The sequence below is a fragment of the Rhamphochromis sp. 'chilingali' genome (assembly GCF_963969265.1).
Source record: "Rhamphochromis sp. 'chilingali' genome assembly, chromosome: 15".
In the NCBI taxonomy this organism is placed as follows: Eukaryota; Metazoa; Chordata; class Actinopteri; order Cichliformes; family Cichlidae; genus Rhamphochromis; species Rhamphochromis sp. 'chilingali'.
In genome coordinates, this window is record NC_137942.1 from 14,079,164 (window position 1) to 14,151,252 (window position 72,089).

The window sequence follows — 72,089 nt, forward strand, 5'->3', positions numbered from 1 at the left end:
TCAAGAAACAGTATCCTGACCGTGCCTTTTCCCCCATCCAGGTGTGAGTGGGCTCTGTGTAGGAGGTACAGGATGGCATCCTCCACTCCGACACCCGCCTTGTATGCAAACTGTAGTGGGTCCTGGGCATGTTGTACCTGTGGTCGGAGGAAGTTGAGGAAGAGCCGCTCTAGAGTCTTCATAAGATGTGACTATGTGGAGCAACATGAAGCAGATCATTATCCTTCAGAATCACCTTAGTCACCACAACTGTGTCTCACAGGAGTTAGTTTGTTGCAGCAGGCAGAGTCATTTTCTGTAAATAAATCGCAGTGTGTTAAGACTACTGATAGAGCCGTTGGCACAGACCGGGCAAGGCGTATGGCTGAGAGTGCCTTAGTCACAGAAAAGACTTATAATGCCTTAAACACAAAGTCTTTGGTTTGATAAATAAATAACTCATCTAATTTGTTTTGTTCCATACACAGTTGTGTGTTGCAAAGTTGTTCATGAATGTCTGAGAAATTAATTTAGTCCTTTTTATTTAATGCTTTAAAATCAGTTAAAAATAATTTTAGCAGGTTATAAATGTCTTTCAAAGATCTCTTTGGGCATTGGCGTCTTTTTTATTCATTGCCAGTCTAAACCTTGTATCTGACTATTTTTAGGGGAATGTTGTTTTTTAAGCAACTTAACACTTAAAGATCCAAAACATGTAAACACAGAAACTTTATCAAAAAAAAACCTCACAAAATGTATTTCATTTTTTCAAGAAGCCTAAAATCAATGGAATTATGAACATATCATAAAAAATATCTTGAGATTTTGGTCCAAAAAGCAATATTATCTGGAAAAAATCTGGACAATGATTTACACTGCCAATGCAGCAGAAGCATATCTGGATAGAAAATCACACAGTAGAACACCATCATTCGTGGACTGGCCTCCCCAGAGTCCAACAAAAGGTAGCCAACATTCAATGTCTCCCAAGAAGGCAGGAGAACTATTCCTGAAAATGACAAGAAAACTGGTCTAAGAGAGTTCAGGCTGTGGTGAACAATAAAGGTGGATTCATTAAATTCATTCATTAGACTGTTTTTGGCTTATATACTGTATTTCCATGTATGTTTGCAGGTGTTGCAATAAATTTCTGCCCATATTTCCCATTTTTCTAGCAAAATATAGGAATGAGAGGTGGCGCCAGACTTTTACACAGTCCAGTAGTAACCTTTTTTTTCTTTTACAATTTGCAGCACTATAAGTGACAAAACACTAAAGACAGAAAAAGGACAAAATATGTCAACAGTCTCTGAATGAAGCCTAATTTCCTCCACGTTTGCTAACTTATTATATAAACAGGTTCCAAAAACACCTGTTTAGTTTTTGTCACTGGTGGTACAGTCATTACATAATTGCCAAAAGCATCAGTAGTATTCATTAAATATTTTACAGCTGCCTCGGGCTTCTAATTGCTTGTCAATTCACCATGGTACGATGTATAATCAATGTTTTCAGTTCAGGGCCTGGACAAGAGAGGTACTTCATCATGCCTCAGTAATTAGAAAGCAAATAAAGACCTGAACTACCCAGCAAAGCCAAGTCAGGATTTCATTCTGCACATCGTTCAGTGCTATTATGTACTGCCATGCATTTTTCGCAGAGGGAATACCCGTAATAAGTGTTAGTGCCTAAAGGCCTCATGAAAAAATCTTTTTTTTTCCTTCAGTTGCCATAACATCCCAAGACACTTGTCTAATGCCAAGGTTTCAATGACAACACAGCTTTACCTACAATATCAATGTTAAAATCATACAGAAAAGTTAATAGATCACTTTAATTTAACTATATTGCATTGTACACAAAACCAAGTTGATGGGTCATTGATTCTTTGTCACGGCAAGGTACCTACTAATAAATTACAGTTTAAATTCCCCCATGACCTTTTCCTTTTCCTTGTCTTTCTTCTGGACAGTCAACATGTGCTTGTTTCCTGGCTTTCACAAAAAGAAGAAAAAAGAAAGCCTAATATCCAATCAATAACTGCTTAATGGACTCATGCAAATTTTAAATGCAGGATTAGCAGACAGGCATTGACGATGAAGTGCACCCAGTACTAGATTTTCCCTGAACTGCTATTTATGTAAAAACAAAGTATGCTTTTAAGCCATTAACGGCCACCCTAAATCTGAAAATAATGTTACAAACATTGCACTTCCCTAAGTTCTTTTCTTAAACGAAAAAGAAAAACAAGGCAGACACAGTAGATTAAGTCCAATTTTAAACCCGATGTGGTCTGACATCTTCCAGATTGGTTGTTGTTTCATGTGTCATGAGTAATACAAGTAGTGTTAGGACAGAAAGTGCAGGTCTGTCAGCTTACTAGTCATGGCTTTTGTGGCAAAAAACCCACATTCATCCATTTGCAAAGAAAGTGGCACCTTAGTATTATGCTATCATATTGAATAATGCCCCCAAATTTTCATGCCAGCCTGTTACTTACAGGGTATCATTTGCTCTTCTTTTGACCCCATGCAGATTACAGCAAGTACCGTACCATTTACCAGAGGTTGCAGTACCATTGATACAAGGTACAAGTGCTTAAAAACACAACTAACAAACAAAATGCTTAAAAATAAAAGTGATAAAAGTGTGTCTCTCTTTTACGGAGCCCCGCAAGGGACATGGGAGAAAAAAAAATTACAATGAACTTTTGCGAGATCTCGCAAAACTAACTCGGGATCTCGCAAAAGTTTTGCCATGTCCCTTGCGGGGCTCCGTACTCTTTCTCTGTCACTATCAGCAAGATGGAAAAAAATCATTATATATGTCTCTTTAACCACTTTATACAAACTAAACATTGAATTTTTATAGACTATATAATTGCAATTAGAATATGATTTTCTGAAACATTAATACTGTGTTCTAACTGTGCAGAAGACTCACTCATAATGCGATGGATGATTTGATTGGCTTGTGAACTGTCACCCGCAGGTTGACGAGTATGTTTGGGATGCTGGATTTGTCCCTCTCCCATCATGCAGAGCTGCTGAAGAACATCAAAAAACTTCAAAACCAACGCTTGGGTATTACAGATGTGAAGTGAAGCACTCTGCAATAGTGATGTGTCGGTCGCGAACGAAACGGCTCTTAGAGCCGGGTCTTTGACTTGAACAACGTGAGCCGGCTCCTTATCGCGAGCTGTGGGTTTTGTTCTTTTTTTTTTTTCTCTCACCCTCTCTCTCGCACTTTTTTGCCGCTTCACTCCGCATGCGAGCCTTGTGCTTTATGCTGGGATGGGGGGGGGGTGTAGCTACACTCAGTAGCACAGGAAGCGGGAGGGAGAGAGAGAAAGAGCCAGGGACAACAACGTCACATTAGAAAGGTATAGTAATCATCCACAACTATTTTCAGTTGCGGATGATAAAGGATTCAGAAAGTTTATTCATGCAGGCCCATATGACAGAGAATGTGCATGTTCTTTTTGTTTTCATATTTTAATTTATATTTAATTGTGTTTTGGTTTGCAGTGTTTTGTGTTGTTTCACTTTAAATTTGTAAAAGGAAAAAGCTGAAAATTTAAATAGATAAAGGTTGAAATGTGAATAGTTGGTTTTTGTATTTTTTTGTATTTGTATTAATTTATGGATTTATTTATTACATTTTATGTGGAGTGAATAAATAAAAGTATATTTACGGTGGCCCCTACAGACAAAGAACGTACAAACTTCAAAACACGTACAAACCCCGAAGCAGTAAAAACTCCAAAACATGTAAAAACTCCAAAACACGTACAAAACACAACAGAAGTGCTCCAGAATGCTAGGTGCAGTGTTGAGCTTTTGTTACCTAGTGGCTACACAAGCCAGCAAGTACCAACGACTGGATTTAGTGTGTGGTAGTAACAGGTAAATGAACTTTTTTTTAAATTATTTGAATATATATGAATGTTTGTGTATTTATGCAATACACATATGCTTTCATGCTTTCAATTGTGTAATTTAAGTGATCTAGTAGTTCTGTTTTGGAAGTTCAGTTCAAGCTAGAAATGTGTTTTGGAGTTTGTACGTGTTTTGTCTCTAGGGGCCACCACATATATTTATATATAAACATATATAAATAAAAACACTTTTTTAAATTCCTTTTGTGCATAATTTTATATTATTGTTAATAATAAATTAATTAAAGCAACAAAACAACCTGAAGAGCCGGTTCGGAGCCGAAAGAGCCGGCACTTTTTAGTGAGCCGAGCCGAAAGAGCCGGTTCTCTAAAAAGAGACGGAAATCACATCACTACTCTGCAACCACCTCAGCTACATCCTGCATCGTTGAGACTGCTAGATATGTATTGTGTTTACCACATTCGGGAAACAAGATGAAATTAGCTTTGCATGAGTGCTAGAGGTTTCGGCAGCACCTGATTGTTTTTGCAGCTCTGTGCTCACTACTGCCCCCTGAAGGGTAAAAGCTGAACTAAAGGTAAAGTATGGGCATGAACTTGCACGACACTTTTTTTTTTTGGCTGAAAGTAATATTTTCCTTTGTGGATGACATCCAAGTCTCACTCCAGTCACTCCATTTTCTTTTCTTTTTGACAGTTTGACTTTCACTGTGCAATGCCTATGCCGCATTGCTCAGACTGTAAAGTTTAGGTTCATTCGGCTAGCTCTAATTTCCCAAGGGCTGCCACAGCGGATGGATCCGTATTGTTTGATTTGGCACAGATTTAAGGGCAGATGCCCTTCCTGACGCAACCCGTCCTTTTATCTGTGCTTGAGGGACAGGTGTCGTACCATTTGTGTTAGCTCCTGGTTTCGAACCACAGAGTTTTCACGTGTAAAGCGCATGCGTTAAAGGTTTCAGCTAAAGGTTGTCGTATTATTCAATTATACGCGGGTCCACTGTACGATTCATAACCACACTTTATTTTCTTGTTCTTGCTCTGCCCCACATAACATAACATTCTATACAGAAACACACCGGTCTCGCCCTCTAGCTGCCATCAGCCTAACTACACTGACCGGCTGCATTAACATCTACTGTACAATGCAATTACACCACATCTCCCCTTTCTAGAATCAATGGGTAGACTACCATTGACTCACCAGACCTTAGAGGGTTATTCTGCCTCTGTGGCTGGAAGGTCTGGTCCTGCGCTTACCTGTAAGGAATACTATATAATGAAAATCTTAACTCTAATTAACCCGTTAAGTAACACAAATTCTTACATGCTAACTTGTCACACCCCCTGCATTTCCCAACTTCTGAACATGCATATTTGAAAATGACAACCTTTTAGCTTTTACACTTTTACCCATATTGTGCAAACAATACTACGAAAGAGGAGTATTCTTGTATAAAACAGTCCTTTCCATCTTATCCGTTATAAGTCCAATCTGGTTGGTCTCACAACCACTCTTCCGGATCTGGTTCTGGGTGTAGATGGAAGCTCTGGAGAAACTGTCTCTGGCATGTCCGTGGAGCACTGCTCCCCGGCTTCTGCAGATTCTGGCTCCCCATTATTGCTCTCAGTTTGGTCTGGAGAGTGTTTCATGGGAACAAGATGCCGACGATTCCGCCTAATTGTCCCACGAGGTCCCTCCACGAGATATGATCGTGGTGTGGAGTGGCTGCCAATAACGGTGCCGCTGGCTCTCTGGTCTGTTATCCACACTTAGGTCAGACCTAAAGCCTCCTTTTCAACCTGAGCGTATCTCTGTTCTGTTGCAGTGAGGGAGCGTGACGCGTAGGCAACGGGTCTCCACTCCTCGTCCCATCTTTGAAGCAGCACACCCCCTAAGCCATACGATGATGCGTCCGCTGACACCTTGCAGTCACGGCTTGGGTCATACATGGCCAACACTGGCGGTGATGTGAGCGCATCTTTCAGGTTCTGAAATGCTCTAGCCTGGTCAATGTCCCATCTCCAGCAGTTTTTCTTAGACAGTAAGTCTCTTAGAGGTTTGTCCTTCTCTGCGAGCTGTGGGATAAACTTTCCAAGCTGGTTAACCATTCCCAGAAAGCTCCTTAACTCACTCACACTTTGTGGCTCCTTCATCTCCCTCACAGCCTGGGTCTTGCTTGGGTCAGGGCTGATACCGCTGGCTGAGAGAACATGCCCTAAAAACGTCACCTGCTGTTTCGCGATGTCGCACTTGTTAATGTTCAGGGTGATGCCAGCTTTTTGGATCCTGCCCAGCACAGCGTGTAGGCGAGAGTCATGCTCTTCCTGCGTTCTGCCCCAGACCAGCACGTCGTCCATGTGGCAAACCACCCCTTCCATACCATCTGTGACCTCTGTGACCATCCTGTTCTGGAAATGCTCCGGTGCTGAAGCAATCCCGAAGGGCAGTCTCTTGAAGTAATAACGCCCAAACGGTGTGATGAAAGTGGTGTATTTGGCTGAGTTTTCCGTCAGAGGTATCTGCCAAAACCCCATGTTAGCGTCCAGCTTGCTGAATATGCTGGCACCAGCCAATCTGCCCAATGTTTCCTCCACCGATGGCAGTATGTACTTCTCTCGACACACAGACTCATTGAGGTGTGTAAGGTCGACACATATGCGTACATCTTCTGTCTTCTTCGGTACCACCACCATGCCTGAGCACCAATCAGTTGGCTCCTCAATCCTGCTGATCACCCCTAGTTCTTCCATACGGGCCAGCTCCTGCTTAACTTTGTCCATCAGAGGCAACGGGATTCTCCGTGGCGTCTTCAAGGAAAAAGGTTGAGCTCCAGGTTTCAGTTTGATGTCGTACGGCTGACGTACTTCACCGAGACCACTGCACAGCTTTGGGTAGCACTTTTTAAGCGTCTCTATAGTTATGCTCTCCAGACGAGCCACAAGCTCCAGCTTGCTAATAGCAGGTCTCCCCAGCAAAGCAGTGTGCAGGTGTCTGATGACAAAGACATCCTCAAGTATTTCTTTGTCTCCCTTCCTCAGTGCAAGCTCACTGACACCAACGACATCCAAACGACTCCTCCCGGGACCCAGCAGAGCCTTGGTTGATTTGTGGAGACTGGGGGGGTGGTTGTGTCTGTAGAGCTCCTTAAACACCTTAAGGGGTAGGACTGTCACATCGGCTCCTGTATCAATTTTAAATGACACGTTTTTGTTGTTTATGCTTAAGTCGACAGTCCACGGCTCACCCTCACACTTAACACTGCCCAGGAACAAACCATGTTCATCCTCTTCAACCTCATGCACTGTTTTTGGTGCCCTGCATACACGCCTGTAATGTCCTTTCTTTCCACATGCATGGCATTTCACTTCATTCGCTGGACAATCCACCACATTTCTGACAGGTTGGCCCTTTTCTGCCATCTTCTCGGAATCCACGTGTTTTAGCTTGACGACTATTAGTCTGGAGTAGTTTGGTTCTAACAGGCTTACGACTGGTTTTATGCACTCTATCTACTGACTTAGCATCGCTAGCCTCACCTCTAGAGTCACCTCGCAAGGAGGACTGTTGTCGCTTTACCTCTTCACTTTGCCTCGCCATGTTGATAGCCCTCTGCAAAGTCAAATCTGGGTCAAGCTGCATGCGTTCTGACAGCCGTTTGTCCGTGAGACCGACAACGAGCCTATCACGTATCAGCTCATCATGTAGCACTCCATAGTTGCAATGTTCTGCTAGCGCATACAGTGCTGTCACAAAAGCATCCACTGTCTCATTGTCTCCCTGTCGGCGCATATTGAATTTGGCGCGCTCATAGATCACATTTTTCTTCACAATGAAAAAAGCCTGGAAACCATCACGTACCCCCTCGTACGTTGTCCTTTGCTCCGCTGTTAAACTCAGACCGCGAAGCACATCGTCCGCCTCATCTCCCATGCAGTAAATCAACGTGTTGACTTGGTTTTCCTCCGAGCTGACGTTCAAATTACTGGCGAGACGGAATCTCTCGAACCTCCGTATCCATTTGGACCACTCCTGCGGTTTTGAAAAGTCGAAGGATTCCGGTGGCTGGATGCTGAATGTCGCGCTCGGCCCCGCCGGTGCTCTCTGTGCAGTCTCATCCGCCATATTCTCCCCTCGTTATCCCGCGAGCTCCGCCAGACACAGGTTCGTTCAGTCGAGGTTATATGGATCAGTACAGGACTTCTGACACCATGTCGTATTATTCAATTATACGCGGGTCCACTGTACGATTCATAACCACACTTCATTTTCTTGTTCTTGCTCTGCCCCACATAACATAACATTCTATACAGAAACACACCGGTCTCGCCCTCTAGCTGCCATCAGCCTAACTACACTGACCGGCTGCATTAACATCTACTGTACAATGCAATTACACCACAAAGGTAAGCTCCTTTTTTGTGCGCAATCAAAAATCTGAGTTTGTAGCTTCCGGGAAAATTTGGGACAACAGACCGTCTCCTGGCCAATCCTAGTCTGACTTTAAGGAAATGCGTTCTGACATATTTTACCCAGAAATTACATAAAATTGAAATTAAAAAAAAAATGTAGATCGGGTAAATAAACTTTAGTAAATAAGTAAATAACCTTTTTCATGAAAAAGAACTCGTGCCTCGATCCTGTAACCAAAATGTTAAAGTCAAATGATAACTGGATGATAAGCTGGTATGAACTGACCTCCTTTAAGTTAGAGCTGGGCGATATATCGAGTTTTTAAAAAATATCGATATATTTTTATACGAGATATAAGATGTGACAATATCCTTTATATCGATATAGTCTATGTTACGTTATAATTATACTTGCGGAGCCGCAAGTTTGCCTCTCTTTCGTCCACTTTCGTCTTTACGCAACGTTACTCGGCCTCGCCTCTCCTTCACTGAACACAACTCCCCCTCCTCCCCCATCGCTTCACCTGCAGGAAGCGACAAGATGGACACGGCAAATCCGTTAACGAGTTACTGCGCATCGCCCCGTGCGTGGGGCTGGACGGCGTCAACGTGTTAGCTAGCTAACCACGCTAACGAGCTAACCACGCTAACGCCATGCAGCCCAGAGGTGCTGCACGGACTAAAATCCTTTCATTTTCTCAAAAGTTGACAGCGCGCCTTATGTATGAATTCTGGTTGTGCTTGATGGCCGCGCACCGATTTTATGTGGAACACGGCGCTCAGCAATCTGTCAAAAAATGTTTTAGTACGACTTTGGTAAGCTACGGAGCTGCAGCGCTTGATGGATTGTCGGAGCATTACGGCTGAGCCTCGCGGAGTGATACGTACTGTGCTTCAACGTAATATTACCTTACTGTGTATAAGGACCATAAATGGCACCTGTTAAGAGACGTGATTGCGAAGCGGATTTCAAACTCCAGGTTGTCAGTCACGCAGTACAAGTTGGGAACAGAGCAGCTGTGAAATCTGTCCTTGTTATAGTGCTCGTCTTTTAGTTTACATTTTGACTGCACATTTGTGAGCTTTTTGTTATGCACAAAAACAACATTGTTTTCTTTTATTTATGGAGCATTATTATTTAATAAATGCTCATAATTTATTTTTGAGTAAATTTTATGTACATCTGCTCTATGTTAATAAAAGTGCCTGTGTGACATCTGGGACACAGCTTTGACTAAGAACTCTCTTTTTGTTCTTACTTTATGGCTTTAAAAAAAAAAATCGAGATATATATCTTATATCGCCATCCAGCTAAAAAATATCGAGATATGAATTTTGGGTCATATCGCCCAGCCCTACTTTAAGTCTTGGTGTCAACTTTATTGTCACATCCCAGAACTATCCTATCCACAGTGGCGCAGGGCGTTCGCCACCAGAGTCGTTAAATTATAGCATGCTTCATGCAGATCAGCTCCATCTTATGTGGGATTGGCTATCTGCATCATTGTAGACGGTCCCTCTTCGTTCAGAGGTGAGTCTCTTCAGCACCTCCCCGGCACTGCTTAAACATCCCCGCGACCGCCTGCCGGAGACAGTTACTGCGCGCGCCACACCACGAGGGCATCCGTCTCCTTTTCTCTTGCTGCGTAACACACAATACAGTACGGATTTAATGCAAAACGAAATTTTGCATCACGCAGTGGTTTTCCATCTCGCCCATGAGACAAACTTGGGGAATATTTAAAGATGAACCTGCCGTGGACACTTAAAACACTTGAACCCACACAGAAGCGGTGTGTTCTGTGAATGCTGAAAAAAAAAAGCCCAGTTACAGGTAAGATAATAACTTCCAAGAGCAACTGATAGGGATGTGTTAAAAAATGTACGAAAATAAAGGAGAAGTCAGATTTACGGATTAATGAATTAAAAACGGGAAATTGAATGTGCTTGAGCCAAAGAAATGTCTCGCCCGTTTTCCGTGGGCTGTGGTAATTTTGTTAACTGTTTACACAGGCGCAATTTCACAACACACATAACCAAACAATATCCTATCCTGTTTGTATACAGAGTTTCCTAATATTGTTAATGAATGACTTAACCTCACTCTTTCAGTTTGTCTTTTCTGAACCAGATTTGTGTCATTGTCTTGTCTTCTGCTAAAAAAAACAAAAACAGGTTCCTGAAGGCTTTTAGCTACAAAATACTCTTTTTACCATCTTTGCTAGAAGCAAACTGCATTCCTGACTCCTTTCTTCCTGTGCTGGCTCTTGGCTGTATATTTTTATAGGGAGAGATAGAGAATACCTGTTGCTCAGTTTGCACAGTACCTCAAACACAGCATTTTTTCCACAATATACCAGACACCTGCAGTGTTTAGGTGGTGATTCATTTTTCATCTACACAAGTGCTTTGGGCACCATGTTAATCGTGTCTGTGCTCTGCCTCTATAGAACTAATCACTAATCTTGTTTATTCTTTGCGATGGGAATGTGCTTTTTCCAGTTTCCAAGTGATAGGTAATACAACAGTGTAAGCACCCGAACAACAGTAACATGTGGTCGGCTGTTTACCAAAATACAAGACTGCAGGCAGAGTCCAACCTTTCCTGCTGCTATGGAGAAAATGATGCACTGGCATAATAAAACCTCTTATCTTTTTGGCTTCAAACTAAGTTGTCAGACCACGTTTGCCTCCTGTGTACTGGCAGTGAAAAGCACTTCAGTCTCACTGCAACAAGGCTATTGGCAGTGCCGTGATTCCCCCCATTCAATTACTTAAGCTGTGATAAATTTACATCCATGCTTTCCCCCTAATAAATTGGGGGGTGGGGGGGAAATGTGTCAACAACCAATCCAAGGTGGCTTGTCACAGCTGATCGTTTTGCAGCGTGTGAAATGAAAGAATTTCCCCCGGGAGAGCTCATGGCTTTAGGGGGTGTGGAGTGATTTCCCTCGGTAGCAGTAAGCCTGACCGAATAAACGCGCAAAGGTCTAACCTCAGGTAGAAAGCAGCATCTAAGCTTCTGTATGAGAAGATATTCCTCCTAAGACATGCTGTTATTCAGGTCTGTTCTCAACAGAGATACAGATAATCACGGTGTAGACTATTAGATTCCCTATATAAACTGCTGGCCATACGTGTGGAAAAAATACAAATTTTCTTATTGCTACAGCGTGTGCTCGCATGTGGACAGTTTTCTGCCATATAATAGCCACTCATATCATCTGTCCGCAACATAGCTTCTCTTGTGCTTGTGTCCAGGTGGGATGTCATAATCAGTGCGACACAGAGAGACTGAGGTGTCATGGACTCGTGGATCTTCCCGTCATCCCCTCCGAACCTGTCGGAGCACCTCATGTACGACAGCTTCATGCAGGACAATGAGTCCATCCCCCACGGGAACTACACAGACCACAGCTTCAACAGAACCAGCACGGTGGTCATCACCTGCATGTACTTTCTGGTTTGTGCTATGGGGCTGTGTGGAAACGCTCTCGTCATCTATGTCATTCTGCGCTACGCCAAGATGAAGACAGTTACTAACATCTACATCCTCAACTTGGCGGTGGCTGACGTGCTCTTCATGCTTGGCCTGCCGTTCATTGCCATCCAGTTGGCCCTGGTCCACTGGCCTTTTGGGCCTGTGCTATGCAGGGTTGTGATGACCGTCGACTCCCTCAACCAGTTCACTTCTATCTTCTGCCTGATGGTCATGAGTATTGACCGCTACTTGGCTGTGGTGCATCCCATTAAATCCACAAAGTGGAGGAAGCCACGCATGGCCAAGACTATCAATCTGGCAGTGTGGGGGGTGTCGCTGATGGTTAACCTGCCAATTGTTATTTACAGTGGTGTAATTACAAAGCATGATGGCTGCTTCTGCACCATCGTATGGCCTGAACCTCAAGAGGCTTACTACACAGCATTCATGTTCTACACATTCATTCTAGGCTTCTTCCTGCCCCTCATGGTCATCTGCCTTTGCTACCTGTGCATCATCATCAAGGTGAAGTCCTCGGGCATCCGTGTGGGCTCCTCCAAGAGGAAGCGCTCAGAGAGGAAAGTCACCCGGATGGTGTCCATCGTGGTGGCAGTGTTTGTTTTCTGCTGGCTGCCTTTCTACGTTTTCAACGTCACATCAGTGACGGGCACCATCAGCACCACCCCGATTCTGAGAAGTACCTTTGCATTCGTGGTGGTTCTAGGATATGCCAACAGCTGTGCTAACCCCATCCTTTATGCCTTCTTATCAGAGAACTTCAAGAAGAGTTTCCAAAATGTCCTGTGTCTTAAAAATGTGGGAGGGCTGGACGAGGTTGATCGAAGTGATAGCCGACAGGACAAATCTCGCATGATGAATGACCCGACGGAGACCCAGAGTACTCTCCTCAATGGGGACCTGCAGACAAGCATCTGAGGGGCGGCTGATTGGACTCATGTACACACTCTCAGAAACAGTCATCAGTTACCAATCTCTCTAAGGTTTCATCAGGAAGAACATTATTAAATATTAAACTTATTAAAAACCAACACAGAGGAAAAATCAAAGGCATGCCAAACTGCAGTGTCCCTCTTGATGTATTATCAGGTTCTAAGCAAATCTATTATAACATAATAACACAAATTCATAAATGCTGTCTTTAGGCTGTGGATGAAATGCAAATTTAATCTCCTCAGTCCCGAGTGTATTAACTCTGAAGTAACTAAACAGACGTCAACACCCAATTGCAAATGTGCCCAATTAACCAGTGTAGTAGAGACCCAGCACTATGTACAGAGTTTATAGCAGAGAGGCTGTGCCAAGTTTACACATTTTTGTATTGGCTGAAAATAACAAGAGAACAGTGTGCTCAAGATATTGTGTAACTGCAGATTATTTGCTTCTTTTCGGGAAGTATTTTGACAGTAAACAAAATAGAAACTGTATTTAAAGAAAGTCAGAAAATGTATATAAATATATGAATCTCTCAATCCTGTCTTGTACAAAACAGCTGTAGAACATAACGAATGTCACTGCTGTTGTGTGTCGTTATGTTCTGTAAATAGCTACTTTTTTCTTATTTTTGTGAGTGATTTTCCTTGGAAGACAAATGTATCTCATGTAAATATGAATGTTCAGTAGGCCACCAAATATTTAGTCCTGTGTCACTTTTTCCCTGCATTACACTATGTACATATATAATTTAGGTCCCATTAAAGGGTACTGGCTTGACAGTTTATCAAGCAAGCCTCTAACCAAAGTGCTGCTAAGATGTATAGACATTTCGTAGGGTTGTAGTACCATGGTGGTATTAAATAGAGCAATGTTACCTTCCTGTTTTACTGGATTTTTCACAACACTGCTTATTATTTAACGACATCTACCATATAATAATCTTGCTGTCATTGTTTGCAAAGTAATAATTACCAATTACCTTAAATTTGGGGGAGCTGTTTCTAAATGATCAAGAATGAATCCAGAGTCTTTTTATTATGTTTTTTCCAAACCTGAAACCTGTTAAGATAATTTCTTATTTATAGTTATTTTACTGCAATTTTTTCTGTCCACCGGTTTCCCAGGAACTGCAGTGCGCATCACAGGGTACAGATGACTTGATCTATATCTTAAATCAGTTCCTGTATCTGGAGGCTGAGCTTCCACATCACATATTATTAGTTAACACTTTGTATCCTTTGACTCTGACCCATCGTCCCCCGTGGCGTCTTGGGGCTACATTTTGAGTGTGGTTTCTAACACTTTGTGTCTGCGTGTTGTGAATTTGTGAAGGGCTAGAACACTTATCCTAAAGAGGCTGTGGTGTTCCTTTTTAAATCGTCACTGTGCTGCTCCAGGAGTCCACAGTTCCTTCTGGCAGCCCGTGACCTCTCTGTTCCTATAGTCGGATTACTATCTTTGTGTTTATGAAACATTTATATTAGATGTGGAGGTTTCTTCAAAAGCATCAAAGCTACTGATAGATTTTAATTAATTCATGAAGAATCGTGACTGCCCATGTGTTGATGTGAACATGTCAGCTAGCACTCTCTAGCAAACAAGAGGTAAAATACGTGTTACTACTGCCTTAAGCATGCCGAGTTCAATATGTACTTCTTTGTGTGAGTGTTTACATGATATGCAGAAGTGCACACACACACTTAGTCACACCCCATCCATAACTAACCAAATTCCATATCCAGCCTGGCACTCTCTCTGCACTATTGCTGCATATGTTAACAGGATTGTAACTTCTTATTAGCATTGAAAGACATGGAGCACCTCTAGTGTCCTATATTTCTATAGCAACAGTGACCAGTTGGTATTGGTTGCATAGAAACATTTATAGCAGGACAATAATAGAGAGATGACTCCAGGAATACATTATGACTAGATGTTGCTCAGAAGACTGAAGAAGAAGAAAAAAACTCACCATCTCTGAGCTATGAAACCAAACACATCAGATATACATGTGAAAGCTTATAGTCTGTATTAGTATGTGTGAGCAAAATAAACACCTTGCATTAAGTATCATGGTAGCAGATATCAAGGGAGAGCTGTGTTACTGCTGTTTATTAATGCTGATTTCTTAAAATCCATTTTTTCCTTTAAAATATCTGAATTGGTTACATTGCCTGTTCTATTGGTGTTTTATTTCACTTTTCTTTGTTTTGTGAATGTTACCATTCCTGTATTTTGGGATATATATGTTCTCCCAGCTCCTGTTTAGTTAAATTAAAGTGAAATAGTTATCTAATGAGATGAGATGAGATTGCGTATAGTTGTGTTGAAACTAAATAAAGAATATGTTCAAAAATCATTTGGTGCAGTCTTTTAAAACTGACCTTTGTCACAGCATGAATGAGCAGGTAAACACAGAGGTTGTTTATGAAGAGTTTGGGACTTAGATATCAAAGGTATCCAGAGGTGTGGCTAAAGGGGAAATTTGATTGGACCCTCTCCCTCCCTGGAGAGGGAGAGGGTCCATTGCACTGACATGTGGTCATGTCAGTGCATTGGACCCTCTCCCTCCCTGGAGAGGGAGAGGGTCCATTGCACTGACATGCACTGACATGTGGTCATGTCAGTGCAATCATGGGTGGAAATTAAAGGGGTATAGCACCGCTCATTGCAATCATCAAGCTATCACTTTAAATTATAACTATTTCATGTTAAATATTATTAAACCCAATGAAAGCTATTAGTTTAAATGTAGACTGGAAGATAATTTATTTTGAAAGTTGAACTCCCCCTCATGAACCTCACATTGGCTCAGTCCACTATAGTACACTGCACAAAGCATGTGTGAGTGGTCTCAATACCCACTAAAATTAAGCACGTTTGGTGTTGTAATAACCGGACTTTATTTTTATTAATACGCTACCTCGCTGACTTGTGTTTCAATATTGTTACAAGGTGGCTACGGCTTATTTCCTAATGTGTGTTTATGGAGATGAGGGATTTGTGCACTCATTTAATTCTCAACCAATTTTCTAAGGATACAAAATGTTAAATTAAAATCCAATTTACTTTAAACTGTTTTAATTAGGCGGAAGTTATAGTCGCTTAACACAAATTAACACAAAATAACTGTCTTAGCAAATCATAAATACGAGACAAGTTTCACTTATGTCATAATGAAGTAATGTAAAGTAGTGAAGGGATACAACCTCATCTTATGTGCTGTTTTAGTGCAGGATGTGGTTAAATGCCCATGACCAGGCTTGTTCTTTTTTTGTGTTGCGGTTTTAAATGTGACCACAAGGTGGAGCCATAATCACATGCCTACATCTGATCAGTTAGGCATGTGATTATCAGCTATCAGCTGTGTTTCAGCGTTCAGTCTAAGTTTTGACAAAGTGAGACTCCACTTTTGTTTCTGTCCTTGTTCTTCTATAACAGTACATGCACGGCAGCGCTTCACTTCTGAAAATATATTTTAATGTGCAAACAAAAACAAAAAGAAAGAAATGAGACAGACAGCATATCCATATTCCAGTTTTGTTCTGAGTTTAATCACTGAAACGAATGAAGCTCTCCTCTTCCTTTTCGTTTCAGCTGTGTCCCTGAATGTCCTTTGGGCGGTCTCAACTGCTCCACCACAGAACAAAACCACAGTGTGACCATTTCAGAAGTCTTCAATTTCACCCTTCAGAAATTCCTCACTGTCTACGAGCTGAGGTTACGCAGGAGACCAAAGGATATGCATGTTGGTTTTCAATAGAGCAGCTAAACAAACAGGGGTTCCTTTTTTTCTTCTTTATGTGGCATTACTTTGTGATTGGTTAGGGCCCTGGTCCTCTTTTTTCCCCCCTTTTCTTTTCTTTTCTTTTTTTTTTTTTTTTTTTTTTAAATACAAGTTTCAATCCGTCAATTTTTTTTTAATACACACAATCAGTGACCACAAAACCCTGACACATATGTGTGTTACCTAAAGTCTGAGTTGACAAACAATTTAATAGAACACTAGGTTTGCAGAGGCAAGACATACTGTAAGCCAAACTGGTTTACACCATCCACAGTTGCCATGGAGAAGATTAATACTGATGGATGCAGAGCCAGACTGCGGTCGCACAGGGCCCATATATGTGCAATGTGTTTAATCCACTAGAAATCTCAAACAGCCTTCTCACCCAAAAGTACAGAAGAAACAAATCATGACGGGCAACAAGCCTCGAGCCATTACTAAGGGCAATTTTTCACATATAAGACCATGAGAGCCCAATCGCATGCAGTGCTGTTAACAGGGCTTCTTTTTTTCCTTTGCACAGAAACATTCAAGGTGTTCAACTCGAAGAGAACACATCAGCCTCACATATTACAGGACCTGATCTGTAGTTTTGTGTATTGAATCTTCTTGTCATACAGTACAAAAACCCAAAGCTCACATTCAACATACACACTTTCTAAACAGCAAAAGGTGAGCCAATTAGTCATCACCATCATTATACCAACAATTCCACAAGAATGAAAGTATAATACGTCAAAACAAAAAAAGAAATTTCCAGTACCAGGACAGCAAGAAACATATGAATGTACTGAAAATAACAATTAAAAAAAAAATTAAAGACACTGAAAAGAAAACAAGTAAACAAAAATTCAACGAGTCGCTAAAAAAATAAGATATTCCCTGCCCTCAGCCAGACTTTAAAAAACAAAAATGAAACAATCAACACAGTAAATAATGAAACATGAGAACACACAGGTCCAAATCTGTTTAGTTTCCATGGCAGCGCTTCCCCAGCTACTGGCAAAGGCAGCGTCTCCAAGCTCTCCCATTATTTCTTTGCCCATAAAAAATAGATGTATACTAGATTCATACAGTATTTCATAACTAAATTCACAAATGATAAGAATCATAACCATAAGTTTAAAAATGTTCTTGCAAAGTTCATAATACGCTGATTTATATATTTCCTTTTTTGTCCTTTTTTTTTTTTTTTTTTTTTTGCATTCAGTCCTTTATGCATATGACAACATACTGTCCTCCATCATCACTAAGTTAAATGCTTGGTCAGCTGAAATGAGAGCACCATGGGAGAGAGATGGAGAGTGTGTGGGAGGTGGAGAGGGACAGAGGGTGGGGTGTGGGGGTGGGGTCAGAATACTGTGAGAGAAAAAAAAATCCAGATATGACCAATCGGCGTGACAGTCGGTCACGCTCAGACTCTGCCCCTGCAGCAGGAAGGGGAAGGGAGAGAGAGCGACGGGGTGTGGAGCCTCTTCCCTCTGCCCAAGCCTGGAACTGGCGGTGCCTGACCCTTCCTCCTCCTCCTCCTCTTTATTCAGTTTTGTCAAGTAGATGCCAAGAAGTAGCTCAGTGCTTGTTTTGTTTTCTTTTGAAAGTATGTGTAATTTTACACATCTCTTTTTGTTTGTTTGTTTGTTTTCATCCTCAAGAACTGGAGGAGCAGACTGGTAGTCAGAAAGTTTCAGGTAGCTTTGTGTGTTTCATCCTGTCGCCAGTCACATGACTGTCTCATTTAAAAGCAAGTGGTTCTTCATGGTCATTGGTCACAAAGACTACTCATACTCAAGGAACTGTTTATGGTAGAATAAGAGATACCTAGAAAGAAAAGAGAAAACAAAATGAATTACAGTATCACACTGTATCAGACTGTGTACCACTAATGTTGTGTTTTGACTTTTACCCTTCACTATCGAGTACATCCTTAATGCTAGCCTTGGTGATTATGGCATCATCACATTTGAACCACTGATCCTTGTGCTGGCGGATAAAGCTGGTGTAGTGGCCACTCTCTAATGTGCCTTGGTGGTTGACCACAGCAAACAAGGAATACCTAAAAAGAAAAAAGAAAAGAAATGGAAAAACTGAGTTTTTAATGCAAGAATATCCCATCATCCCACCAGTAAATGAGCTCGTTCGGTTCAAAACCCAGTACCATTAAACTTTAAGGTCATTTTTCACACTATAGAGATATTAAGGAAAAAACATTTTCACAAACGACACAGTATCTTCCCAATAAATGTCCTGGAAAATTAAAGCAGTTGTAGCTGCAATGGATGAAGAAAACTAAGCAGCTTTTAATAGGCTTCAAATTGATTTAATTAGGGGAAGTCACAGCCGGATGGTTTGGGTCATTAGCATGTGCTACTGTGTAAGAGTCTTTGATGTCATACAGCAACAAATGCTGATAATTTAGTGATATTTCGTGAATTTTGCTAATGCAAGGTACTCACTTATTGTCATTGTTTAATACATCAACCGACTGTTGATACTGCCCGTTCATTCTGCTCTCTTTACTGTAAAAGACAAAGAAGACAGTTAATGTTTGAGGCAAGTATAAACTTCCTCAAAAATCCACTAGGTGGCAGAATACTACAATCAATGAAAGCACGTTGGTTCTCTGCCTGTAACACTAATGATGTTTCAGTCTATGAGCGGAGCTGAATGGATGCAACATTCAGGGGTGGGGCAAGACTGCTGCTGCATGCTCTAGTGACAGTGTATATTACTAGGGAGCATTTACACAAAGCATGTCATGAAATGTAATAAATGAATTGGGAAGGTGAAGGCTATACGAGGAAAAGTATTTTTTCCCCATTTGGATCTTAGCTGCCAAATATTTACTATAATATATATGAAAAGAAAAGCTGAGGGCCTCATTAGTAGTAGAAATGAAACATGTAGACTTCAGCGATCATCTAACCTGGACGCCATGAAGGGTGTCATGTCCAGCTCTAGGGGGAAGGAAACATACGTGGTGATCTTCCTCCGTAGTTTAGCAGAGTGCTCAAACCGCTGGAGAGGGCCAGAGAGGGTTGATGAGAAGGGAGACGGGAAAAGGAGAAGTGGCAAGAGAGAGAGGCGGGGGGTGGGGAAACCAATACTATATGTTTAGAATTAACAGGCATCATTTTTACAAAAAACAAAACAAAACAAAAAAAAAAACATGAGTGAAATGTATGTTTTCCACCGTGGCTGTCAAACATTTCCATATTTGTAATGAGATAACAAGTGAGGCTGATATCCATCTAAGACAACATTACTGCAGCCTACAAATACATTATAGGTCTCCAGTATTGCAATAAATAAAACATGAAGATAATGGAGCACCATATGAGTCATTAAAAATCATAAATGTCCTGGGACACTGCACAAAGGTGCAACACTGTAGGAGGCAACAACAGCTAAATTGAATTATGAACACACCTACGCACATGTACCAGCCAGCTAAGGCACTGCATAATGTGAACCTTGCTGACATCAGATGAAAGGCTGCATACACACAGAGCAAAATGAATCATATATTAATGCCACTGCAATATAGAACAAGTACAGATAATTGAACAGCAGAATGCATTGGCATGAAGGCGGAAAGGAGGGAAAGTTCACGTCAAGATCAAATGCATTTGTTTTCCTCTGGCCTGCAGTGCAGTCTCTAACTAAAGGAAACACAGAGCTAGTCAACCTTATAGCTTGGCATTAATGTTTACATCCTGTCACGAGCGAGGGCAGGTTCAAGATTCTCCTCCGTGCAGCAAAAAAGCTAAAAAAAAAAAAAAAAATGGGTAGCACGATGGAAAGAAAAGTAGTTCCTACATAAAACTGCTCAAATTGCTGCTCAAGTTTTTAGGGGATGAGACCTTAGCATTATAAGGAAATACTTATTAGCTCAATTACATATAAAAGCATGCAGGAATCTCATCAACACATGCACACATTTGATTTTAAGGGTGAACTTTCCTTTTAAGTCACACAGCTCTTTTAACTATTTCGGAGTGGTGACAAAATTAGACGTGCGAATGTTAGATCCTCAGATTAGCCTTAAATAATCAAACTGTCAGACAGTGACAGACAATGTAACGAGTGATAATTGGCAGCGCATGGGTGACTCACTTTGAGATGGAAACATGCTACGATGGGAAGCTTCTTCATTGTCAGCTGTTTGGTGGACTCCTGGTAACTATGGCAACCACCACATTTTATTTTGGCACTGCTTCCTAGATGCTCAGGTCGCGTAAACCTGCAGAGTGAAGAATGCAATAAAGAGAGAGGGGAGAGATGACGTGTTAAAACGTGCAGCCAGAAAATGGATATGGAACGGAGGCATGAAACGCGAGAAGCAGGAAGAAAGATTTCTGCGTGGAGTGTTTCTGGTTGTGTTAGATGTCCTCTGAATGTGGAGCGCACTAAGCTGTTCTCCGTATCAGTGGAAGAACATGAAGGTCTGTATAATATGCCTGCTTGCACGGTTTTGCTGCAGCACATACGCATGTCAGTTTGCCTAACGCAAAAGCCCATGTGGTGTCGTCAACGCCTTTATCACCATGGCAATAACATCAACCAGTTCTGTAGCTTTAAGAGACTTGCTGCAGCAACTAGAGATGTGTGAGAAGCTGCAGTAAAAAAAAAAAAGTCAGCAGGAGAGGAGGTGAGAAAAAGAGAGGGGGAGGATGAGACAAATGTGAGTGGTAGAGAGTGAGGGCAAACGGGAAAAGAATGAAATAAGATAAGGAGAAGAGGAAAACAAATTGAAAAAATGAAGAGGCAGTAGAGGAGATATGAGAGGTCACACTCCCTGGTCAACCTGGTGATGGGAGAAGATGAGATTCAAGGATAACACGGCTGTTGTGCCTGAATAGAAACTATATGTGACCCCCTGTACATGTGCAGGGGTGGGGTGAATGTCTGACTGCTCCTGAAAAGATGCAGGTGGACTGATAAAAGCTTATTTCCTTTTAAATCAGCGCAGATTAATATGCCTACTAGGAGCCCGATAAACATGTAGCATCCAACCTGAGAAGGGTTTTGGTTTGCTTTTGCTTTTTGTTTATGTATTTTACATCACACTCACTGACACATCCACAAGTATTTTTAAAATCAAGAAAAAATGTTCTTCTTTGACTCTCCAAAAGAGAAAAAATGCCCACAGAAACATTTATTAAAAAACAAAACACAAAACAAACAAACCTTCATTTACATAAAAATGTCAAAAAACACTTAAAATGCAAAATGCCTGCAAAATCAGCAGGTGACAGTATAACTAATTCCAGCACCATGCTGCCAGTTGGCCCTGCCGCTGCCACTATAATCCATAATATCAGTTTTCCATGTCTAGACATAAACAGGGAGTATCTGCACCTTATATGGAGTTTTCCAGCAGGCCTTTTTTTCAGTGGCTTTAAACAGTTTTTCAAAATGTTAAAGTGTTGCATTAAAAAACACAAAGCAAAAGAAAGCACTCCTGGGGAACCTGGACTGAACCTTATGTATGAATGAATGAATATATACCTGCGCAAGCAGTCTGTGAGCGTGGTGGATCCTGACAGGTGACTTTCGCCATTAACTGTGCTTCCATCCCCTCCAGGGCTGAGGGGCCAAAAAGGCGTGGAAGAGCCAGGAAGGTCCAGACTGATGTCCCAGAAAGGGTCTATCGTTGTGGAAACCCCACTACAGGGGAAAAAAGAAGAAGAAGAAGGGAGTTCAATTATAATGTTTAACTATTAGTGTGTGGCTTTGTGTAGTTTGGCGTCACTTGGCAGGATGATGACATAGATGGTAACGAGTAAGATTAAACTCCCACAGCCCCCTTGAGATTCTGATCATGTCTTTGTTTAAGGCTGATGGAAGACTGAATGTGCGCAAGTGAATAATGTCTACACAGTTGTTCCGGGTTCATCTGCAATTCAATGATGTGTTACGTCAAAGAAAATGGCTTTGCGTAAAGAATTTGTATTATTACAGCCCAATAAGCGTGATGGACTGCAGCCCAGGCAAAACAGAGGCCTCAAGTGCAAAATGTGTAGAGTATACATAAATATATATGCACAGGGGTGGGCTGCCAAACATTATCAATGTTGGTTAGATGAGTCATGGTTTTGCAATACCCAGAGCAACCAGTGGGTGGCTAGCAAGGCAAGCAGACATGCATTTATGGCAATAGGAGATCAGCTCTGCAGTAATTTGACACCAGTATGGCACTACTTTAGTTTGAAAGCCTTTGCTGATGCATTTTATTGCTTAAGAGCTTACCCATTATATTCAAAAAGTGATTTTAATGATTATGAAGGGGCGTGATTTACTGCCACGGTGATGCACTGTCATGAGCAGCTCTGCATCAGCAGTCTCTACTTTCACAGTGGAGGCAGGTAATGTCACAGTAAGCTGGGCTGGGCTTGCCTGCAAGTCTGGGTGAGGTGCTTTCCAGTTCAGTGCAGCGTGCTAGTGTTAATGTGACAGGACAGCTCTAGGGGGAAGCAGGCAATGCTTGGGTTGCGCTGCTGTCTAGACAACCTCCATTAAAGCAGCTCTGCAGGGACTGGGTCTTTGAATAAGAGCGCAAAAACCAATGGTTCCCCCACTACTTGAAGATGACAGGAATATGTGGAGGATGCATGAATGAGTAAATGTTGGAGGGAAAAAAAGACAGAAGGCGTGATGCTGCTTCAACATGAATGCTTAGTGAACATCTCGAGTGGGATTGTCTTTCAGCAGTCCCTTTCCATTGCATCATGACGGGGGTTTTATCTGACCCCCCCCCCCCCCCCCCCACACACACACACACACACACACACACACACACTTACTGGCAAACTTGACAGGTAACATCTGATTGCAGGCCCCCGGTGAAGATTTGGTCAATGATGCAGTTACAGTGGTTTGGATTGTTGGCTTTCTTGCCATTGTCGTCTGTTGACCAGAGAGAGGAGACAATATGAACACACATGACTGCACACTGCCCACCTCTTTAGCACATTTAAAAGCTTCACAGTGCCTCACTCCCACTTCACAGCTCTTTATTCTCTCTAGCCAATCAGGGTAAGCCTTTCCGTTGTGGCTATGACTGAGTCAACCTGTCATTGCACTGCAGCAGGGCCTATTGACATTCCTTACACTACTTGCTTGCTGTCCCGTTGGTACATTGTAAGTCTCCTTCAGTATGTTTCCAGTGAAGTAAGGCACTGTTGTCTGTCGGTAGATTTTAGGTATAATTCGATATGCCAGATCAGAGACAGTAGGTGGCTCTGTCTCCTAACACTCCCCTCAATCTCAGCCGACACTGTTTTTACCTGCGTTTACTCACTTAAGTCGAACTGGAATTTCAAACTAAAGTATTTATGGGCCACAAACTCAATAAATAAATAAACCCATTAAACTAATTGTGTTTAAGGACGACTTACTGATAGTGTCTCCTTTGCAGTGCCTATGCAGTACATCCAATGCTGCAATGAGGAACTCATGGGCATCTTGCTGCTCGTAGCCTGCGAGGTGGCGTGCATGAGTCCACACCAGGTGCAGCAGCCGGAATGGAATGTGGGGCGAACGGTGGCCCGAGTAGAACTGGGAGAAGGGATGAAAGATGGGACAGGTGGGTGAGGGTGAAGAAGAAAGGTGGTTAGCCTATTTTTCCAGGTGTTACTAGGTGTGTTATTTTATCCACTTCATTCCAGTCTCTTTTGGCTCTTTTGTAAGCACTTCATTCAACAGGTCTTGCCAGATATAAATGAATTCTAACAAAAGTTACAAAACAGAACCAGCTCTGATGACAGCAAATCCACAGAGAGGGAAAGTGTAAGACACAACAGAGGCAAGTCAAAGCAGATGGGTGGGGGAAAAACAGGGAGAGTGTGCAGCAAAAATATCCATCTGTTATGTGCTGGAGATCTCTGGCTTGCTGTTGAAATTGGACTGAGAATTCGGGGCAGGTCAGGATGGACAAGCAAGTGACAAGGCAAGTACCGGCAGGGTGCAAAAACAGTGCAACGAAGTTCCAACAAGACCTCATTAATGCCAGAGGATCTCACATCTCGACGTGCGGATAATGCGCGCACGTCGCTTTATACTCCTCAGTTTTCTCTGAAGTCTGATTGAGCGGTGAAAGAAAAAAAAAAATGCTGAGCTGACGTCTCTTTTTGAATCTTACAGACTCTTCTCCTTTTCGGCAGTCTGAAGGTGGCTGACAAACGAATTACGCGACAACACGAAGACAAGAATAGGGGAGAGGAAGAGGAGAGAGTCGCTGATCAAAGCAGGCCACACCTCCCCTTTTCAATCCAAAAAAGCTGCCTGAGATCACGCAGGTGCCTACAGAGCCACAAGATGACTTTTGATGAAGATACAGAGGGGAGCTGGATGTAACCTATGAAACAAGGCTTAGGCACAAAAAAAAAAAAAAAAAAAAAAAAAAAAAGACTGCTCACGTGCCCGGGACTGTTTAAATGTAAAATCCTGAATTTTATGCCTCAAAGACACTTCATGTGAAATACAACTGAACAGTTCAGCTAACTGAGACAGGACAGACATGTCTGTGTGTGTTGCGGAGGTGGGGGGCTGATGATTCAACTCGTTATATATTATAACACCACTTGCCAACTGTGTGCCCATATACACTGCAAATGAGAGGATGTAAGAAGGAAGTGAGACAGTGTGGGAGCAGAGCAGGCAGTCATTACGTAAGACTCTGGGTTGAGTTTATTAGATGTAAAATGCCTATTTTCTGTTGCATGAAGAATAAACAGTTAAGACTTTTTAAGGGCTACGTAATTTAAATCTGGCTGAGCAGATTCAATAAAGGTGTATAATTACTGCATTGTATGTTGCACTCTACATTCCTTTCAGGCAGCATTTCTTCCCTTGTCTCTGCCTCCCTCTTCATTCACATTCACAAACCCATTTTCTTTGTGCCATTTACCAAACCTATCTAACAAGTTTGCACATGTCGACTGTGCGTCGTACCTCCTGAAAGAGCTGCGACATCTCACACACCAGACAGGAGTTTGATTGCATCTCGCACTTGTGTCTGTCGGAGAGAAAGAAGTCTCGTAGCAGTGGCGTGTGTGTCAGAGCCTGAACGATGCAGTTCATGAAGCACGTGTTGCCCAGATTTATTAGCCCTCGTAAACCTGCGGAACAAAAAGGGAATAAAAGAAGAGGGAGAACATCAGGGCTTTGAAGGTTAAACACGGCAGTGACTCCAATTCGCACTGGTGACGATGAAGAGATTTTTAAATCATATTTATCTTTGGACTACAGTGAACTTCCTTGTTCAAAAAATAATTCAGTACATAAACTATTTACAAGTCTTTTTCTTTTTTTCAATGCTCTCTCATTTTAAAGTCTAAGCTTTCGCTCAACTTAGCCAGACAGTTATTCCAAACCCAATTCAGCAATGTTTTAGCCGTTAGCTTTGGGTTATCTTCATGCTAAAAGGTGTATTACTTACTATTCATCACTCACTGAGTTGCATTGGGTTTCCCTGGGCCTGTTATTAAGAACTAATTCCATAGTATCATACTGCTACTACCATGCTCTACCATGGAGGTGTGACCAGAAGATGAGCAGTGCTTCATGTTCACTAAGAGCTCTTTCCAGAAAGTAAAATATTTATCTCAGAGTCCTTTAAATGGCATTTGGTAAACTCTGTGAGCTGTCATGTGTCTTTTACTGAGCGATATATCCCTACAAAGGACTTCTGAAGATGACACACATCAAAATTCTATGCTACTGGGAATACGCGTTGCTTTTATGCCTTTAACCTGAGCTGTGGCTCGACAGAATTTTAATCACAGAGCTCTGAAGAGTTAATTGGATGTCACGCTTTTGTACTGGCATGTAGTGTAAATTGTGAAACAAATGCACCTTGTAAGAATATAAAGTCAAGTAAAAGGTTTGAACACTTCTTTTACATTTAATAAATTGAGTTAGATTTGGTTTTTAACACTAGATTGATATATAAAAGGCTGGTTCATGTATTTAAACATAATGAAGTTATGCATAAAAGCCACCAATGCTTTGTGATCCATTTTTGTTTGGCTGAAAAGTTAATATGGTGTTGGGTCAGGTATGCCAGCAACACTGTGTGCAACTTGGATGTGTTCCCAAAGCTTTGAATGAATTCATTTAGAGTGAGAAATGATGGCCAGAAGAACAGGTGAGACACAGCTAGATCTTAGGTCTAATCCAACTGACCAAGGTTTGGTTCTTGATAAGAGTGCTCAGTGAGCGCCTAAACAATTTAGACTGGTCATGGTGGGCACACACACATAAAGACACCAGTTCCACTGCCCAGTCAGGTTGACCAAGCAAATTGTTTGAAGGTATAAAGAGAGTGAAGGCTGGTGGGAGACGGGGCGGGGAAAAAGGGTAAATTACTACATGTACAAAATTAGAGACACAATGGAAACAACAGGAGGGGTAAAAGCATGGCAAGAGATAACTCCAAAAAAGGAACAAAGAGAAAACAAGCTCTGGGTAGAGATAGACACACATTCTGATGTAGTGTGCATATATCTGAGAGGGAACACTGTGTCCTGCCTCTCCCAGTCCACTGCCTGCGGGGCTGCCCAGTCTGGTTGACCTTGAGTATTACACCTAAATGCATGAGTGACTCCAAGCACACTTGCGCGCACACACACGTACACAAACACACAAAGAGCCATGGAGAAAACCCACAGCAATCACAACTACGATGAGAAGAAAAGCTGTGCAGATTAAGACGTGCAGAATAAACAGTGCAATCGATTGCCCACCTATGGTGCAGTTTGTAGTGATTTTCCTCCGCTTTGGATTGTGTCGTAATAACTCTAGCTCCCTCTTGGTCGGCTCCCACGTCGTGTACTTCTCCCCTATGCCTGTGGACAAATGTGACGGGGCAGAGATTACCAGGCTGCTTTAGTTTAAAAAAGAGAAAAGAAAGAAAACTGTATTAATGAAAACAGAATGCTATACCTTGCAATTTCCATGCTTTCCTCTGTTCCTCTTTGGCAATCTGCTCCATGTCTTTGTCATAAATGTAGTCTTGACACACAAAACAATATATTCCACCATATAATAGGTCTATTGCTGTAGGAAGGAAGGAGGGGGAAAGAGAGTGAGTATTTTTTTTTTTGTACAGTAATAGACATTTTGGGGGGGGGGGTTAAAATGATTATTTTGCTGTCTAAAACCACTGATAAAACCAAGTGTTACCATCTTATTGCTTCCACTAGAAAAATGACAGATGTGAGGCAGGCAGTGATGGAAAAGGTGTATTTGTCTACCACCCCCACTTGTGCTTCCCATTAACACAACCCAACTTCTTCCATTTTCAAACTCCACAGCAACAATATTTCAGCTCTGTTGCTGTGACAACCTATTTTTAGATTAACCGGACATCTTTCTGTTTTTGGCGCTACTCACAATAAGAAGGTGAGCTAATGCATCATGTAGAAAAACCAACCGGTGTATATGTGCTGCTCAGTGTTTTGCAAGGGCGTGAAATAAGAAAAGACAGTAAAATATATATAGAAACAGGATGCTCCACTGCATACAACAGCACCCGGTTAATGAAGAAAAATTAGAATAATACAAGTGGCAGAGAGAGGAGGAAGACAAGGTCCTGCATAAGGCATGAGAAGCATTTCAGCACTCGCGCTGAAATGAGTAAAGCATAAGAGCAAAACAGTAAGAGGATGAAGAGGTGGGGAAATGAGGTTGATAGAAAAATAAGCAGACAAAGAAGGCATGAGCAAAGTCCTGTGAGTGAGCCTGCTAAGAACGGGAAGTGAAAATGATGGGTACAGAGCACTGAGAAGGGAGCTTGACATCTAGCAGTGGAGCAGACAAGGGAGTTTGGATTAATTTGATTAGAGGTAGAGAGGAACAGAGTGCCAGTGTCAGGGAGGCACCTGTGGAAAGCTCAACGCTAATTAAGACCGCATCCCCGCACACAGGACGGAGTGTGTGTGTCTGTGTGTGTGTGACCAAACTGCTGAAATGGATTAAATCAATTAAAGCCATTAAGATGTGTACAAAACTGTTCTATTGTCTCTGTTGTTCCCACATTTAATTGTGCTCATCAGGGTGATGTCAAAATCTTGCTCTTTAATACCTTTGTCTTATTTAGCATAATTGGTATGTAATGTTGAAGCTACTCTTTTTGGTAGCACAAGATTAGCAAAAGTCTACCATCCCCTTGCTGAAGAAGACTGCCAGTTTAAATGTGACTGGGACTAGGCACTCCCACAGGAACTGTAATGCAATGCAGTCAGCATCTATTTTGCCACTGGTCGTGAGAATAATTTAAATATAACCAACTAGGGTCTTAGAGTGCGTGAGAGTGAGCAACTTACCTAGATTGTGTCTCTTGTTTTTTGCGTGTTCGTGGATGTGTTTCTTTGTAAAACAGCCAAAAAAGACGCAGTAGAGACAAGAGTGGAGTCGGTTCAGGTGGGCGCCACACATGTGACAGATACACGACTTGGCCTGGGGAGAAGGACCCAAGGGATTACGGGGGTTGGGAGAGAACAGGGGACAAAAGGAATTAAGATCAAGGCAGGAAAGGACAAGTCCATAATTTTGAGAAAATCCTCTGAAGCAGGACAGAGCTTCGAGGCCTAGTAAAAGTACAAAGAGCAGAAAAATAAAGTTCTATCTTCAAGTGTCAGACAAACAATTCTGATGACACAAAGCTTGAATGAACCTGACAGGAGGACAGACTAAAGACTGCTGGGCCTGCTGACAAATCAAACACAGCGACAAATTAATTTCACAGTGAATCTTTCTGTATTAAACATGTGCAAGCCATAAAGGGTGTTGATGCTTGACAGGCACACCAGAGGATGCAAACAATGTGCGGGTAACTCACTAACAGCAATAGGTGTGTTGCCAGTGATTTCATTCATAACATGGCATAACTGGCAAACATGCAAAAAACTCTTCCTTAAAGGAATCAATGTAGAATAATAAGCAGCAACTATAAAGCTAAAATGCTAAAGAGCATGAGTGACACAGAGGATAAAGGACCTGTTCTATGAACACAATGTGTAGAACTATAGTCCTGAATAATGTGATCAGCAATAGAGTAGGACAGAACTGCTTGACATGCAGGTCAAGCATTTAAAAAAGGGTGAAAGGTCAACATGAAACTACTATAAATAAATATTAGGGGTGCAACGATATTCGTATTGATATTGAACCGTTCGATACAGTGCTTTCGGTTCGGTACGCATATGTATCGAACAATACAAAATTTGTAATTTATTTTATCAACTTTCCTTCTGACGATGCTGTCTGTGTTGAGAGCTCAGTGAATCTGCGTTCGACTACTCCGCCTAGGCTCGACAGTGCAGCCTAGGCGGAGTAGTCGAACGCAGATCCACTGAGCGCTCAACACAGACAGCATCGTCAGAAGGAAGAGCGCAGGGCAAGCTAGCGAGACAGAAGTTAAGCTCTCCTTGCAACATGGACCTCCCCCACCCTCATTCAGATCTGGCGTTTGGAATTATTTTGGTTTTCATGTGACGTATGACCCTGAAGGTAAGCGAGTCATGGACTAAAGTAAAACAGTATGTTGGATGTGCCACGCAATGCTCAATTACATGGGTGGGAACTAGTGTGTTAGCGCAGTTAGCTCGTTAACGTGTTGGCCGTCTAGCCCCATGCACGGGGCGATCGGCGGTAGCTCATTAACGGAGATTTGTCGTGTTGTGGCGTTAATGTCATTTCAACGAGATTAACCTGAAAGCACTAGTGGGAACACAACAAATATGACTGCACATTTACGCCGACATCATCCTAGTGCAAAGACAAGTGGAAGCAGAAAAAAAACAAGCAAGCATGCTATTAACTTTAGCCGAGTCATTTAGACAGCTGTTAGCACATGATTCTCCTTATGGGGACCTGATATGTTTAATATGCTGCTGAGAATATAGCCCAGAAGAAGCGGATAGTATAGCTTTTATTTTGGAAAGAGACATTTCTCTGTAATAAACTCTCTTTTCCAAAGATGAGTGATTCCTCAATCAGATACAGGGCTCGCAAAATCGCTAGCCCGACGTCCTGGAGCTAGCGATTTTTCCAGTCGGGCTACCAAAATCTATCTCTGCCCTGCCCGTCGGGCTATTGTAGGAAGGAAAAATATATGTCAATGCTTTTGCATTCTTTCAGAAATGTCGCTTGGTAATTATGTAATTGGCATCGGTGAGCCACTGTCAATATGTGACATATTGAAATCGCGTTTGAATTTGCGCTTGCTTTTTTGCTTTCACTTTGCAATCGTGCGAACTGTGTATAGAGAGCGACAGCACTGATTGGTGAGTGATGATAATTTGCGCACCAATTCCTCTGACATCGTCTTATTAATCGTTAGCTTACTATGCAAACATGACAAGTGAAATCTCCCGCAGCTTAAACATGTGAGAGGTTGATCGCGCAGAGAATCGCTGAGCTTATGTGAGTGCGTGTGTAAAAGCAGCAGGATATATATTTTAGTTCTGCTGAGCCAAATAAGACAGGTCAGGGTGAAGAAGTGACAGCCAAAGAAAAGCTTACCACAAAACGGAGAAGTTATGACAAATCAGACTATAAGGCAAAAAGAAAGTGCAGCTTTATGGTTTCATGGACAAAATAATTTCTGTGGCTGCAATATGACGAGCTAAATAACCAGGGCTGCACATAAGTGGTCCGCAGGTGCGCATTCGCTGTCAAAATAAAAAACACGCACAAGGGTTAGGGTTAAATTTAAAAACTGTACTTTTGAGTTAAAATATATATTTATAATTTTAATAAATGACAAATTAAAAAGGCATGAACATTTTTTTTGTATCGAAAAAATATCGAACCGTGACACCAAAGTATCGAACCGAACCGAACCGTGAATTTTGTGTATCGTTGCACCCCTAATAAATATATAAATGCAGTATTAATGATCTAATTAAAATCAGAGCTTTGTCTGATCTTTGTTTGTTTATTTAGGAATCTAAAGGACACTACAGCAGAAAGTTGTCAGCATGCCTTTTTGAAAGGGAGAAATTGAATAAGGAAAGGGAGGAGAAAGAAAGCAATCTAATCAAAGCCTTTCAGGGTGCAGACCTGATGCAATGAGTCACCCACTTAGAGGGGAGATAGCACAAAAAGAGCTGTGAAGTAGGTGAAGATACCGAAAATAAAAGGAAAAAGTACTGACCAGACAGCTTTCGGTTTTACACTTTTAGGCACAGTGTGTGAAACTAACCTCACCCTCTACTTTATAACTAATGCTACTGCATATAAACTCAGCGGTCCCGCGTTATGTTGTCTGCCTATTGTTAACTTTGAATTGGGATTCAAAAGCATAACCTGAGACACTCTGAAAAACATAAACCATCATTGTGCCATAGAAATAAAAAAGAATTTAAAAAGAGGTCCAGTCAGTTTTGCCTTCTTCTTCCTGGACAAACCACATATTAGAACAGTGAACAATGAAATGGTATTATTACACAATTATCAAAGATACCACTAATAATGCAATCCCTAAAATAACTAACTACAATTGTAAATATGTTCTGTAGTGAAACTTTGTTCCCATGACAAAGAACTGGGCAAAGAAGTGGGACGTTGAATTGGGCTCCTACGGGCACATTAGTTTCAGGTCTGTGTACAGGTTTTGTGTTTCAGGAAACTAACATTATAGCTGCAAGTAACAACGCCGTTCAGCAAGGCACAGTTGCTAAAATCTCATCTCGCCGCTTGGTATGGCTATGCATTTTGTTTCCAGTGGCCCCTAAAGGTGAAATGCAACATTTTTATGCTTCCTTAAAAATTAACTTTCTGTCATGTGATATTTGGACAGAAAGTATATTTAGACCTCACTTCCTGAGACAAATACCGTATTTCCCGGACTACAAAGCGCACCTGAATATTAGCCGCACAAGCTAAAATCAGGGGAAAATCCTGTTTTGTACATACATTAGCTGCACCTGACCAAAAGCCGCAGGTGTTTCAATGTTGACTTATGTAAGAGAATATGCACAAAGGGAATTGTCAGGAAAGAGATGGCTGTTTGGAGACATCACTTTTATTAATATTTTGAAAAACAAGTTATGGGTACATATTTGCATAACTTTTTAGGTATATGTGCACGTAGCGGTAATTACAAGTACGAAACATGTACTGTGCTTCATAAATGAGTAACAAATGTAGTACATAACAATAACCTACAGCACACCAGAAAAATAGATTCGGACTACCTTTTAGGCTCAGGTGCAGTGACACGGCTTTAACAAGAAGAAAAGTCAGTCATTCACCACCATCTTTCTCTTCTTCCTGCGCACTAAAACCACCAAAGTCCTCTCCTCCAGTGTCTGATACGAACAGGCTCAGGATGGCTATGTCATCCACTCTCAGCTTCTTTCATTCGTTGTCACTTTCAAAACCAAACAAATCCTCGTTGTCAGTGTCAGAGTCGAACACCCTCTGAAGGGCCGTGGCGGTGTCTTCCTCTCCATAATGCAGCAGTCCAGCCCTTTGAAATCCGTTGGTGATCATGGATGTTTTCACACTTTTCCACGCTGTCAGGTTCCACCGGTGGAGTTGAGCATAACTTGCTTTTCGCAAGTTTATTGCCGCTCGTCATCCACGACTCCCGCTGAACGCGTAGCGTTAATTTGAAGTTTGTTTTTCGCGCTACTTGTACAGCACTATGTTGCCTGGCGGATGGACACGTGACCAACATACCACTCTTGAACCCCGATACTGTGTGTCTGATCACATGCCCTCCTGCCAGTCAACGTAGTGCCGTACAACAGCGGAACAAACAAAATAAATCCTCTTACGATATCACAAAAATCTTGGACAATCCATAGAAAAGCCGCACCTGACTAAAAGCCGCAGGGTTCAAAGCTTGTGCAAAAAGTAGCGGCTTATAGCCCGACAATTACGGTACTTAAAAAAAATCCTTACAACTCCTGCAAATGGTGATTTGAAGCTCATCTGCACCAATGTTCGAAACAACTGGAGAAAACAAAAAAATTCGCAATCACCAATATGGTGAAAACACCTCAAGCTGAATTAGCCACAAGCCCACAAATTCAGCAAGTCACTTTCAAAAGCCAAACGCCCCTAGAGACAGTCTGCTCCATTTACATTATATATTTCCTTTAGGCATTATTATTAGATGCAGCATACATTTTCAGTACAATAAACTTTCCTTTTTGCTTATTGTTAGCTTATAGTTAATGGTAGATCAGGTGCCTCTGAACCAGTAGTTATGCTGCTACAGTCTCAGATAAAGCATCTTCTCTAGCACATCCAAAGGTTTTTCAGTGGGGCTGAGGTCTGTATTCTAATGGCTAACCCATGTGTCAAAATGACTCATGCTCTTTCACAGGCTGAGCCCGATGAATCTTAGCATTGTCATCACAAAATAAGCTTAGGGAAGAAAAAAATTTAAATGATGGAAAAACCTGGTTATTCAATATATTCAGGTAATCAGCTGACCTATTTTCTTGTTGAACCTAGTCCTCCATTCTAATGAAAGGCTCTTTCTTACTTTAAAGTATACCTGGGAATGGGGAAAAAATAATCCTGATGATACAATGATGGTTTATTCACTGTAGCATTATCAAATGTGTAACGTGTCTTTTTCTTTTTTTTTTTTATTGTTTAAATGGCAAATGAATTACCTGAGTCACTTTCTTCTCCTTCTCCAACACTGATTAGTTACCTTCTATTCACCTTAATCTGGCTTAATGAATACCACCATGACTAGTTATAAAGTAGTGATGGATTGGTCAATTTAAAGAAAAAAAAAATCAGTTTGGACTACATACACAATAATTTATATAAAAAATATTGATATTGGGTGGCAGTGTAATGATTCTCCCACCTATAGCACATATCCAGATTTAATACTTGATACCCTCTATTTCTATCATTTCTCTTGTCAGCTACTTGCAACAGAATTTTAACAACAGAAGTTAACACAACTATTTCATATGTTAACAATAACAGAAATGCCGCTGTTAACTGTACTTGAGGCATTATGTTTTTTTAGAAGGAAAAAAAACATTTGGACTGAGACCTGAATCCCCGCAGAGATGATTTATCAGTGGGAGTGGGCAGAAATGGTCACAAATTGTGTAGGAGCCAGTGGTTGCAGGATAAAAATACCATTCCTGTGCAAAATTCTACTGTCAGAAGAGAAAAGAATTCAAAATTCACTTATCTGATTTGCAACAAAATATGCTAGTCAGGATGTGATCAATGCGGACAGTACCATGCAATGACACAGAGGTAGCCAGCAGAACTCCCAGTGCGGTCTATGTTTTGGATAAGCATTAGTAGGCATGGGCTAGATTGTGATGACATTGCAGTGGAGGGGATATTCACGGTTGCAGGCACTAAGCTCTGTTTTTATTCAAATTGGTCTGTGAGGCAGCCAGCTTTGAATGGGCAGAAGGGGCAGCACCAAAGAAAAGCTCTATGAGCTTGGTGAGTGAATAAGGAAATGAACTAATTACGTCACTTAAAACTAACATCTACAACAAACTCTAAATCTTTAAGGTCGCATGTAAAACATATAAAAGGTAAAATGGGAGACAGTAGTAGTAGAACAGATAGAGTGAAGAAGCAGTTCCGTTTTTAGAGTATAAATTAAGCCCTAAATACACCAGTAAGAAAAGCTACTCACTGTACTTAATATTAATAACATGTTTTTAACTGCCTGTCCAAACTCATCCCACCAGCAGTGATGTTAATCCCCATTTCTCCACTGCACCATAGCACCAAAAACAAGAAACCCTGCTAATGCCACGCCTTACCCTACTCCTCACCCTCCCCTACCTCAATACATCTGTATTGGGCAGAAAATCTATCCCTGTTCTCTGCCTCTTACAATAGTTCACAGGCTGTCTACTCCTCAGTGTCAGCAGTCCTGCATCTCTGTCTGCACCTGGAGCTTTTAATGTTCTATTAGATCAGCTATTGATCAGCCGCTGGCTCAGATGACTGGAACAAGTGTCGGGCAGGTAGCAAGCTCATGTTCGTGCTGCGCTAGGGTGCATCTCCCACCTGGGATGCACGCTCTTTGAGGGCGGTTAGGCTGTGCTCTGAGTGAAGGGAAATGATGCGCAAAGTTGCTGATTCATAGAAGAGCAGATTTAGAAAACCACCGATTTAAACGACTATACCTCCAATCTATTATTAGCATGGGCAAAAGAGGGCATAATGCTTTGTGGAGTCCACCGATGCTGTGTGGGGCTACTAGCAAAAAATGACTATGATGGAATAAATATGAATCCTCCAGTGCTCTAGATCTAACTTCACAAAAGTGCCATCAGTACGTCACACTTACTCCAAGCATTAAGGGTAATGCATTCAGTTATTCAAACGTAGCCAGTAATGTGATGAGCTGTAACTGAGGAGGAGAGAGAATGATGACAACAATTATGATGTGGACAAAGGTCTGGCTCAACGGAGAACCTTCTTGCTGCTGTAAAGAGAGGAGCAAGGAGGGGAGGGGCAACAAAGTCAATACAGACTAGAGAGCAAAGCTATATGAGAACAGTGACTCACCATGCTGCCTAGCACTCATAAGCCCATGCATGCTTTTCAACACACACACATACATTAACCGTAACTGACATTAAAAGTGCATACTATAAATACGCCTGAAAACACACACAGCAAACACAGACATTGTTAGACATTTGCTGTGGTACTTGGACACAAGTGTGCACATATACCGAGTCTTCTTTGACTCCATATTTAACAGGAGCAAGTCAACAAGAGACTATGGAAGGAAACTGATGGTGATGCTCCAGAACCGCACTGCTTCTGACTGACCTCATGGGGCTGTTGCCTGACACTGTCTTGGCAGAATGATGCTGTAACCCCCCACCCCCACTATTTTCACATAACAATGCCTGGCCCACAACATGCACTTTCAGTAAGCTGCCCTAGAGATACACAACATGAATCTGTACGGTTTCACGTCAGCTCATTGCATGGCCTGTTGAAAGTGATATGAATGCTGTGTAGTCTTGGCTTGAGAATGTATTCCCACCTCATACATATGAATTTTAACTTGTAGGAGACATAAGGGATTGTTAGAGTGTGTAGTTTAGCCTCATACTGTCACATATAGTGGTATAACGACACAAAGCTAAACCCTAAGCCCTTAGTGTACAGAGTCTACTTTTCCCAGGAAAACGAAAAAAAAACACACACACACACACACACACACACACACACACACACACACACACACACACATCTGAATAAACAGTGTATGAAGGAGAACTCCATACTGGGGATTTGTGCAGATTTTGTAGGCCTGCTGAACACGTGATAATCTACATAATGAATATGTGAAAGTAATTAAGATCACTGAATAAGGGAGTGACAGTCTGCATTCTCTATTCTTTTACTCTTTTATTTAAGACATTAAGTGATGTGGGAGAAAACAGGAAGCAGAATGCAGCAGTGAAAGATGAAATATGGTATTTAATTAGTAATACTGTATTTAGAGATCGTCTTCTGGAATATGCATATACTTGGAAACCAGCCATACTCCCTTGAAAGGTCATTGTGAATCAATGCAAAAAGCTCCATCACACAAGAGCACAAAGCCAACTTTAATTCAATTCACCTCTTAAAAAAAATAATAATTTATGAACAAGTTTGTTAAGCTGCAGAGATGTTTAACTGTCCAAGCTAACAAATTGCTATATGGTTATTGCAGCTATCAGATGCCCAAAGCCTGCTCTACCAAAATAAGACAACTATTTATTTAATCAGAAATTGAAGAGCAGCTTGTTTTGAATGGCACCCTTGGACTAATCATCAAATTGCGTGTTTTTCCCTTCAGCACCAATATGCCATAACCATCACTTGCGAGAAAATCTATAAGCACCACTGAACAGAGCCACAATGGAGCTATTGCAATATAGCTTCCTTAAAAGTGATATTACAGAACAGACCCAAGTAATTGTCATCCAAGTGTCTGATGCTATTGTCTTTCTCACAAGGAGAGAGAATGTTTTGTAGACATAATGTCAATCCCAAGAAAAGCTGTCACTTCAGTGAAAGGTTTTAACTATAGGGAATGACCAAGTGTCTACAAAAAAGAGATTGATTGCCTCTTGGTTCTGGTCAGCCGCTGGAGAGTGACTGACAGCTCATTAGCCAGATGGTGGTACTAAGGGAGGGCTGGACAGCAGCCTCATTGGCTGGCTCATGCCACGAACAGCATGCTTTGTGGCAGTGATGCCTTTCCAAAGCCTGCTGGACAGTCAAATGAGAAGTGTAGTTGAAGGGAGGACAATGAAAAGAAACAGTCTGTGGGAGAGGAAGAGGGAATCAGTCAAAGGGGAATGAGACCAATGAAATTGCAAACTCATGCTCTTTTTCCACTTACACAGACTCCCATATCTGAATATTCGGGTGTAAGGATCAATGAGGCCATTGCAAAAGATAATACCACAACACAAAAGCTTTTGTTTTGTAAACACCTATTTTTTTTTTTTAATGTTCCTCTCCATTGTTTATCTAAGAGCAAACTTTCATGCAAAATCCTACCCATATGCTTAACCAACACTTTACATATGTGGCTATTATTTGTAAATTTTGTACCTACTTACTTAAAATTGCTTCCAAGTGGAAGATTGTTAACATTTGTCCTTTGGTATGTCTTACCAGAAATGAAAAAACCCAGAATAGTATAAAATGCACCTAGGGGTACAGTACAAAGAAGTTCACAGAGTATGTTACAGTTCCCTCAGGACACAGAGTATTTATGAGGCAAGACTTTCTATGACTAAAAAACTGGGAGGCAAACAGCATGTGAAAGGGGCACCACAAGGTGACACACCAGGTCCATGATTACTCTGGGAGGGGTTTACAGACCATTTGTTTAGTCTGACTCACTGAGCCATAGCCATGGTGTTTGACAGACCGAAACCCACATAAGAAGAAACCAAGGAGTGACAGAGAGCATACAGACATGGAAAAAACAGGCCTGGACAGGGGCCCAGGAACCAAAATCTGACATCACCAAAGCCACAGAGTGTTGCCTGCAAGCCAATCGGATGAGAGGAAAAAAAATAAATAAATAACTAACAGAAAAATAGACCATTTGATTATGCATTTCCCAGGATCCACAAAATCAAATTAATTCAGATAAAGATATAATTCGAAAAATAATAATTCAACCCATGTTTTATTTAATTCCAATAAATACTCAGCATAAGCCTTGAGTAACCCAACCATTTCTTTGTTCCATTTCCAAGTAGCCAGATTTTCTTCTAATTTTTAAAGTAGTTTTGAAAAACAGTTCTTCCCAAGGTTTTTCAGTCCTTATATCTGACCAGACCAAGAAATGTGATATATTTTTTTTGTGCGTTTGATTGTTAAACCACTTCATAATGACCTATGTATCAATCAAGTATAAAAAGGCACCCGACTCAAGGGATAAATCAGTGCTCTAACTACACATAACAATACAACCCTTTAAATTGTGTAAAATAGCATTTTTACACCAACAAGATGATTCCCAAAAGAAAACTTGGAAGATTTGGCATATATTGTCATGGTGTGCAATGTGTCCTTAAAAATTTAAGACGTGACAACTGAAGCTTGAAAAAAACGAAGTGACAGACTTAAAAACTATCCAGGGAAGATGGATAGTATTAAAAGCCATGCCCTTAACAAACGGGGGGGATCCCACAAAGACCTCACACCGGACCTGAGAGATGTATGTGGCCCTTATTTTGATCCATCTACTGTTCACTGAAGCCTCATCAGAAATGGTCTCAGTGGAAGAGTGACTGTCAGAAGCCATTCTTAAGGAAGGGAAACTGGAAGAAAAAGCTGGGGTATGCCAAACTACAAAAGAAATCGATTTTTGGTTCAGGCTGTGTGGAAAAACAGCGATGACACAAAATATTGTCCTTCAACCTATTGAGAATTGTACAAATTCTATTTTTGCTTTATATACACTATATTTCCAGGCATGTATGTAGATGTTTAAAAAAAATAGCTGGACCTAAAGAAATGAGTAGCTGCTGAAGATTTCTGTACAGTACTGCACACCAATAAAGTTAAATAAAATATGAATAATCAAAAGAGTATTTGAAACAAACTTAATAGGCTAGACTTTAGAAGAACCATGGCTTAGCAAGGTTTACAAATAAAATAAAGTCAAGGTAAAGCAGGCAGCAGCGGCGTGGGCGCAGAAGAGGAAAAAAGCGTGATAAGAAGAGACTGTAGGAATAGATCCTGGCGCTAGAAACGTATGCTGATGAGTCAAGGAGCAGGCCTGTGATGCGATGGAGGCAGATCTGACAAAGAGATCTCCTCATAGCACAGAAATCAGGCGCTCTCTGGGATGGGCCGTGCCTCGGTGATTTTGTGCATGTGTGCATGCCAACTGAAAGAAGAGGAGGGAGAGACGGGCGTCGTAATTGTGTCAAGCCTTGAAAATATATCCGTTTTCTGAAATTTCCAGCAGCATCTAGCAAATGATTTATTTCTCATCTTCTCTCATCAAAAGCAGAAAAGCACAAAGGGGGGTTTGCACTTATGGGAAAGGTAGAGGAAGGCTGGGGGGCAGGGGGTGTGGTTTCTCAGATCATATATGATTTATCAAAACTAGAAAATACAAGTTCACTACTGTCAGCTCTCTAATCATTACTCTTTAATCTAAGTAACAGCACAATCTTCAAAGTAGTTATGGTTGCAAAAATTCTGCCAACCCCACCCCACTCTGCTTTCATCCTACCCCGTTTCCACTCAACCTAGGGTAATATCTCTTGTTTAACTGTATTGCACAGACCCTCACTGTGGAGTAGTCCAGTAAATGAAATAAGAGTTCATCGTCCTGGATTAAGCAATGTCAAGATAAATAAGTATGAATAGAGGCATTACCACTCACAACCATGGCCATTCACAAACTATAAATTTTGAATACAACTGAAATAGATTAGCCTCAATCAAATGACACAAAAGCTGCTCTGACACCCTTCTGTCAAAGTCCACTTAAATGGAAATCTGGCAATTAAGAGAGATAAAATGTCAGGAAACAGCACAGAAAAGGTCCCACACGACATACCCATTTTAATCACACACAGAATTTAAAGCACACTAGCTTAGCATATCAAAAACAGAAGGGATTTGAAAGACAGAAGGGAAAGCAAACCAAAACAATGGTCTTTCCTTTCCAATCCTTTCGCTACCCAGTATGGCTAAAGAAGATCTTTCCACTAACCAGCATCTAGGTTCTTGTTCAAGGCTAAATACAATGAACCACAGACTTATTCATCTGGAATAAATCCACCCCGAAGACAAACAACACTGCATACTTGTTTATTCTTGCCATTTCATTTCACGGGGCATCTTCAAAACGCCCCTTTATTTGTATTTAATTGTTTTCTCAATGGACCGTTTGTGTCCCAATTACGAAATGATTTAGAGGCCATTTGTGATTGTGCAGAGAAGACGGTTGCTACATTTTTAGAACAAAATGACACCAGGCTTCAGGCGTGACAGAGTCTACAAAAAATAACAACATTAAACGTGGAGTTTATGGTTAATATTTCAACTGTGTGTCAGTAGCAGATTGCAGAACATTACACAGCAGATAAGAGTACTTGTCATTCCAGCTGAATGGGGAATTTGCTCTAGAACCATAATGCAAAAAATAAATAATCCTAAGGTCCTCAAAATGAAACACACAGAATCCCAGGCCACACTGGGTCACCACATCTCTCCTGCAGTGTCCTATTCCTGATGTTCAATCTACCGGGTTTTACCAGTGAAGGGTTGTACATTCAGAACAGGCGACAGCGTAAATGCATCACCTGGGAATTGATATTGGCTTAAGGTAGGAAGAGTGACAGCTTACAGGAAGGCTGCTGAGGACAGTCCCTTCTAAAAGAAGATGGGAAAAATGCAATACAAGATTACAAGATTATAAGGCACTTCTAAAACCAAAACCACACTCTCATCTTTCTAGAAGGTGCCTCTTAATTTACAGGGCTTCCCACCAGTGTAAGATGAATATGCAAAAGGAACTGCACAGATAAGCTTTTATCTAGTCAATGAATATGACATTCACAACATCCATCAGTGTCAGTGTCATCTAATCAAACCATTTTGATGCAATAAGTATTCAACATAAAGTCATACTGGTATCTAATGATCTTAAGAACAAACACAAAGTGGTCTCAACTTTACTTTTGTACCAATGAACCAGCACAGTAGTGCTCTGCATGTTACATTCGTTAGAAGCTAAACAGGCTCAGTGACAAGTTGTAAGGCACAAATATATCAACTAAGTAAAATGCAGAAACTTTAACTTCTCTTTTCTACCTGCTTTCAGCCGTATGTAAACATACTATTTCAATATAATAAATAGTCATATGCTCGATGAAGGAAATATAACAAGGTATAGCAAGCAAGAAACATGGAAAAAGCCTGCATGACTCTAAGGCTACAGGCGTATTGTGATAATTTGACATGATAGAGAATCTAGGGTGATACATTATAATGAAAAACTGAACTGATAAAGCACATGGAAATGTGGAGCACAGAGCATGAATTAAAATGCAATCCAGTCTGGAACTGAAAATGTTAAACTGTACAGAAACCTGCTTGTCACTACTTTCAATGCAAAACCGTCATCTATCCTTGAGCACTTAACATCTAGCAGGATTGGGCCTGGATGACTGTTATTTATGCAGCATACTACCAAGCACAGATGGCGCAGGATTGATGGAAAAAAATAGGAAAAGAAACATCACTATACCTCTGATAAACTGCTGTTGTGTTTGTCTCAACATTGCAGACACATGGAAAGATTTATTAGACGTACTTTTTATGTGAAAAGCGGAGCTTGCTGCTGATTCAGAGACTCTGGAAGATATTATCTTGCAAAAAAGATGGTTGTGTGGAGCTGACAGGAATGTTGCTGAGACAGAGAGCGCTGCAAAACAGATACGGAAAGATTCCTCCCAAATGTATAGGACAAACCAGATTAGCCACCACTAAACACAACAACAGGAGTTTAGCCATAACTCTGTACATCACTGAGAAGTGAGCAACACCTATGACAAGTCATACTTTTACGACGGACTTGAGCTGCTGTTGAGCGCTTTCTTGTCTGTAGTGTGCCAAAGAAACCAAACAGGTTTTTAAAATAAATTGTAGCAGTGCCCCCCATTATACCGTCATGTATACATTTTCAGATGCTCTCTCACAGTTTTGCTTTATAATTCTGTCGTCTTGGGTGGGTGAAAAAAGAATTAAGACAGACAGGGTGAGCGCTGTGCTCAAGTTAAAGCATGTCATTTCAACACTGTATAAGCAAAAAAGGGTTACTGGCCATTTAGCACTATTTGCTCTAACATACCCGCAATGTAACTGAGCCATGCTTTTGGCTGTTCTACTCATGGTCCACCCTCCCCAACAGGCAATATTTCTGGCTGTAACAGTGCATCACAAACGATAAAAGGATGGGGCCGATGCCTCCTGCTACACTGGTTTACATCCAATATTATGTCCACTAAATGAAGGAGGCACTGAAGCGGGTGGGTGAGCGGGAGGAAAGCAAGCAAGCCAGCTCTTATTCATCTGAACTACCTGCATTATGTCAGTGAAGATGAGGAGAGGGGGGAAAGCATCAACTCACCAGCTCTGCCCATCCTGCATCACTGTGAAGTACCTATTTTATCACAACGGCATAAATATGCATTACAACATGCAGGTGAAGCATAGATGGCTTATAAGCAAGCAACAATCAAACTGTTGCTAATGCAAGGTGAAAACAAAGCCAAGCTAGACAATGTGAAAACAGTGGCTCAAAAAAACAAGAGGAAAGAAAAAGAAGAAAGAAAAGGAGTGAAAGGGTGGGAATATAACAGAAACTGCAGCACGGTCCAGTGATGACATCAGTGTAGAGAGATACTCGTAGCTGTGTAGGCCAAGCAGGTGTGGGATGAGCCCAAAAAGAAACTGGGAATAAAGCAATCAGCGGAAGCCCCTGAAAGCGACATGGCCAGGGTAGAGAAGAGAGCAAAATAAAAAAAAAAAGAAACACGCACACAAAAAAACAATGACCTAGTAAGCCCAACAGAAACCCGCTAATAACGTAAGGACTCTGTGTGTTCGTGCGAAGACACAATAGGTCCCAATTGGTGTGGTTACTGTTAACCCGTGACCACAACTCCAAAAAAAGGAAAGAAAAAAATCCAAGTTTAGACATCCAGCAAAACGCTCAGCTAATAGCAGATTTTCTCGAATTAACAGTGTTTCACTTATTAAAGACAATTTCAGTGTTTTAGTTAATTCTGCTAAGGATCCTACAGTATCCGCAGTTCACCAGGCAGAGTCCTGCTAGCTAAGTTACCGGTGGCTAACCATAGTACTGGCAACATTTGCTGCTGCAAGAGTACTTTCATTAAGATTTTGTGATTGTGCTTCGTGTGGGACACCATTTGCACTCCAGTTCTTTGTCTGTCTGTGCCACATTAAAAATTATTTCACTTCTGTTTGTGAGGCTAGCGTTGCAGTTCCTGTGTTTTTTGTTTTTTTGTTTTTACCTTGCGTCTCCTGGTCTCAGCAGTACCACTCCAAACAAAGCATTGGTATATGACTCGAAGATTTTGTTTCCAATTATCCACCTTATAACCGTTCACATGGGAGCACCCGGCCGGACTCATGACAGACAAAACATTCAGTATGGGTTTTTAGGTGACAATGAAAAGTCTCCTGGATTATTCACTTAGCTAGGCTAGCTAGCACGAATTGTCTGTCCAGAAATGGTTTCCGTTTGGAAATGGGACAATCGATGTAGTATCCAAAATGCTCCTCGGGCATCTGACAAACACGGTCTTTGATTAACTAGGTCTAAATCTTTTCATGTAGTCATCAAACAGAATTATCACTTCACTAAAATTCTGTTCCCCTTGCTGTTTTGACAGTTGGCTTTTCGTTTAGCTCCACTTCCACTCTCACGATTAGTTAGCTTTCTTTCTCTAGTTAGCCTGCTAACACTCAACTACAGCTTCACAATGCCCGCCCAGCCTGCGCTATGATTTGCCACAAAAAATTACGTCACTACGTTCGTGTTGGAACTCGAATGGTGTGCTTGTTTTACAACCTAGAGTGTCCCGTAACCATTGACTTCGTCGATGACACAGGCTTGAGACAAACGCCTCCTGTCCCGGATAACGTGGAGTATATAACTGAACCAAATTTTACAAGAACGTTATTCTGAATGGTTCACGCTACATCCATGAGTGGAAGGGTTTGTTGCTTCTGAAATAAGCAATATTAAAAAAGAAAAACCTATTTGTTGCTGTCCTGTATCATGTCCGCCTCGGTTAGAGGATGTTCTATTGAGGCGATGCCTCTTTCTTACATAGTCACTCTTTATTCATGTAAAAGTTTCAGTTTATGATTGCAGTGCAGTTGAGTGTGTGATATAATAGCAATAGTGTAAAGTGGATTTTTGTTTATTTGAACATGTGCAAAAATCTCCAGCACATATTTGAAGGTGCAGTCCTATTAAACGTGTAACCCCTTTAAATTAAACAATTGAAGCCTACCACCTAGTGGATAAATTGTGCATGGGCATAAAGGATGCAAGGAAATTTGAAAATGTTTATGCCGAAATGACTGACATGAAAGTAAGACAGTTAGGGAATAATTACCCCTGGCTGAGGGCTCAAAAATGCAATGCTAATCTTTAAATATAACTATATGGTACACTGTATGTCAGCATTTAAAGCCTTGACAAACTCCATATGGAAGACCTAAGATTTTTTATAAGCTTTGTATGGAAGCCAACCAACAGGATCCAGTGGTCTTGTTGACAGCATCCTGGTCACCCACGATCACCAAAGGCAACAGAGGACCTTCAAAAGCGTTGGTAATACCTAATAGTCACAGCATTAAGGAGGTGGCTTAGTGGATAGTGACTTATAATGTTCTCATACTCGTGCTGTGTTTAGGAAAGGTGGTGGAGAAAGTTGTAAATGAGTGTATCTGCACCTGAGATGACGGCAACCAAGATCAAGCAGCTGGTCTCAGTACAGCCCTACTCTATCACACTAATTACTACCTTTATACATTATGAACCCAAGGCTGTGTTCCGAAAGCCTGTGTATGATTTGCATGATTTATTTTTATGATTTATTTTTTAATATTTATGAGAGGGTTGAAAAAGAACAGAAAATGTTTTTGTTTGTTTGTTTTGATTCATAAAGTGCTACTTTCTTACATTTTTCACTTGGGGGCAGTGTTAGCTAATTTTGCGCAACAAAGCCCACAATTCTGGATTTTATATACTGATTTCTAACTATGAATTCATTCCCACATTTAATATCTCTTCTTTTTAATACAGCCCATTTTGGAGAAGTCTGTGCAAGCCTCAAGCTTGTCATTGCTCTGCATCCCCTGTTGCTTATAACATCTCTTTTTTCCCCAGTATCATTAAATTAAAACAGACTTTGAAGTCTGATCATAAGCACACAGAAAAGGAAAAGGTGTTGTATCAGCATTATTACCCACCAGATGTTTTGCTTGACACCAAACAAAGGCTGTATTACACTATTTGGGATTTCCTGAGGAATATTTTTAATTCCAGTTATACAGTAAAATGCACTGCTATTCCAGTAGTGGTCATTCCACAGGAGTGGAATTGTTTTTCATGAATAAAATGGTACTGTATGGTTCCAAAAAATCTACACTGAAAGGTTTATGATGCTTTTGTGAGCTTTACGTTGTGGGCATGTCATGATGGTGGACTCTCTGCATGTAGAAACAAATTAAATATGAACTCTTCTTGAAATTGCACCTACTTCCCTGAAGACATTTTCCGAAACGTTAATGTTTTCTGAATGCATGTTATTAATCATTTATTAGTTAAAAGAAATACATAATATTAAGGTGAGCACCATTGGGCCTGAGACTGTCCTTTTCAATCACGAATAGTAGCTTTTCAGTATGCAGCAGTGAACCTGACACAGCATGCCTGTTTTAAGTTTCAGTAACCTGCTGTCTTGAAGACATAACAGTTCAGATGATGCTGTTTATCCTCAACCAAACGGAGAAAAATATGTTACTGTCCAATATTGAGACAGGCCTCGGGCACATTGTACTATTCATATTTACGACATTCATCAATCTTACCAGTTTCTTACCAGTTACCTATCTGTCATTTGGACTTTTTATTTTTTTTTCTTTCAAATGCAGACATGCACAAATTCCCTTCTTATCTTGAAAACAGTCAAAACCTTTTTCCTGCAGTGCCCAATTTATTTCATTTAACAGGCAGAAAATATACTGTTTGTTCAAACCTTGCCTGAGTGCTCAGCAGCAATGACTCCATCTGTAATTCAATTATGGAAATCAAAGAGGCCTGTTAAAAAAAACCCAAAGCTTCGTGGAACCGAGCTTCAGATTTCTTGGAAATAAGAGACGATGAGCATGAACGTACTCTGGTTATAATCAGGATGTTGAACAGTAAAATGTCAAATGAAGTGCAGGAATCAATTAATAGCTGCACCAGCTTATTATGTTCTCCTGTTTTGGATAGACCAACAACTAAGAACAGACAGAGTGCAAATGTGCATTTCATGTTACATGCCACAGAGGCTGACTAGTACAACTGAATCCTGACCCCTGATCTATCTCATGCACATATCCTCAAGTATCCATGGCAGTGAAGTAGTGTTTATTAAATTAAATGCAAATTTGGATTGGATTATGACCAGCAGCTGACCGGCTAGCTCTTTGGTGCACATAAAGACACTTTGTGAAAGCATCTTTCCTAGAAACTTTTATGAAACCAGGATTCACATGATGGGAACAAATCTCTTGTCAAATAAAACTTTCACTTTGCCCTAAATCTAAATAACAAGAAAGGTTCATTTTATTGGGAAACGATTTGTTTTAATGATGCACAGCTTCAGTGACTGTGTCTTTCATATAGAGATGCATGCTAAGATTAGACCACAGATTAGCAGACAGGACATCTGCATCCTGTCAGAGATGCTGGGAGGTGACACATCTGTTGGAAACTGTCAGCTGCCCATTCACGTCATTACAGAGGCTGAGTGGGGAAAGGCAAGCCACTCTGGGACTCCTATATATGGGTTCAACTGGAAGTGTCCTAAAGTCACCCAGGCTTAAAAGATATCTATAATTCCCTTGTTAGCTATAAGTTACAAGTTTAGTCTGGGCTCCACACGAGATATGTTCCAGGGCAAAGTTTTACTGCTGGAGTTCTTACATAGAAATCTATATTGAAAGCTAGAAAATAAATAAATCACATTTTGTTATGAAGTATGATGAAATGATTACTTCTCAAGAAATTTTAAGTAAGAAATAAAATAGGAGCTTTGTGTAAAAAAAAAAAAAGCAAACAACCAAACAGAAAACAAAACAGAAGAACTACTTAGAAGAGTTTTTTCTGTTGAATAGCTAACCATAAATATGTAAATGCATACTCCATTTTAATAAACATTACTGGGAAGGATATACACTGTAAATAGTGTATATCCTTCCCAGTAATGTTTATTAAAGGAAGGCTGAGGTTGATATTTACAATTGTCCTCTGTGAAATTCACAGAGGACAGTTGTAAATATCAACCTCAGCCTACCTCACATCTGAAAATTGACTTCTCCCTTCTTCTACCTATTGCTGTTGAGATGAACTAGATGTGAGAACTGTGATCTTTGAGAACTATGAAGGATCATGCAAGTGTGAATAGATCTATGAGCTGAAAGTGATGTTTAGAGCTTACAGAACACATGTGACTGCATCTACAAATCACTATTCCTTCACGACTACCTGTGATGTTTAATAAAACCTCACTACCTCTGCAGGCATTCAGTCACTTTACTTGAAAGTAGAGCCACTGACATTTTCACTAAATATTATATAAGCATAAGCAGCACGCCCCAGCACTGTTGACTAGTATGTGCTGTTGGCAGCAAGTAAGTCCTGGATTTGAATCCACTGGCTGGCTGGAGCCTTTCTGTGTGCAGTTTGCACATTTTCCCTGCATCAGCATGGGTTTTCTGGCCTGATCCCACAGTCCAAGGGGTTACATTAATGGTGATTTTAAATTTGCCACATTGGTTATCGTTCTGTTTGCCCTGCAGTAGAGTGTGACCTATTCAGGGAGTACTCCACAGTTTACCTTTTGGCAGCTTGGATAGGCTCCAGTCTTAAACTGGATAAATAGAAGAAAACGGACTAGAGTAGATGGATTACAGAAGCCATTAAAAAAATAATTAACATGGATTTTCCTTAAATCTATCAACATTTTTCTACTTTCAGTTGCATCACAAGGTGTTGACAACAGGTATTTGATTTTGCAGTTTTATGCTAGAACATGCTTCGTTAACACAGCAAGTGTAAGTAGATGTGTTAATTATCATGCTCTGCAGTCACTGTATATATGGAACAACTAATTTAAAGAACCGTAATGAAAGCAGGCCACTTACAATAAAACAAAATATAAGTCATAATTAAAATGTTACATTTCTAAATGCTTTTCATATACTTTTAACTTCATGTTATCACTGTCACTGCTTTCGCCGAATGAATAGTCACTTGAGTATCAAGAACAGGACTAAAGATGTCACTAATGTTCACGAAGCCTAAAAACCAGACCACACCACAAATAAAAAATGTTCAGTCAAATAAAAGTCAATGAACTAAATTCTTGTGTTCATATAATAATGGGATATTTATTCTCTCTACTGTGCGTGTTAGCCATTGGGATATTTTCATACCTTTCTAATAATGCTGGGTCACAAAATGACCCACTTTTTAAAATGTATTAATATAAGGTGTCAGAGCTTTCCCTGACCCAAATGGTAAAACACTTAGGGAACATAATGCCCAACAAACTCAATCTAGGTCACCTGTACTAACTCATGTAAGTTTGAGCAGTATGTAACACTCTGTCATACTGGAAATTAGTGTGAGGACTGAGCTTCTGGTAGGATCTTCAATGATGCCACACACTGAGGTATGAGAGAAAATGTTTCCTGCTGACCTATATTTTTTCATGGCTATTTGTTTTCATCAAAGCTTAATTTCAGCAGCTGCTCCCTTCCTCTTCCCATACCTGGCACACTCATTACCCACACGTAGCAAACACTATAAGGAAGCATTCTCATTAGTCACTGCAGCAATGAGACCACCTCTGTGACACAGCCAATGAATATTTAAGATCATCTTTACTGAGATTTAACTTCACATTTAATGAGGCCAACATAGAGACCTGCTGGTGACTGATCTCCCAGCAATATGGGTCAATGTAAGGGAAGACAAGACAGATTAGTTTTATATTTGCACAGTTATGACAATACTGTGATTTGTTCCTGAGAATTCATTTTAAAAAGGTATTGATTCCATCCTGTTTTCTAGGTTTATCGTATGCCACTATTCTGCATTAATCTCTATAAGTTGAATATAATATATAAATATAGTTGGATACATTGTAGTCCATTAGATTATATTTGTGCATGTTAAAGTTTATATGGGTTGCCATGCTTCACTCAACATGCATGACATGTGTTACACTTGTAGGGATAGTAGATTGCATTTACTGCCGAAATAGATGTTTCAGGTTGCTAGGTATTGGGATGTGAAGCAAATTTTCCCACTCATTGCAGGTCAGCTTTGTTTGCTTGGTGTATTAATGGATTATCTGGGCTTATTTAAGGGCCAATGTGTGCTGCCGTGGGTTTCATTCAAAATAAAAAACACCTGGGGAAAGTTATTAGCATAAACAGTAGGAAAAAAATAGGTTTCATTGGTTTCTCTTAAAATACAGTTAGCTTTAGGCTAACCACCACTTTAACACCTTAGACTCAAGATGAGAAGACAGCAACTTTGTTTCCTTGATGCTGTGTAATGAATTCAATGATGACACTTTAAAGTAAATGATGTTGACATCATTTCTCCCTCAGCTTTTTTCAGCCTATATTGCTTAAGGTCATAATTCCCTTTTGCATTTTCATAGTTCATTGGGTGCTCAAAAGAGAACCCAAGGCAGCAAAAGGAATTACATAATTTTAATTGTGCCTTTTTATTTTTTTATTTATTTCAAACATTTTAGCAATGAATGAAAAACTAATCTCCTCTATTTTGCCTTTCAGTGTGATTCACTTTACCTGTATAGTCTGCATGTCCATTCATTCATTCATTGCTCTTTTTCTTGTTTTTTGTTTTGTTTTGTTAGACTTATTTATTTTTTACTTTATTTTCATGAGTTTTTACACTCAACCTGGACTTGTATAGCAAAAACACAAAAATACATTCTGTAAATAATGTATGTGTGTCTGTTTGTTTATGAACTTTACTGCAGGTCAAGAATGTAAAACTTATTTGACATTGTGGCCCACATACAGCTCACTTTTATCTTAAGTGGGTTGAGCCTTTCTGCCAGTGAATTAAATTTTAACTGCACATTTAATCACAGCGGTATCTTAATATTAGAAAAAGGAGAGCGACTTCAACGGTTTTTCCACATGATAAAGAAATGCTGCTGTAGTAAATGAAAGAAATGTATCAGCAGAATTGTTTGGGCTTAAATTATAAGAAAAAAAATGTGTAAAATTACAGAGAAAGTTGCCCAGACTGGCCTGTAATTATCTAATTATGAATTACCACTCACTATTTATTTATTCTGGTGGGGATGGGAGGGGGGCATGCAAAAGTTTTAAAAATTCATTTAAAAGTCAAAAAAATTGTGCACTCTTTCACACATAGCATCCAGTGGGCCGGACTGCAGTCTTTGCCAGCCGGTTCTGCCCCGCGGGGCTTATGTTTTACACCCCTGCTCCAGGTAACTGAAGAAAATACGTACAGCACACAGTGCGTATCCACGCAATTACAAAGTATAGCACTATATCTCGAAAAGGTCGAATGAATAGAAATAAATATTTCTATTAGTTTTTTACAATTCGAATGTAGTGATGTCATCAGCTTTGTGGCTGACGTAAACAATCTGCGCCGGGAAGCTGAAGAGAGATGGCGACAGCTCAGGCGAAGCTCGACAAAGAGAGCGATGACTGCTCTCTGCTGCCTTTAGTTCATGATATTATTAAATGGTAAGAGTATTTATTGGTTCGTGTGTTGTCACATTGTGTGCTGTATGCACGGGACAACACTTGCTTGTCTCAGTCGCTTGGTGGAGTTGCTATGTTGTTTGCTGTGTTAGCTGAAGCTAATGCCGATAGCTACAAATGTTACGTTAAGTGTCTGCAATAACAAAGCAGACGGATGACGCACTCTTCTTTTCCCCCATTTGCTTAAAGCATGGACAAAGACAACCAGGATGTCCTCCAAGAACTTGGTAAACTAAAGGCAAAGATCCAGGAGGCTCGAGAGCAGATCTCCAACATGCCGGGGATAGACAGCAGTCCGCTGGAGCAGCAGCAGCAGCTGGCCACGTTGCGGGAACAGGTTCGCACCAAGAACCAGCTGCTGCAGAAATATAAAAGTCTGTGCATGTTTGACGTGCCAAAAGCATCGTGAGACTAAAAGACTTGGTATGCACGCAGTATGGAGGAAGTAAATGGAGGTGGCGTGATTCAGGAACACCGGATGGACATTGAAATAATAACCGTCTTTTCTTTAATTGTGTCGGACTGCAACATGTTTTGAACTTGTCTTTGTTTTGTGTTACCACAGCGCAAATTTGTTTATATGATATTTGTATTAAATTGGGATTTTTCGCTTTTTTGAGTCCCATGATATTGATACGTTGTAATAAATTGTATTTTGTATAAGCTTCGTCCTTTAAGGTTATTCGGAATACATAAAACAGACTATGAACCACGGCGAGCTTCTTAATAAGGGCTTCTTGCAGTTTTAATCTGCATGTGAATGACGTGTCAGGATGACGCAACAAGTGCATTTTAACAGATGGACAACATTTTTCTAGTTAAGGGAAACGGAGATCTGTGAAGAGTGTGAAGCTTTGTTTTTAATGCAACTTCTTGGAGATTTGCTTGAAATGAAAAAGAAGGGGAAGGCAGACTATAAAAGTAACAAGTTTTATTTTCTTATGCAAAAGTCTGGGTAGACAATAAATACACATTTAGCATTAAATTTGATCATAATGGAACAATCAAGTTTCACCATGGTTGAAAAAGTACAGTGAAGTGTAAACATGTTTCTTCTTTCCTCAAATGCTGCTCTTAGAAAGTTAAAATAGAGACAGATTTACAGCATTTTCAGAGCATCTACTGCACTACACAGAGATTTATGAGCTGAGCTAGTTCACAAGTCTCAGCCCAGGCTGCACCACTGTGTCAGTTTATGGGCTTACATATTCCTTGTCAGTAAACTGGCTATCCACCACGGCTCCTAACCCTCACAGAAAAGTCTTTCACAAACTGGCAAATGAACTGTCAGCATATGATGCAGCCTTTCTCTTTGGCTTGGCTGCCGCCTACAGCTTTCTCCTTTATGTACATCAAGTCACTGTGCACGCTTGGTCTCCGTGCAAACGGCGCCACTATTCCATATGCGTTCCCGTCCTTGCACTTCTTGTTTTTGAACGACTTCCTGTGGAGAACCTCGCAGTACTGGAGGGAAACTTTGCAGTGTCGGTCGGGGCTCATTTCGTTTGGCAGCTTGGCCATGGTGAAGAGAGTCTGAAACATTTGGTCTACGTTGGTGTTTTTCTTTGCTGAGATTTCAAAGTATGCGCAATGTTCGTCCCCGCCAACCAGCTGCTCAATCTCGTCGTCTTGCACCTCACGGTAAAAGTCCCTGTCACACTTGTTGCCGCAGATGACCAGCGGGACGTCCACGTTCTCCTTGGTTTTGTTTCGCAGGCAGGACTTGGTCTCGTATATCTGGCGCTTCAGGCGCTGCACCTCTTGGAAGGAGTCTCGGTTATCGAGACTGAAAACCAAGATGAACACATCACCTGGAAATACAAGAGAAGGTATATTTGAATATCAAATAAAATTATAATAACAATATTTGACTGTAATTAATTAAATGCATGGTCAAAGCTTCATGTGTCTGCAAAACTCAACTCACCAGTAAGGATTGAAAGCCTCCTCGTTGCTGGGAAGGGATGGTTCCCAGATGTGTCCAGAATGTCCAGCTGGTAAACGTCTCCCTTGATACTGTAGAATTTCCTGTGAAAGTCCTCGATAGTAGGCGTGTACTGGTCATCAAACCTCTCGTTGAGAAACCGAGAAATTATGGCTGTCTTCCCAACTTTTGTGGAGCCCAGAATCACCATCCGATGGCAATTCTTGGCCGGGATGTCGAACTCGTTTTCGGGCGGTGACATTTTCTTAATCATGATTGCAGCAGATGCACCCGTTGGCAAATGGTGCTCTGTCAAAGCGATCGTTCAAAAATCCTGTCAGTGATGTGAGGGCTCTAACCTCGCTCTCTGTCTGAAGCCAGAGGAGAGCAGGCTGAGAATTTATGGAGAAGGCTTGCCGCGCCTCCAGTGCGTCATGCGTCACCCTACAGCTCTCAGAGCTGGAGCAAGACCTGGAATTGGTACTGTTTTTGTGCGTCAGCCCTTTCTACCGCTCATCAAAAGAAAACACGAGTTTGTTTTCAGATATAATGCTTAACTGTTTCAAAGTCTCGCCATCAAATATTCCTAATTTCACACATTTCGTTTACTTTTTTCTTCACATTGTTTATACAAATCTAGAAAAGGCAATCAAATTATTCACACATTTATTCACAGTGTGTGCATTATAATGAGGCATGGGACTGCAATAACATTACTGCCTTTAACCCTCTCAAGGCAGGCGTTGCCGATTTGCAACAGTTAAAAACTAACAACCTGATTACCCCACATACATATTTTATGAGTTTTTTTTACTCAGAAGTACCACTGCAGGACTTGGTTGTGCATTAGCAACAAAAAGTTTAATTTGAGCCTGAGAGGGTTAAAGCATTAACCTCATATGAGTATTCAACCACACAGTCCAAGCTCGGGCAGTTCAGACGTAAGTCAAATTTCTTGCAAACAAAAGCTTTATTTGTTCTCTTTTACCACTGGCGAGTAAACAGACTGTACATCAGCAGAAAACAGATGGAACAAGGTTAGGGAAACTGAGAGGGGCGCAGTGATACACGCTTATGTCAAAGGGGTGACTAAAATGTTTGTTGTTGTTGTTTTGTTTTTGTTTTTTTTGGGGGGGGGGGGGGGGGTGATTTTAGTCAGTATATTCCTCCGCATGAACCACCTTGTGTGTCAGCCTGTTTAGAAGATGATTACGTGTTTATTTGTGTTGCTAAATATCTTTAGGTCGTGAGATCATCACAAATGCAAGTAATTCAGGCTACATAAGATTTGGAACACACGTACTCATCAGGTACCCAGCTGAAGTGGGCTGCAGCTGGGTGTACCTGGTGCGCTGCAAGCCATCGATACCCATTTCTATTGATTTTTTGCTAGGTATTAATCGAAGCAGCCCAAGATAGAGCCTTCGGTTTGTGACTCAGACTCTGCTTTTCCACTTTACCAGTTTAATCCCTTATCACCTTTCACTTGTCTTCTCACCTGGGAATCATTGTAGAGAGGATTCAAGAAAGAAAGGAAGAAAGTATTGGGTGTTGTCTGGAATTGCTCGTCACTATTCACTTGGGTATTTACTGTGTAAACAATTTTCTTTGATTTGTCTAACTTACAAATGTTGCTGCTGTTGTGTGTGTGTGTGTGTGTGTGTTTTTTTTTAAATACATTAACAATTTTATGTACTTTTTTCAATAGCAGCCTGAAAAGTTAAACTCAAAGAGTCAATAAATTATAAGCAAGTAGTAATATGATATGACAAAAGTTGTAAAAAAAAACCCCCAACTAATTCTGCATAACATTAAAAAATAATGATATTTCTATTTATAATCTTTATTTTATTCAGAAATTCAGTTTATATATAAACTGATTTTTTTTTAACTCTTAAGTTTTCATTTCTTGTATGAGTGTAGCTTCACTAAGCTGATGCAACACAGCTGCCACCAGGGTTCACAGTGTTGATATATTCAGTCTTGTTGCCCAATACGCTAAATATGCTTGACATAATAAATTATATTTTACCCTATAGGTACAAGTCTGGATATTTACCTTCATTTCACACAAATCCTAAAACTTGCAAATACTGATGACCTTTGTTAGCATTCTGTGGGGTAGCAGGAACGAAATCAGATAGGTGTAGCTAAGCCTGGTTGTTCAGTGCTTCAGTGATGGGTTTGTGTAACCCGGCTGGAGTGAACAGTGCTAGACCCTTGACTATTGGTCAGTAATTAAGCCAGTGTGTTCTCAGTGATGTGTATAACATGACACGTGAGGAATAGCTTGTCCAGGCTTAGGCTTCAATAAAAAGACGTGCATGAAAATCTGATGGGTGATTTTAAATACTCTTATTCGCAGGGGATTATTCTTGTTGTTTTCGAGAGTTCTGATTAAGTAATTACAGTTGCATCAAAATATTTCTGCATATTATAGTTCCACATAATCCCAAAATAGATGGTATGAAGAATGTTGGGTAGTTGGGTTTTTTGTGAGAGGCGTGTCTGTTTCCTTATAGCCCTGCCATGTACACCACTGAATAACAATGGTGAATATGAACATTAGCCTGTGCGAGACATTCTATAGAAGTTACCTTGGGTCCCTGTGACCTCACAGACTATGCACTCTCAGTCATGCCTGGAGCGCAATGTAATTGAATTTTTTTCCATTTGTACAGGGTTTGTACACACTCTGTCTGAATACGGACTGATATAGGTCACATTCTTCAGAGGTCAGCAGTCGTCTCTTCTGTTCATGTCATGATATATTTATCAAGCATTTGTTGACGATCAGACTCTGAAAGAGCCGTGTGATTTCAATTGAAACAGCCCTGTTTCTCTAGAAGTTGTGATGCTGTCCCATTCATCCACTGATTCTCTTAAGTGCACATCAGATCTCAGGTAAAAACTTTCCCAGCTGACACTGGGTGAGAAGTAAGAGATGTGATTTTACCTTAAAAATGATAAGTAAGGATTTATCTTTAAGCATTAACCAATGTTTTTGTTAAGCGACTCAGTAAGTTCATAATAAATTCAAGTTCATAATGAAATATGTTTTTCATAATAGATATTTAACAAATAATTTCATTTCTTGGTAAAACCTCACATTGAATGGGTCATGGTCAGAGCTTATTTGCTTAGCCAGATGGAAAGAAACATCAACATTTTCACAGTGAATTTTCTTGAAGCTCAATGACAGATACACAGACCCAGGCTGCTCATCTAAGAGCTAGCTCAGGGTCAGTCCTAGAACATACTAACACACAGAACATGTTTTTTCAGGCACCATGTCTCTGCATGTGTTTTTACGCTTGTCATAAAACATGAGCCGCATGCACTGACCTGTCTACATGGCTGTCGGTAGAGTAAACACACCAGCTCCAGCCCACTCAGACCACGGCCAGTCACACACATTAGGCTCATTTCCTTCTCAGCCATGTTTGCCTTCATCAATTAGTAAAGAGAACACAGAGGAAAAAGGAAAAAAGAGATAGTGTGATTCTCTATGAGGACAGAATGCTTTATAGGCAATGTAAAAACAAAACTGTGTTATTTTGGTCTGGTGAGAGGACTGAACTCTTCACAACAGACCTACGTTTTGGTGTTATTTTGGGCATCTGAATAGGCGCACTAAGTGCATGCTTTATTGTGAAGAAACCAGTCCAGTTTAAGAAAAATAGAATCTCGAGTGTCCTTATTTTTGTCAATGACAGCACCATAAAATCTGACAACACAGCTGCGGCAGACGGTGGCGACACAGTCTGAGTCTTTTTGCTGAGAGGAGCTGCAGATAATTTTCACTGTGATTTGTGGCTTGACCTCATTTGTGATGTTATGTATAAAAGGAAGCCTAAGCACTCTCGCTGATTTCACAAACTGCAGCTACTTCTGTAGAATCAAACTCCCTACGCCAGAAACTACACAGAACACTAAGATTTTCTGCACTATGTCATCATCCTCATTCTTTTCTATGGCAGCGTACACGCATAACACACATTTACTTAGTGACTAATTAATAATTGACAAGAATATGAGCATGTGTGCACATAATTGTGTGAATGAGTGTGTTGGTGGAAAGAGATGGAGTTGGTTCATATTGACTTGTATGACTAATCTGCCCTTGAAGCCTAAGAAGTTTAGGAATAACTCTGGGGCGAGGTCTACCCTGGCTAGGTTGCCAATCTGTCAGAGGGCTAACACAGAGGGACAGACTTGTAGCTAATTTAGGATGCCAAGTTGACCTGATGAGCTTGTGGCATGAAGCAGGTCTGTTTCATGGAGAGCATACAGGCTTAGGAAGACCATGCAACACCCACACAGAGCCCCAGTCAGCCTTGATTCAAATCACTGCAGCACAGCACTAGCAACCCCCCCCCCCCCCCCCCCCCCCCCAAAATATAAAGCCATTTTTGAAAAAATTGTTAGTTAAATTTCTGGGTCGGGGATGAGTTCCTGCCCCAAGTGGAGGAGTTTAAGTATCTCGGGGTCTTGTTCACGAGTGATGGGAGAAGGGAGCGGGAGATCGACAGACGGATTGGTGCAGCGGCTGCAGTGATGCAAACGCTGTACCGGTCTGTTGTGGTGAAGAGAGAGCTGAGTGTAAAAGTGAAGATCTCAATTTACCGGTCGATCTACGCCCCTACCCTCACCTATGGTCACGAGCTGTGGGTAGTGACCGAAAGAACAAGATCGCGAAATGAGCTTCCTCCGAAGGGTGCCTGGCCTCTCCTTGCCTGGCCACCTTGGTGTTCCCCCGGATAAGCTGGAGGAGGTGGCTGGGGAGAGGGAGGTCTGGGCTTCTCTGCTTGGGCTGTTGCCCCCGTGACCCGGCCCCGGATAAGCAGAAGAAAATGGATGGATGGATGCATAGTAAAATTTCCTATTACTGCTTCTACATTTGTTGCAAGCAGGACATATTGGATGAGATGACATCAAAATATAGATTTAGATAACATTTTTGTTTTAATTGTGTATAGACACAAGGCAGTTCATGCACACTCCATTATGCACAGGGTTATTGAAAACAGAAAAAGAACTACAGGAAAACAGTTGATTTAGCTCAGGTATGAGTTATGATGGTTGGGCCTGCAGGTTTTTTAAATTTTATTTTTAAAAGCTTCTGAAGCTCTTTATGCTCCTCAAAGACCCATCAGATATATTTGATGAATTTTCCCCCCTCCATTTCAAACCTTCCATTTTGCAAAATAATAGGTTACATACTCCAATAAAAGTACTGTGTATTTATCCATGGAATTTGCCTCTGTTTACTAAAGATGAATATGTAGCAATGTGCTAATGATCCTGCAAGTGACAATCACAAGATGATGATTATAAGATGGTCATTTGGTTGTTTTTTTAAATACTAGAATCAAACTGTGTTTACATGGCGTGAGGCTTGGGCCTGTTGCGTGTCAGCCCAAGCTATCTCAGAGAAAACCTGTTGAATGAAACAGGGGCCTGTGATTTCCAGTACAAAAGCTTCATATTTCAGAGCCAATCAGAGCACCGGACTCAGTGCAAGTTTACTTTGCCAGCCACCTTCATGTTTGAACAATCTAACAATCTGTCAACCACATTATTATCTACAACAACATGCAAGCTGATGTCGTGCTCTCTGCATGACGTAGAACACGCGGTTGTAAATATGAAACAACAAAACATCTCCCTATATGATAATATGGCTGCCAGTCATAGGTAGGAAAACGCCAGTGTTTATGGCATTTAGTGACCTGTTTTAAGGACTTTGCTGGGCATCACAGTAGGAGGGAAATAAAACAAGAAAATTATATCCTTTTGAGAGATGTCCACGAGGACGGAACAACTTGTTCTATCAGCAATGTAGCTTCAGCTTCTCTCTGTGAGTAATCAGTGATTTGGCGTTAATGATTTCACATACACTGAACAGACAGTGGTTCAAAAGGTTTGTGTTTTTTGACCCATCTGACCTGGAAATTGTCTTGTCTGGTGGTTATTTTCCTCATGGCAGTAAATGTACAGACAGCCACATCTCATTATGTGCACCCAAAGACCTGAACACACCATAAAACATTAGACTCTCTCTCAGGTCACAATTATTATGACTCCCTTTAGAAAACAGTAAAGCCTGGAATAAATCCCAAATGCTCATCAGCTGATATAAAACACAGAAAATGGTGAGAATATAGAGTCAGTCTTTAAGTAAGTTCACATCAATGCTTTGCATTCCAATTTTGCCTTTTTAATTCAGTATCACTTATCCTGAGCCCAGTTTCCAGAGTGTGTGGACAGTTATTTTCTTAAAAATAGCTCAGATAAACACTCTTCACCAGACTGCAGGCCAAATCTGACCCTTTGGTTGTCCCTGACCAGCCTACGTTAGGTGGATTTCAAAGAAAAAAAGATTACACATGCACATCTGTACAAGTGACTACAACTTCAGTGTAAACGCAATACAAATAACTTTTATTAAATGTGAGTTTTGTAGGCCTGAAAACTATGAACTCACACTAAAAATAAAGACAGACTGAAGCACAATGTGGAGTTTTTATCAAGACATAGACTCCTAAATATTTATCTGCTGAAGTTAGAAGTAAGGTTGAGTGCTTATTCTGTGGAGATTGCTGTGTTTAACAGTTTGAATCACCATTATGAGACCACCCATGAAGAGAAATACAACAACTTGACCAATAGTGACATCTGAGCCTTTGCCAGCAAACCTGAAAAAGTAACAAGGACTTATTTTTATCCAAGCTTTACACATCCAGAGATGGAGCTGTCAACACCAGCTTTGTGATTTCCCAACAAATCACTAAAAACAGTGAGCCATTCTCTGGAGAGTATACCAAAGAGTGTTTGATGAACTCTGTCACGCTAATAGTACCTGAGAAAAAATGGCCTGTATTTGTATAGCGCTTTTAGAGCATCCCTCTCCAGGAGAATGGTAACAATGATGGATCAAGGACTTGACTTTTTCTTCTTGGTTCTGGACAAGAGCTGTGATATCCTACTATAAAGTTAAATCCAGATACAGATCCTGTGATGATCACCCGTCTGCCGCCCTGCTCATTTCCACCTCAGACACTAAACCTGACTGCAATTCACTTGCTCAAGCTGAAACAAACAGGAATTCTGTAACTGAACAAGAAAAAAACCTGAAAAACTGAAGATTGAGAAATAAACTACAAATAAAACTGCAATAACACTTTGTATAAAGTTGAAATTCTTTGAATTTTTGCAAAAGCATGTACATTTTGCTCACAATTAATTTTAGGAATTTTGATGAAATTGTGAGGCCTTTTCTGTGTTTGGTTGTCATCCTGTGCTGTTTCATCTTCTCTTTGTTGCTCTCCCTTTCTCTGTGTGTGTGTTCATGTGTATTTGTGCGAAGACCTAACCATGCCTTTGTGTTTCAGGGACGGGATTCCTTCTGCCTCCCCACCCTTTGTTCCTGTGCACCTGAAGATGAAGAGCTCACCTGTTTGTCATGGATGAGTGGAAATCCTTCCATAATCACCTGAGCATTAAACTCACAGGGTTAGTGAAGCCGGTTCCTTGTGTTTATATTTTTGCTCTATATTACTCCGTGAGAACTGGTATTCAGCTGTTTTCTTCTCTGCGCAGAAAAAACGAGTTTCTGAGAGAATATATCTGTGTTTGGACCAGCAACCTCTCCCATAAGTCCAGCATTTGAATCCTGCTTGCTCCACTGGTTATGACAGATTTCACATTTTCATCGCCCAATTATAACATATACTCTTATCAGTAGCAGTTTATAAAGAGATAAAAATAATATTGAGCAGAATTCAGTTCAGAATAGTCCTGGGTCCATCCAGAACAGTTACAGTTTCACTTATTGCTCCTTGGGAAAATTAATTGCCCATCTCTGCTCTGCATGCTGCCTAATGAAGGAAATTCCATAATTTCCTTCGGGATTAATAAAGTATTCTGATTCTAATTAACACCAATTGTTATCTAAAATTAGGAACCATAGGTCAATATAAAGCATCTTAGCATTTTGGTTAGTTATAAAGTTGATGGAGACCAAAAAGGAATAAAAACAAGGTTTCTATGCCAATCTTTCTTTAGCTTTGTGAAATGTTTAGCCATTTCAGCTATAAAATGGCTAAAATATATATTGATTCTGCCTGAGGTTTCTTCCTGTTAAAATGGAGTTTTTCCTTCCTACTGTTGCCAAGTGCTTGCTCAAATGGGGTCATTTTCTTGTTTGGGATTCTTGAGGAAATTGTTGTGGTGATTTGGTGCTTTTAAACAAAACTGAATTGAATTGAATAAAATCACAATATATCTGTGTAGTTACTAGCTGGGTTGTTGCCCAAAGTAAAACAACACAGTGGGCTTTCAGGGGTACCAGGGCAGAAGATTACTTTATCATGTCAAAGAAGAGAATATAAGTTTTATTTGACAATTTAATGTTTGTTAGGGAAAGAGTAGTATCTAGCTATCCTACTCCAATTCCTTGCTGAATTTGATATTCTTAACATAAGTTAATTTGTTCTTGTGAGTTTTGTCTGCAAACAAAGGAGCTCAGTGCACCTTTTGGAAAATTGGCTTGAGGTACTACTTGAGTTTTTCCGTGATGCATCCTACCGACTTGTATCAGAGGTAACTGTCCATTACAAAATTGTTATTACTTCAATGAGCAGTGCAGTCAGTGGATGTGTCTACATGAAGTGATCTTATAAATGTTCAACCTTAGACGTCAGTGAGCTGCTGCCCTTTGCAGCACTGTTTACGTAACTGTAATAGTTCTCTCTAAAGAGCAGGAAGGTAGAAGAAAGGAAAGAGAGAAAGGTAGCAAGTCTTTAGCAAGGATTAATATATTTAACCTCACCTCACACACTCACGTAGGCTCCCTTGTAATACCAAATAGTAATAAAATCAGTTGAGCCACCCTCCAGGTTGTTATGTCAACATTTAACCCCCTCTGTGAGCGCCCAAACCCACAGGCACACACACGTACGCACAGCAAATATTACATAAACTCCCACCAGGTACCTGCGCTGCTGTTGTGTACAACCTGGGTTCCGTGTAAAATTACATTACAATTCTTTTCTTTTCTTTTTTTTTGCATGGAATGAGTTATATCTAATAATTTGCAGAACTCTTTAAATACCTTGTGTGATCAATACTAATTTAGCCTTTTTCTACGTGACTCACAGCTCTTTACAAATGAGTGTGATAACACCACACAACAGAGAATGCCACAGCCTAAACACCAGAGGTTTGAAAAGGACACATTCCCTCTGTCGCTTTGAATTTGAGGAGTTTTTAATCACACAAACCTAATTTGCAGGGATTAACTGCATTTCTCTAGGTTTCCTAATCTGTTTCTTTTTATAGAGATGAAAATTTGCTATTATATGTCATTACTTTCCGTATGCCTTTATTAACAGATTTGTGTGTAAGGGAATATGAAATATTTTCTTGTTCAACTCATTTTAAAAGGTTATTAATTTTTATCTCCATGTGCTTTTCCCCAGAGCAACATTTGCATACATTTGCCTAAAATGGTCACTGATAACATTAACACCTAAATGATTATTAAATGCTTTCCAAGGCTGACTAAGCTGTGAGTCTCCAAAGGTTGTGTGCCACGGAGCTCATCATCATTTAACACACACCTTGTCACGATCTAGCCTGATAAAAGCCTGCTCATCGAATGCTGCGCCTGATATTACATTTGTGTCAGAGTCATTCGTGATGTGATGGTAATATTAGATTTTCAGTTGCAGTTAATATTAAAACCCCATCATCACATAAAAGTTTTGACTATTAAACAAAAGCCAAAAGAATTCATAGTGGTTATGTGTAAAAGCTGACATATATTGAAATAACCTGGCTTCCATTTAATCCACAGGCATGAATGGGTTAGGTTTTTTGACCACAGGCGTGAATGTGAGCATGAATGTCTAGCTGTTTGTCTGTCTGTGTTAACCTTGCAATAAGCGATGACCTATCACAGGTGTCATTTACCCCGCCCTTTGCCCTGTGGTAACTGGGACTGGCTTTAGCCCCTCTATTACCTTCTGGTTGAACAGAAGAAGATGGATGAATGTGTGGATGGATGGTTGGATTAAGCAGTCTGTTCTGGCCATCTTCTTTGTTTTTGTTTACACCTGCACTGTCTTATTGCCTCCCATTTGGACTCTGTATGATGCCATTTCACAAGCTAGTGAGAGGGCGAGTACTAAGTAGCCAACATGGATATTCCTACTGTTCAGCTAATCAGGCATATATGCATGTTCTTTTCAAATAATTACATAGGCATTATGCACAGCCATGCATAGTGGCCTTCAAGTTGAACACAATTCACCCTTCTTAATGAGCTCTGATATGTGTGTGTGTGTGTGAGAGAGAGAGATTATCTGTGTAAATAAGAAGGCATCAAACGCATCACAAAGCACACATAAATTACAGTAAAACACATTCACTCTACACTTTAAGTTTGAAAGTGAATTGTGTTTACTTTCTCGGAAAAATGTCAATACATGTTACAACAAAACAACTGCAAAGTTACTTCAAATTCTGATGTAACTTCACTTTAAGATGCAAGGGTAGAAATACTGCAACCATAGAAGAAAGGACACCGGAGAGATATATCAATCCTGACAAGTGTTTGAACAGTTAACACACAAAGGTGCCATGAAAAACAATGCCCTGGGCTCACAGGAAAGAGACTGTGGTTTCAGTCTCTTGTGGCTGATTTAGATGAATTACCAATATGAAATTATCCCACATAATGGAAAAAGGAAAGGCACTCTCAAAGTATGAGTAATCCTAGTTGATTGTGGAACCTTGTGTATTAGCTGGATTTCATAAGGCCCTTGAAGAAGTTTGGGGCTCAGCAGGCTAATGAAAAAAGGATATGTAGTCCTTTCGTGTACAGCATGCTCCAATGATTATAAGATTAACCCAACAAATTACTCCTGGACTGGGTGAAAAACTTAAAATAGTTGAAAACACATAGTTCTAATATATTTGTGTGGAGGATATATATTATGATTATTCGGGGTGATATGGTGATAGCAGACAAACAATCAACAAACAACAAAACTATGAAATCATATGAGAAATCATGTAGGGGGATATTAAAGCTGGGTGATAGGTGAAAATAGCCCTTAGCCCATAACTTGGAGGTGTAGTTTGGAAGTGATGGACCCAGTAAAGGCAACACTGGGTCACTTCAGAATGTTGCAGTTTAGAAATACCAAATAATTGTGTCTTGAATAGTAAGTCAAACAGGATGACCAGCAACAAAAACGTGCATGGTTCCTGAAGCCAAAAAGCATCAAAATACAAATTTGCACTGATGTAATAACTTCACTTAGTCCAAGCAGTTCTCACCTTTGTTTTGAGCTCCTCACTAGTGTTTCTTTGCATCAGTTCAAACAGAAAGGTTTATTTCAAGCAGCCATCTCCCAACAGTGGATGATGAAATGCTAGATTTGCTACTTGAACTCTGGAAATCAGTGCGATGCCACTTTTGGGAATTCGCATAGCAAGAATTGGACTCGTATTCTGCAGCAGAAGTAATTCTGTGTCTTACTTTTCTGGTCTTTCTTCATTAAAATATCTGACACTTAAGATCATATAATACTGTATATCTGCAAAAGAAATGTCTTGAATGATCCAGAGTTTTGCCTGGTACTGCAGCTACATATTATTTTGCGTAGGAGTGAATTTGAAATACAAAAGTGTTACTGGAGCAAGACATATTTCATTTGAGTAACATCTTTAGGAAAATGTCAGTGGCTTCTGACAGCAGGTCAGTGAGAGCACAAAGCATTACAGGAAGTTTTGCCCTCAGAGCTCAGCTGCAAGCCAGCTAATTAGTCCACAGCATGACAAGTTTGTATCCTGCTGTTCACAACCAGACTTCTCACCTTTGATCCTCTTTTATTGCAGAAGCAGAGTGAATATTGAATTCTTACCTCATTCAGTTTGAACTCTTTCATGCATGAATTATGACAGCCAACAATCTGGATTTTTTTTCTGAAGTATTTTTGTTTATCTTTAGCCATGAAAAAACGATTTTTGAGCTTCATTTTTTTAAACATACTTTTCAAAGAGTTTTTTTTTTTTTTTTACATGTCCACGTAGTCAGTTCATTGGCTGACCAGTGCGTGGCAGGGTACGTGATACCATCAGTGTCCAATGTAGCAGTTTATGTGCAAGAATACCATCAACACTGACACAAATACAAGAAAACAGCCTTTGAATAGCTGTCCACTGTAGTGACCACTATGTGTGAAAGGCTTAACCATGTAGCCACTGTTTCCTGCCAAATGTCAATCAGAAAATAATTTCATGTTTTAGTTCATACAGTGTTTAAAGAACTCGCATCCTCCATATAAACATAATGAAATTTTAGATTCACCAGCATCTTTGTTAGGTATTCCTGTCCAATTGCTTGTTAATACAAATATCTAATCAGCCAATTACATTGCAGCAACATTTAGGTCATGATCATGTCAACCCCATTAGGACAACCTGCTGTTGATGCATGGCTGCCTGTTAATACATTTTGGTTGCTATGCCCCAGTTGTTGCAGTGCAACTGGCACAGCAGACAAACTTGTCATAATAGGACGAGCACAATTGCTGCTAAAAATATTAATAGCAACTCTATTCTAACCTAAGTGTCCTCTTGACTGTGTAACTGAGCCAACATGAGCAACACCAGGCCTGAAATAGCTTATCTGACATCAGAGATCATAATTTGTTAAACCACACCAGCACTTTTCTCACTGGTACATTAAAATCTTTTAAAGTACAAAATAAACCGGAAAGTGCTGTAGTTTGATTTTAAATGTATTCTTTATTTATTCAAGCAACTACACTTTACAACCTAAATGAAAATGAGAAACTGGGGCTGCGTTAGAGGGCAGCGCCAACTAGCTTATAAAGAGATAAAATTAATATTGAGCAGGACTGAGTTCAGAATATTAACCTTATTTCTTAATAAACTTTTTGGTTTCTCATGGGAAATTCATTGTCCACCCTGAAGAGCTATTATAACTATTATTAACTTTGACCTTTCTTACAATTTTAACACAGTGGGAGAAATAATTGTTTGATGGCCTGCTGATTTGTAGTTTTGCTCACTTAAAAAAAGAAACAAACAATCTGTAATATTATGGTGGTTTCATTTTAATGGAGAGAGACAGAATATCAAAAATCCAGAAAAAACACATTACATTAAAGTTTTGAATTGATTTACATGTTACTGAGTGAACAAAGTATTTGATCTCAGAGCAAAATGTGACTTAGTACTTGGTGGAAAAACCCTTGTTGACAAGCACAGCGATAAGATGTTTCTTGTAGCTGGTCACCAAGTTTCCACACATTTCTCTCCTCTTTACAGAAATTCCCTAGATCCTTCAGGATGCTTGGCTGCTGCTTGACAACTCAAAATTTCAGCTCCCTCCACCAACTTTCTATAGGATTGAGGTCTGGAGACTGGCTCGGCTGCTCCATGACCTTAATGTGCTTCTTCTTTAACCACTCCTTTGTTGCCTTGGTGGTTTGTTTTAGGTCATCGTTACGCTGGCAGACCTAAGCTTCCACATGACGGTCTTGTCCCTGATGTCCTGTGACATCGCCCATGATGGTGGAGAGGTTGCAACTGCAGAAACTGATTCTGTGGGCAGGTGTGTTTTATATACATAATGAGTTTAGATCAGGAGTATCTGTAATTGAATCATTGATTTGATTGATATAGACAGAGGCCTACTTTTAAATGATTTATAATAAGTCGAGTATTTCACCCGGTTTGTCTTATGGAGCTCATAGTTTATTCATCTAAACCTGGCCTCTGAATTTTTGACCCTGGAGCCAGGAGAGGATAACGCTGCTGAGCTATGCAATAAAGAAGCAAGGACAGTTCTGCTTGTCTGCCCTTCTTCTGTCACTTGATTCACACAGTCTAATGATAAATGCAAGGACAACTCAATAAAGAGAGAAACGAGCACTCAGATACACATACAGTACCATTCAATATTTCAACACAAATCTAGGGAGGGATTGCAGTGAAGATGTGATTATTCAAACAGATTAAATGGTGTGAAAAGTCCAAACCCCATTGTCTGTGTGGAAATGACCAAAATAGAATTTCCTCTCATGTTCTTGTTGTTAAATTTAGCAACTATGTCTGGACCAAGTTGCACAACAATAGAACACAAGGTCATGTCCTGCAATCTGTGTGTCAGTGCCTAGCTGCAACTCTTGGGCCCTGAAGAGCCATTACCAACAGCAGGAGGACAGGGTGTACTGAGAAAATGACAGACTTGGTCAATACTGGCAGCCTGTTAGCCTTGCTGCTGCACCGAGCTAATTATGTATAATTGGCCCTCACTGCTTTGAGTGCATTACTGGCACCATGACTCCAGGGATGAACGTTATCGAGAAACTGATGTTCTGTAATGTGAGACTGAACTCAGAGTTGAACAGGTGCAAACACACACGGGCGATTTACATAACTCATGTACAAATGCACATAGATTTCTACATGAACTCATACACACATGCAAATGCTGACCTTCACTGCACTCGCCTACCTGAGCTGTCACCTGAACCCAAGAGCAATCTCATTCTGATCTGCATCATAGCGACTCTTGTTTTCAGGCTATTCTTCATATCTTAAATTGACCCACCATGTTTATGGAGCCTGATAGTGATCAGCATCCCAGAAGATCAATCCCGTGCACCCAGCTTTTCTCTGACCTCAGGGAACCTGGCTACTTAAGCCTTAGCAAGGACAAGTTGTACAGGCGTGTATCTGGCTGAACTATGTATTACCTGGAAAGACCTTCTCCTGGCTGTGATGAGAAGGATATAATTCATTAATGCTTAAAGTGGAATTTTATTATTTTCTTGATAGTTCTTAAAGTACTTGAAAAGTTAAACAGAGTTTAGCTTATTAGAAAATAGCCATGGATGCTCTATGGATATCCTTATGGAAATCCATGGAATATTACAGTAGGGCTCTAACCCTTTCATCATTTTCCCAAAAACGCACAAAAGATGTTTTATACCATTAATTCTTACTACTAATTCTTATAACTTACTATTTTAGAGGCTTTAATCAGATATTGAATCTATACATCAGGGGCGGGGCGGGGCGGGGCGGGGCGGGGGTCTGGAGTTCCCCACCCCTGCTATACATAGTCTGTTGCTGAATTGAACTTTTGTGAAACCCCTTTAAAAGCTTACTGAAGAGTACACATTTTGTGCTACTCAAAAGTTGCATTTAAATCCATACTAGGCAGCATTCATATGGACTAGTGCAGGTTCTTGTTCTTGTTGGCAATTTTGTGCTCTAGCTAGCGAGATTATCAGACATCAATTTAAATGCAAGGTGTTGGTGCTGATTAGATTACCTTTATACTAGTTTCATATCTGTTTAACTACAAACCAGCCATATAGCTCACTGCTCATTGTTTGTTGAATTCAGTTGGCTAAATCCACAATCCACACTTCATCCTACATGGATGAAGTGAAGAATCTGGCATCATGGTGCCAGGACAACCACCTCCAGCTGAACGTCGGCAAGACCAAGGAGCTGGTGGTGGACTTCAGAAGGAGTCAGCACAGAGACTACAAGCACATTATCATCAATGGAGCTCCAGTGGAGAGGGTGCAGTCCTTCAAGTATCTTGGTGTCCACATCTCCTCAGACCTGACATGGGCTGCCCACATTCAGGTCCAGACCAAAAAGGCTAGGCAGCGCCTGTATCACCTTCTGTGGAGAGCATCCTCACATAGAACATGACATCGTGGTTTGGGAACAGCTGTGTGAAGGACCAAAAAGCTCTCCAGAGAGTAATCCGTACAGCAGAACGCTGCTGCAGGATTGCTCTCCCCCCGCTTCAGGACACCTACACCAGGAGATGCCGGACTAGAGCAGCGCAGATACTGAAGGACCCGTCGCATCCTGGCAACAAACTGTTCCAACTTCTGCAATCTGGTAGAAGGTTCCGCATCTTCCGGGCAAGGACAGAGAGACTCAAGAGGAGCTTCTATCCCCAAGCCATCCGGGCCCTAAACACACACACCCGCCCTCTCACATCATCTATAATTGACTGAGACAGGACTCTCTTCCAGACACTCTAAACCAAGGCACAATGTACATTTCAAGTCCTTTAATTTTAAATATGTTTATATTGTCTATTCTGTAAAATAGTCAGATGTCTATTCATATTAATGTACAGAATTCACCTGGTTGCTGCTACTACTGCACATTCACCCAATGTATATACTATATATATATATAATGTTCTTCCTCTACACCCCCCCCCCCCCCCCCCATTTTTGCACATGCCGAGGAGCGTGTCAGGCTACATTTCACTGTGTGTTATACTTGGACATCAGTGTAGCAGCACAGGTCAGCTAATCATCACCTGCACACAAAGAGACATCTATTGGAGCTCAAAAGAAAGAAATTATGTTTGAAAAGAATGACTTGTTTCTAAGTCATTATTTTCCCCCACCTGCCAAATGCTTTAACCCCAAAAAGCCACCCCATAACTCACTAACCTTTAGAACCATCTATATGTATATGTATGAATTATTCAATCTCTTTCATTACTGTGGAGGAATTTTCTCCCACTGTTCTTTACAAGACTGCTTAATTTCTTTGAGTTTGGTGGGCATTTGTTGATGCACAGGTCTCTTGCCACAGCATTTCAGTCAAGTTGTGGTCTGGACTGACCACTGACTGGGCCACTGCAACACTTTGATTTGTTTCTTCTGGAGCCATTCTGCTGTTGATTGGATATATACAAGGGGGGTTGTGGTTGATTCAGTTACTATAGGGTGCCCTGGTCTTGTGACTGCAAAAACAATCATGCTTATTAGTTGGGTGAAGTATTTGTGCTAAAGTGGCACTATGTGTTGTATCCAAACATCTCCGCTTTGGTCGTGTATGTCCAAAAGCCTTTGTTTTAGAAGTCTCGTGGCGCAGTTTTGCAAGCCTAAGCTGTGTTGCTATGTTCTTTTTTAGCGAGAAGAAGCTTTCTCCTAACAACCCTTCCGAGAAAATACTTGTTCAGTCTTTTTCTAATTGTTCTTTCATGTCAAGTGCATTTCATTAGCAGCACCTGTCTGCTACTTAATGTCTTCATTCCTATGGAAGCTTCAAAGATGAACTTAATTTTCCACAGCAATGCATAAAATCTTCTTAATGCTAATTAGCTCTAAAACGACCTTCTTCCTAAGATAGCTATGTGTCACTCAGGTTGCTTTCACTGAACATCAAGCACTCAACAAGCACTCAGAATTTAAAGTTAAAACCTTTTTGTTTTTCTTTTAAAAAGACCTCTCACATTTTTGCACTGAACTTAAGTTTTCAGTTGCATTTACATGGAAATGTAATTTCAAAGAAATTGTTCTGTGATATTACTCCGTGTTCAGCCTGTGTCAGAAGAACACTTCATGAAGACACACATCACCTGCAATGCAGTCAGGTGTTATCATTCACGGGGGGGGGGGGGGGGGATTTTGAATAGTGTATTGTTCCTTCTGTGTGTTACGTCATGCCACCTTGTTGACCCTTTTACATGCAGTACGAGATGTGATTATTAAAAAAAAAGCTGGTTTGACTTACTGACTTACTCAGTCTTGTTATTTAATACCCAGACCTTATATTTATGAACATGTACTCATTTTTATGGTTAAGAGAACATGAACTAATGGATACAAATCTGAATATACAACAAAATATCAGCTTCCTCATTCTCACTCACCCTGGTACCTGCTGACAAGGCAAATTACTCAATAGCAGATGTCTAACAAGAGAAGACGCAACAGGCTGAGCTACAATTGATTTGTGTTGTTTAGTAAAGCTGGTAAAAGCAAATCTGTGTGTTAGATTAAAGGGATGCAGGAAGACAACAGAAAAAAGCATTTGCTTGATGTTGCACTTAAATGTGATTAGTCTCGCTATCCTGTAATAGCTAATCGGGTGTCGCACCTCCATCCTTTTTCGATTTTCTCAAAGCCTTTGAAGATCAAAGGAGAGCAGAGACTATGACATTTTCTATGTTTGTTTATTAGACGCATTGAAAAGAAGATTACATAACTTTCAATATGACTGCAGCCGTTAATGCCATAACTGAAAATTAAATATCCCCCCCAGCAAGATTATAATGAAAATAGATTTATTTTTGAGCGCTTGATGTAAAAGTCAATATTCTTTCCTGTTCTGTGCTATAATAAAATGGCTTGATGCGTGTGTACGTGCTTTAACAGGACTGTACATTCACAGCAAGGCTGATTTCCAAACACAGGTAGTACCGTATATCCCTATTTGTGTCCTTGGTATCTCAGTTCTAACAAAAAAGATATGCTGTGAAAACTCTTTCCAAGGACTTTCTGTACTTTTCTGTATAACATGAATAAATATCAACTATTAAAATTTTAATAAAACCAGTTAGTTTATATCTACATGGATGATAAAGAAGGTAATAAGGTCTGCACCACATTCTCACCCCACTCTAATTCAACAACAGCAGATTTTGTATTTGTGGCAACAACTTCAATTTAATTAAGAATAT

General features: G+C 40.5%; 4 protein-coding genes across 4 annotated transcripts; 2 read left to right on the plus strand and 2 right to left on the minus strand.

Annotated features, from left to right (window-relative positions):
* The first annotated feature begins 9,858 nt into the window (after window positions 1-9,858).
* On the plus strand, window positions 9,859-15,035 carry LOC308411783 (somatostatin receptor type 2-like). The gene is made up of 2 exons (XM_080905813.1): window positions 9,859-10,124; window positions 11,552-15,035. Exon 2 carries the CDS (start codon window positions 11,595-11,597, stop codon window positions 12,705-12,707), a length of 1,113 nt encoding a protein of 370 aa, XP_080761939.1. The 5' UTR covers window positions 9,859-10,124; window positions 11,552-11,594; the 3' UTR covers window positions 12,708-15,035.
* A 2,642-nt stretch (window positions 15,036-17,677) lies between these two features.
* On the minus strand, window positions 17,678-44,531 carry LOC308411908 (ubiquitin carboxyl-terminal hydrolase 22-like). Its single transcript, XM_080905958.1, has 13 exons — window positions 44,061-44,531; window positions 28,839-28,971; window positions 27,457-27,570; window positions 27,258-27,359; window positions 25,465-25,631; window positions 23,910-24,069; window positions 23,316-23,418; window positions 22,021-22,179; window positions 20,626-20,752; window positions 19,436-19,527; window positions 18,966-19,028; window positions 18,416-18,565; window positions 17,678-18,330 (listed from the first exon to the last, which is right to left on the minus strand). Exons 1-13 carry the CDS (start codon window positions 44,178-44,180, stop codon window positions 18,288-18,290), a joined length of 1,533 nt encoding a protein of 510 aa, XP_080762084.1. The 5' UTR covers window positions 44,181-44,531; the 3' UTR covers window positions 17,678-18,287.
* Window positions 44,532-51,456: 6,925 nt separating this feature from the next.
* med9 (mediator complex subunit 9) lies at window positions 51,457-52,275 on the plus strand. Its single transcript, XM_080905473.1, has 2 exons — window positions 51,457-51,594; window positions 51,802-52,275. Exons 1-2 carry the CDS (start codon window positions 51,515-51,517, stop codon window positions 52,019-52,021), a joined length of 300 nt encoding a protein of 99 aa, XP_080761599.1. The 5' UTR covers window positions 51,457-51,514; the 3' UTR covers window positions 52,022-52,275.
* LOC308411537 (dexamethasone-induced Ras-related protein 1-like) lies at window positions 52,074-53,894 on the minus strand. The gene is made up of 2 exons (XM_080905472.1): window positions 53,540-53,894; window positions 52,074-53,423 (listed from the first exon to the last, which is right to left on the minus strand). The coding sequence occupies exons 1-2, from the start codon at window positions 53,808-53,810 to the stop codon at window positions 52,900-52,902; spliced, it is 795 nt and encodes a 264-aa protein (XP_080761598.1). The 5' UTR covers window positions 53,811-53,894; the 3' UTR covers window positions 52,074-52,899.
* Between the last annotated feature and the right edge of the window lie 18,195 nt (window positions 53,895-72,089).

Bases quoted from the DNA above. Each gene is read 5' to 3' on its own strand.
- LOC308411908 (XM_080905958.1), bottom strand. From the start codon at position 44,180: ATGAGTCCGGCCGGGTGCTCCCATGTGAACGGTTATAAGGTGGATAAT. The intron at 27,571-28,838 runs GTAAGTTGCTCA...TCCTTCCTACAG, and splicing joins AAACAAGAGACACAATCTAG to CAATAGACCTATTATATGGT. The intron at 22,180-23,315 runs GTAAGTGTGTGT...TTTCCCCTGTAG, and splicing joins GTTACCTGTCAAGTTTGCCA to TGGGGTTTCCACAACGATAG.
- LOC308411537 (XM_080905472.1), bottom strand. From the start codon at position 53,810: ATGATTAAGAAAATGTCACCGCCCGAAAACGAGTTCGACATCCCGGCC. The intron at 53,424-53,539 runs GTGAGTTGAGTT...TTGTATTTCCAG, and splicing joins GAGGCTTTCAATCCTTACTG to GTGATGTGTTCATCTTGGTT.
- med9 (XM_080905473.1), top strand. From the start codon at position 51,515: ATGGCGACAGCTCAGGCGAAGCTCGACAAAGAGAGCGATGACTGCTCT. The intron at 51,595-51,801 runs GTAAGAGTATTT...ATTTGCTTAAAG, and splicing joins GTTCATGATATTATTAAATG to CATGGACAAAGACAACCAGG.
- LOC308411783 (XM_080905813.1), top strand. From the start codon at position 11,595: ATGGACTCGTGGATCTTCCCGTCATCCCCTCCGAACCTGTCGGAGCAC.